Source organism: Papio anubis, chromosome 16 (assembly GCF_008728515.1).
Source record: "Papio anubis isolate 15944 chromosome 16, Panubis1.0, whole genome shotgun sequence".
Taxonomy (NCBI): domain Eukaryota; kingdom Metazoa; phylum Chordata; class Mammalia; order Primates; family Cercopithecidae; genus Papio; species Papio anubis.
Genome location: NC_044991.1, coordinates 56,144,752 through 56,216,251, shown reverse-complemented (window position 1 = coordinate 56,216,251; position 71,500 = coordinate 56,144,752). Strand labels below are relative to the sequence as shown.

Sequence of the window (71,500 nt, the reverse complement as noted above, 5' to 3'; positions counted from 1 at the left end):
GGAGCTAGAGGCTCATCAGTTAAGTAACTAGGTGAAAGTTATGGGACTAATGAATTGTAAAGATGTCTGTATGAGTGATGGGTTCTTTTTTCAATAGCTTTGGGGTACAAATGGTTTTTGGTTACATGGATGAATTTTACAGTGGTGAAGTCTGAGATTTTAGTGCGCCTGTCACCTGACTAATGTTCATTGTACCTGATATGTCATTTTTTAAATCCCTCTCCCCTCTCCTTTGGAGTCACCAAAGTCCATTATGTCACTCTGTGTGTCATTGCATCCTCATAGCTTAGCTCCCACTTACAAGTGAGAACATATGGTATTTGGTTTTCCATTCCTGAGTTACTTCACTTAGAACAGTAGCCTCCAGCTCTATTCAAGTTACTGCAAAAGACATTATTTCATTCTTTTTTATGACTAAGTAGTATTCCATGGTGTACATGGACCACTTTTTCTCTATCCACTCATCGGCTGATGAGCACTTAGGTTGATTCCATATCTTTGCAATTGTGAATTGTGCTGCAATAAACATACACGTGTAGGTGTCTTTTTGATATAATAACTTCTTTTCCTTTAGGTACATATCCAGTAATGGGATTGCCAGATTGAATGGTAGATCTGTTTTTAGTTCTTTAAGAAATTTCTGTGATTTCTTTTTTTTTTTTTTTGTATTTTGTTTTTGTTTGCCACTCCACATCTTGCTGCCTCCTAAGCTTCCCCAGTACAGAAAAAGGGCCCTGATGCCTCATCCAACTTAGGACATGTGTGGAGCTTCTTTGTGTCTAGAGAGGTCCTAGGAGTTAAACAGACTTTCAGCTAACTGATGAGAACTCAAGCAGAGGAGAAGGCAGGCCTCCATTGTCTCACAAATATGTAGACTTCTCGGTATGGACAGGACAGGAGGAAGAAAAACATGGCTGTTCTTGTTTATTTCCAGTACTATCAGCCACAAAAAGAGTGGGATCATTGCTCAGAAATACGTCCCTACTATTGGACACAATGGGCTTCATTAGAAGTGAAAAAATATTCTAGATCCCATCTTATATATAACAACCCCTTCTCTTCACACTGCACTTCATAATTCACAAAGCTTTTTTACAGATATAATTTTATCAACTCATGAATGCATCAGTTCCACGAGTTAGAGAACTGTCTTGCACACAGTGCTTTGTGCATTGTAGGAAATCAGATATTTGTTGAATAAATGAATGGCTCAATCTCCATTTTGCATACGAAAAAACAAAGGTCCAAAGAGGCTGAGTGATTTATCACAGTGAGGGAAGCACGACTGAAACCTGTATTTTCCGAGTTCAAGTCTGATTATGCTCCTGTATAAGTTTTTGGATGGACACCATAGAATATTACTAGGGAAAATAGTCACACTTTCCCTGAACAATTTCTCAATAAGTAGGGATTTGGGGGTATCTCAGGTCTCGCCGATCATTTATTTTGCTGTAAATTAAATCATTATTCACTTTCTCTAGAAGAGATGGAAAAACACCAAATTAGCATTCCACTTCCCAAACATCCCAGCAGAGTGAAGATGGCAGTGAATAGTAGCCAAATTTCTAATTTTCTCATCAAGAAATCTAAGCAGAAGGATTAATCTATGAGCCACCAATCACAAATATAAAATCATGCCAGCTTGGCAAAGAAAGTGGAAAACATTATATACTGAAAAACTCCCAAGCAGCACCTGGTATTGAAATCCCAGCTTAGGAGCCAGATGTCTCAACAGAGAAGAGAGCTTCTTTATTCTCCAGGAATTTCAAGACTGAAAAGATAAATTAGAATCTCAAGAAATGGTTTCAAGGGTGTTTATTATTAAAACCCCTAAAGTAGGAATGACAGAGTCAGTGGAGAAGGGAAGGACGTGGGTTTATGAATCCAGAGGTGTTTGGAAGAGTGTACAAATGATCTTAGAGGAAGGAAGGCACTTCTGGACAACCTCTGCTGGGAATGGCAAGCATCTTCCTATTAGGCATTTTCCAGGGTTCAAGCTTCCCATTGAAAAGGAATTTTTTTTTGGAGACAGGATCTAGCTCTGTCACCTAGACTAGACTGCAGTGGCGTGATCTCAGCTCACTGCAACTTCTGCCTCCCAGTCTCACGCCATCCTCCCACCTCAGCCTACCCAGTAGCCAGGACCAGAGGTATGCACCACCATGCCTGGCTAATTTTTGTATTTTTTGTAGAAAAGGGGTCTCATTTTTTGCCCAGGCTGGTCTCAAACTCTTGAGCTCAAGCAATCCGCCCGCCTTGGCTTCCCAACGTGCTGGGATTACTGGCATTAGCCATCACGCCCCACCAAAGAGGATCTTAATGAACCATCTAGTATAACACTCCTGACTCTGGCCAGTCTGCCAGTTGTCTCCAGAACATTTCTGTCACTGTCATTAAGCCTCCGTTTGTCCTTCTGGGGTAGCAGACAAATCATTATCACTTGAAGTACTATTTCCCTTTATCTGAGTTCTAGAAGGTGTTGTCTTTACATTGAGCCCAAACTTACTCCCAGGTACTTCTACCTAGGAGCCCATTCCCAACCAAACTAACCCCTCTTCACTGTCACATTTCATCAACCACAGAAGACCGTAACCGTGATGCTCCCGTTCCCTGCAGCTACACATCTCCAGCCAGAGGGTAATGACTTAAAACATTCCCAAAATAATGGAGTTTCCAGATCTGTTATCATCATGGCCATCCTTCTGACCAAATTTCTGGACTGAAAGCTGGACTCCAGAGATAGTCTGAACTGCAGAGGGCACTTCCTCTAGGATGGTTACTTAACACCCACGTCTGACCTCAGAAAAATGCCCACTAAGTGAGGAGGAAGTGCAGGATGGAAGGATGGTCTCTGCTGTCAGGGACAGATGCTTGAGAACTGCTAGGGCCCATGTGCTGGGTTGTCAAGGCAACAGGCAGCACAATTTCAACACCTCCGCATTGTAGCTATGGGGCCTGGGCCCAGTCCATGCTGCAGCTGTAGACCCAGCAGTGGGTGAGGGGCCACGCTCTCCAGAATCCTCAGGGCAGGCTGATGCTCCCTCCCTGCAGCTCGCAGAGCAGCCCCATCAGGCCCACTCTGGCCCCAGCAAGTTTTTGTAATTTACACTCTGCCAGCAGCAGGGCCCATCCATCCTGGGTCTTGAGTCTCCTGAACGCAGGTTCTATAACCTCCAGAGAGAAAATGTGCCCAGTAAATGGCCAGGCGCTAAAAGGTTGAGATAGCAGAGCAGGGGCATTGAGAGGATGTGTGGTGTCGGCAGTGCTTTGGTATTTGACTTCAAGCTCCTCCCTGGAGCATCCACAGAACTTTACAGCTAAAGGAAACATTCCAAACCCAACCTCCTCCTTCTTGTAGGTGAAGAGACAAGCCCAGAGAAGAGTACTGACCCACCCAAGGGCACAACGTGATGTACATACAGAGACTAGCTATATGAGGACCCAGTACCCACCTCCTGGAATCTAGGGCAGCCAGTGTTGCTTTTCTGGGACCTACTGTGAGGGCTCTTAGCAGGAGGGCACAGGATGTGGGTGCTTCTCCTCCTGCACCTGTTTCCCACGTTTGGGATGCAGGCTCACAAATACTACATTTTGACTTCCCACTTCAGAGAGCTTAAGTGCCGCTCTGAACTGTGGGTTAGCAAGAGGTCAGGCACACCACACTGGACCTTACAGCAAGGCCATAGCAAGCCCTTCCAGTTTCACTTTCCCCCATTTGTAACATGGTCTGGGTTAGCTGGTCACTGAGATCTCTTTCCGCACGGACACTCTGTGATCATTCTGTGGTCAGGCACCCCAGGAATCTGTTTAACCTATGCTGCAGAGAGAGTTCATCCAATGGTAGCAGAATTAAAACGGAACCTGTATTCACACCAATTACTTCTTTTACTGTCACAAGAGGAAGAAGAGTTTTGAGGATGGGACTGGTCCCAAAATGGCCCTCCTGTTTATGATGGATGTGTGGGTGAGGGGCCAGTATTTCAGATGCTAAGGAACATGCTTGCACCTCACAAGAGCTGACATCCTGTGACCCGCAGAGTACCCAAGGAAGGCTTCCCCACCCCCTTAAGCCTGGTTCAGGTACAGTCCCACGTGCAGCCCCAGTCTTAATGCCACTATCACACTCCCAGGTGGTGGCCTCTCCACTGTATCTTGTTATGATGTCTTGTTTACCCCCAGACCTGGCATGTGGTAGGTATTTACTGCATTCTTTAATGACTGATGAAATGGGCAGAGCCTCTCTACTGAGACAGGAAAGTAGGACAGGAGTGAGGCTGTGTTGTGTCTGGAAATATGGTGCTTTAGCTTATCATATCACTTGGACAGGTCTCCTGCCTCCCTGTTTATATGTAAAATAAAGGAGTCTGACAGATAAGTGTTTTCCCAATTGTTCTGTAAAACACCAGTTTCTTGGATATTTTGCAGCCAAAACAAACAGTCTCCCTGGGTAACTGGGGTGATGTGACACTGTAGCTCCTTCTTGGAGATTCATATGCACATTTGAATATTAAAGGCTCTGAGAAGGCCTGCAGCAAAGACATCTATCTAATTTTATTTAGACCAAGTTTCTCCAAAATTCTTTGGCCTCCTTCTCCTTGTATCTAAGGAACTGGTGTTCCAAGGCATACAACCTGGGAAATACTGAACTAGATAATTTCTTTCTTTCTTTCTTTCTTTTTTGTCTTCTTGGAGACAGAATCTTGCTTTGCCACTCAGGCTGGAGTGCAGTGGCACCATCTCGGCTCACTGCAACCTCTGCCTCCCAGGTTCAAGAGATTCTCCTGCCTCAGCCTCTCAAGTAGCGGTGATTACAGGCATCTGCCACCATGCCCAGCTAATTTTTGTATTTTTAGTAGAGACAAGGTTTTACCGTGTTGGCTAGGCTGGTCTCAAACTCCTGACCTCAAGTGATCCACCCACCTAGGCCTCCCAAAGTACTGGGATTACAGGCATGAGCCACCATACCTGGCCTGAACTAAATACTTTCTAAGGGCCCTTGTAACTATATTTCATCCATAGAGGAGGTAGCCTGGTATAGTGAAAACAGTGTGGACTTTGGAATCAGTACTGGGCTTAAATCTTGGCTCTGGCTTTTAGTAGCTGTGTGACCTTAATTAATTTATTTAGATTTCCAGACTTGGATTTACTAATTCTATAAGATGAGCCTAATAATATCTGTTTGTTACGGTTGTAAGGTTGTTGAGAGTATTAGATGAGATAACAGATATGAAGTATCAACAGTGTTTGACAAACAATAGGCCCATAATAAGTATTTGTTCCTTTGCTCTATTACTTCTAACGCTCTACTTCCACCCCTCATCCCTACCACCAAACCCAGAGCGGGCTGTTGGCAGGCAGAGAATGCAGCAGGGAGGCAGGCTGAGTCCAGGTCCTCACATGGCCCTAATCGTGCTCTCTCAGTTTCATGGAAGGACCACACCCCGGTCTCCTCTTTGGTAGGGGACCAAAGGTGAAAGGGCCAAGCGGGAGGTGGCAGAGAAGCCTTCCCTCCTTTGCCAAGCGAATGTGTCTTCTCTGTGCTAGGCAACTGGATGGTGTTAGTGACAAGAGAAGATAAAAGGATGCTTTCAAACTTTCCAGAATGAACGCCTTCTCTCATAAATCCACCACCTAAAATAGCAAACCCAAGCCCCAACATGAGGGCAAAACCTTGGCCTGTCTGCCTGGGCAGGAAGTTAGCACAAAGGTGGGATCTGACGGATGGTGACTGAGAAGGCAGGGTTAGGAACCTGAAAGGGCAGGGCTTAGAAAGGCTTCTAGGAGCCTTGGCACCAGGAGAGCCATGGCGGGAGGATCTGCCATCGGAACAAAGCCATCACTTGACAAACACAAGTCGGTCTCCAAGTTTGCACCACACACGACTTGATTGTGGTGGAGGAAGCAAGGCATCTGCCAGGGAGGCAAGAATGGATGCTAGGACTTGGCTTGTTGCGGGGACTGAACCAGCGGGTTGGATCAAATGCATTGAACCTCTGTGGACTGGTCTCATTTTTTTATTACTCTTTTTTTCCCTTTCCTCCACTTTAGGGCAATATTAGAAGAAAGAATGCAGAGGCGGGGTGCGGTGGCTCATGCCTGTAGTCCCAGCACTTTGGGAAGCTGAGGCGAGTGTATCATTTGAGGCCAGGAGTTCAAGACCAGCCTGGCCAACATGGTGAAACCCTGTCTCTATTAAAAATGCAAAAAAATTAGCCGGGGTGGTGGTGGGTGCCTGTAATCCCAACTACTCCAGAGGCTGAGGCAGGAGAATCACTTGAACCTGGGAGGCGGAGGTTGCAGTGAGCCGAGATCGTGCCTCTGCAATCCAGCCTGAGCAACAGAGTGAGACTCTGTCTAAAAAATAATAAAAATAAAATAAAAAGAAAGAATGCAAGCCTTGGAGACAAGAGGAGTTTTAAGTCTTACTCTGCCTTTGCTAGTTTTGTCTCCTTGGGCAAGTTACTTAACCCCTCTGAAGCTTAGTTTTCTCATGTGTAGGATGAGGAAGATAATTTCTACTCAGAGAGTGGTTGCAGGAACCGAATGAGTTATTGTTAGTGAATTCCAAAGTGTGGCATGTGTAACCCAGACATAGGGGCAGACATTTTCCATTCTAATAGTCAGTGTTTAGTTTCACAGGCATTAGAAAAATAGTTGACATACCAAATCATTTTATGGATGTTATTGATTAGTGCAAGGCTAAAGTAGTTAGGTAAGTTAATTAAATAATGTATTTATTTATTTTGAGACAGAGTTTTGCTCTTTCACCCAGGCTGGAGTGGAGTGGGGCAATCTCAGCTCATTGCAACCTCCATCCCCCGGATTCAAGTGATGCTTCTGCCTCAGCCTCCCAAGTAGCTGGGATTATAGGCACGCACCATCTCACCTGGCTAATTTTTGTATTTTTAGTAGAGACGGGGTTTTGCCATGTTGGCCCAGCTAGTCTCGAACTCCTGATCCCAGGTGATCTGCCCTCCTCAACCTCCCAAAGTGCTAGGATTACAGGTGTGAGCTACCACGCCCGGCCGGTAAGTTAAAGAAAAAAGGGAAAGGGAGTTAATTTAAAGAAAAACTTTAAGTTAATTATGATACAGCTGGTGGGCAGATGTGGCAAAACTCAAGCGAGTGCTGTGTGAATGACTGAAGTACAGGAAACTCTGAATTAATACCCACCCAATCATGGTGGCTGGTTCGTGGCAGGCACTGAAGGTCATTTCCAAGAAAGTAAAGAGGGTTAGGAAAGGAAGGGAGGAAATAAGGAAGGAAACAGACCTGCTTATTTGTCTACCTACTTAGCCTGTAGGTCCACTTCAACCCTATTCGTCTTCTTCCAAAGGTTCCCTTTTTGTTTTTTCTTTTTTAAAATATTTTTTATTTTATTTTATTTTATTTTTCTCTACTAGGTTAGCCAGGCATGATGGCATGTGCCTGTAGTCCCAGCTACTTGGGAGACTGAGGTGGGAGGATTGCTTAAGCCCAGGAGGTGCAGGTTGCAGTGAGCTGAGATCATACCACAGCACTCCAGCCTGTGTGACAGACCCAGACCCTTTCTAAAATAAAATAGAATAGAATAGAATAGAATAGAATAGAATAGAATAGAATAGAATAGAACAGAACAGAACAGAATAGAATAGAATAAAAATCAATGGGTATACGGTGAAGAGTCAGTCTCTTTATTTCCTTAACCATTAGGCCCCTAGGTTCCTTTCCCAGAGAAAACCACTGTTAACATCTTCTTTTAAATCTTTCTTTCTAAGTATATGCAAACATAATTGTGTAGGAGCCTATTTTTTTCAAGGCTCTTTTGATGAGAATTTATATCTAGAATCCTAAGACTCAAAAGTGCAAGGAGGGGGATGTGTGAAACACACTAAGATCATCTTGTTCAGAGATCTCAGAGGATCAGAAGATGCGTGGAGGCAGCCACACTCATTGACAATCTATGTCTAATGAAAAATGTTTTTGTTTTGTTTTGTTTTATAGACAGGGTCTCATTCTGTTGACCAAGCTGAAGTGCAGTGGCATGAACATAGCTCACTGCAGCCTCAAACTCCTGGGCTCAAGTGATGCTCCCACCTAGGCCTCCCAAAGCATTAGGATTACAGGCATGAGCCACAGCATCTGGCCTGAGAGGTGTTTTTGGTGAGCACATATAGAACATGAGATAATGTGAAGGTTGAAGCAAAGACTGAGACCTACTGACTTAGACCAAACGATTTCCCAAGATCTCCAAGTAAGTTAGTGACAGACCCAAGAATCTAGCCTAGCTAGACTCTAAGTTCTCAGGTATCTAACTTACTGCCCCAGTTTTACCAAGATGTAATTGTTGAGAACAGAGATTCTGAGCCAGAGAAAGTCCTCCCAGGTACTTTGCTACAGGGTAGAAGGTCAAGAGAGACCAAGTGTTCGGGGCCTGTTGAAAGTAGAGAGTGGCTAGGAACTTATCTGGTCTCATGTTGTAATGAACATAAACGAATAATTCCATTTCCTTTCATGTTTCCTGTGTACAAGTCCTTTAAATATTGCCATATCTCTAAGAGCAAACCCTATTTGGGCTTTCCAGACTTTTACGTTCCAAAGAGGTGACCAAAGACGTTTCCCAGATGTCTCGACTTCCTGTTGTGTCCACACTGTCTTCTAGTAGAGAGGGTGGCAGCAGCATCTGAAGTCACCCTTCCAGTTTCAAGTTATTTATTTACTTGCTGTGAAGGCCCATGTTATGCTGGGACAAGCCTTGGGCCTCTGAATTTTATAGCTCTCTTTATGGATGCATGAAACGAAGATCTAAATTTACTGCATGGGAAATTCCAACTTTGTCCTTGAGACTTAAAGCGCCTTTAGTGTTGGATCCATTTGGTGAAGACCAAAATTTCTAATTAAATCCAGCCAATAGCCAATGCATTCTCAAACTATTAAATAATTCACTAAAGTCCTTTAGTGCTGAATCCATTTTTATTTACCTAATTCAGTATGTAATAAGATACAATCAGAATGGAAAATGCATACTTTGCACTTTTTCGTAGCTGCCTTATTTGAAAAGTTATGGAAGAGCTTGGTGACTAAGCATGACAGTAGGTAGGTGCGGCAGGAAGCAAACTGGGGAGGTGGCGATGTACCACCAAGCCCCTTGTGTATGCTGCTCCCTGGACATACTCACATTGCTGCTTCCTGCCTTTTCTCTGATACGAATGCCCTTTCCTCCAATTTCTTTTTTAGAGATGAGGTCTCACTCTATCGCCTAGGCTGCAGTGCAGTGTCACTATCATAGCTTAGAGCAGCCTTGCACTCCTGGACTCAAGCAATCTTCCTCCCTCAGCTTCCCGAGAAGCTGGGACCACAGGCTTGAGCCACCATGCGTGGCTAATTTTTTTTTTTTTTTTTTTTTTTGAGATGGAGTCTCGCTCTGTCACAGCTCAGGCTGAAGTGTAGTGGCGTGGCCTCGGCTCACCGCAACCTCCACTTCCCGGGTTCAAGCATTTCTCTTGCCTCAGCCTTTCGAGTAACTGGAATTACAGGTGTGTGCCACTGCACCCGGCTGATTTTTGTATTTTTAGTAGAGGTGGAGTTTCACCATGTTGGCCAGGTTGGTCTTGAACTCCTCACGTCAAGTGATCCACCCAGTTTGGCCTCCCAAAGTGCTGGGATTACAGGTATGAGCCACCACTCACTCTCCCCTGTCTTTTTGCAGAGGCAGGGTCTTGCTATGTTGCTCAGGCTGTCTCAAACTCCTGGCCTCAAGCAATCTTCCCACCTTGGCCTCCCAAAATGAGTCACTGCACCTGGCCTCCTCCAATTTTTATTTATTCACATCTATCTGTTAAAGCCTGTCCCAAATGTCATCTCTTTCATGAATCTTTTATCAATTCAGTAGGTAAACCTACTGAGTCTTCTTGCATATTTTAGTTGCATACATTTTGCTTTGATCTCTTCTTTTCGGTTGTCAACTGTTTAAAGGCAAGACTGTATTTATCTTATTTTATATCTTTATTTTTGGCACGAACCTGGTTTTATTAATAGTTGTTTAGAAAAAGAAAGAGAAAGTTTACTTTTCTTTCTTGTTACATAACTTATGCATATTTATTATAAACCACTAGAAAATACAGCACAACAAAATCAGAGAATACAAATCATTTGTATTTTGTTGTACAACATTCTAGGCTTTTAAAATTCCTACATTTGTCATAAAGATATATCAAAATTGGATCACACTACAAATAAACTTTTTAAATCTACTTTTTATATTACAACATATTATTAACTTTCTTTGTGTTAACATGATCATGCTTTTAAAAATGGGAATATGGAGCGGACACCAGGACTCCAAGATGGCGTCAGTCGTACCAGTGAAGGACAAGAAACTTCTGGAGGTCAAACTGGGGGAGCTGCCAAGCTGGATCTTGATGCGGGACTTCAGCCCTAGTGGCATTCTTGGAGCATTTTGAAGAGGTTACTACCGGTACTACAACAGGTACATTAACATGAGGAAGGGGAGCATCTCGGGGATTACCATGGTGCTGGCATGCTACGTGCTCTTCAACTACTGCATTTCCTACAAGCATCTCAAGCACGAGCAGCTCTGCAAATACCACTGAAGAGGACACGCTCTGCACCACCCCACAACCCCATGACCTTGGCCCGAGCCCCTCTGTGAGGAACACAATCTTGATCGTTGCCGAATCCTTTCATGTCCTAATGGGAATTAACCTCCAAATAAAAGATGACTGGTAAAAAAAAAAAAAAAAAATGGGAATATGTTTTTTCTCTGATTATAAAAACATGTCCCCATCATAAAAAAAAGAGAAGAAATGTAGAACTGCATACAGAATTGAATAAAAATTATGTCTTAATCACACAACATAGACCACTGTTGATATGCTAGTAAATAACCTTTCATATTTTTTCCTGGGGAGCAGGTATGTGTGTGTATCACATCAATATATATTTATTTAAATATCTTCATTTATACATGAAGTTTCTTGTACAAAGATAGTGTGAACATCTTTCAGTGTCAAATAATTAAGATATCTATATCTTTTTAAAGTATCTGCATAGATTATGTGTGGATCTGTCACACTTTAATAAATTTTCTATTATTGATTGCTTACATTTTTCTAAAATACTTCTTTAACAAATGTTATGGATCATCCTAGTATATGCATTGGTAGATTTACCCTTTCCAGGATTTAATACAAATTGCTTTTCATAAAATGTGTTGTTTTAAATTTCCCCAAATGTCTAAAGAGAACTTTAGCCTATAATGACGTAATAAACATAGGGTAGTAGGATGAATGGACTCCAAAATGGACTCCAGAACAAATAACTTTCCTCTCCTTCTACTTTTTTTGCTTTGAGATATCAGTGGAAAATCTGTTTACTTATCAGGTACCTTGGGAGAGGAGCCACTAGAGGTACGGCATGGGTAAACCAACTGCTTTTTTGGTGTTTTTGTTTTTGTTTATTTGTTTGTTTGTTTGTTTATTTTTGACAGAGTCTTGCTCTGTCACCCAGGCTGGAGTGCAGTGGTGCGATCTCCGCTCACTGCAAGCTCCGGCCTCCCGGGTTCAAGCCATTCTCCTGCCTCAGCCTCCCCAGTAGCTGGGACTATAGGCACCCGCCACCACACCCAGCTAATTTTTTTTTTTTTTTTTTTTTTTTGTATTTTTAGTAGAGATGGAGTTTCATAGTGTTAGCCAGGATGGTCTCCATCTCCTGACCTTGTGATTTGCCCGCCTCAGCCTCCCAAAGTGCTGGGATTACAGGCACGAGTCACCGCGCCCAGCCAGCCACCATGCTCAGCCTTCAGTTCTCTTGTCACTTTAGTAAACTGAGAAAATGGCCCGCATAGGAAGCACCTTGTTCTGAATCTACCAGTGGGTGAGTCACAGGGCGTGGGTTAGAGAGGGATTCTGAGACTGTCAGACTCCCAGCTCTGCCTTCCCCATTAATTCACCACACTCCCCTGGGCAGCCCTTCGCCCCTTCCCAAAACTTTCGATTTCTTAATAAATCACGTTTATACTCAAGCAACTTATACTATTTCTGATGGCAAAAACAAAGCAAAGTACGGTAAGTGCGAGTTCCTGTAAAGTATGCAGCACACATCTGGTTTAATCATTTCCCTTCGCAACTAAAATTTATAATTGTTAGTGTCTAACATGAGGTGAAGGAGAAGGAACATGAAATTTGGAATCCAAAAGTTTAGAATTGAGTCTAAGAATTTTAAACCCCTAGCATGCCGTACAACAAAATACAAATGGTTTGTATGCTATGATTTTGTTTTGCTCTATTTTCTAGTATCTATAATGAATATGCATAAGTGACATAACAAGAAGGAAAAGAAAGCTTTCTTTTTCTTTTTCCAAACAAGTGTTAATCAAATAAGACATTGTCTTTAAAGAGCTGACAACCTATCTGGTCATATACTTTCTCCCCTGTAAAATGGCAGGTGTATTCATATCTGCTTCCTGGGAGCCTTATAAAGATCAGATAAGACAGTGACTATAAAGTAAGTTTTGTATTTATTGTACAAATGCTTAACTATGTTAACGACAACATTTGCTCTTATTGATCATGTTGAAAAATATTTCCCTAATCTTGCATGCCTGGCCCCATAGGACTTTCTAAGATGGGTTTCTCAAATGAAAGAAAGGAAGTGACTAAAATGACATAGCAGAAGGAACCATATTCAGAGAGCTGGAAAGTCTGCATTCTGGTTCCAGACGATTTGGACATTGGTGTTTTCATGGGTAAAAGGAGGAAGTTGGACAAAATGACCCCTACACTCTCTTCCGGCTCTGGGATCCGGGTGAGTTATTCTGTGAACTTAGGCAAATTATTTATTTGCAGACCTGAGTTTCCTCATTAGTCAAATGAAGAGGCTGGGTTGGATGCCTTCTCTGGTCCATTTCCTTTCTGAGAATTTACACAATCCCAATGACCTGCCCATGGTCATTGCTACTCTTTGATGTACTTTTTTTTTTGACACAGTGTCTCCGTCTGTTGCCCAGGCTGGAGTGCAGTGGTGCGATCTCGACTCACTGCAACCTCCATCTCCTGGGTTCAAACAATTCTCATGCCTTAGCCCTCTGAGTAGCTGGGATTACAGGCATGCGCTACCATGCCCGGCTAATTTTTGTACCTTTAGTAGAGACGGGGTTTCACCACATTGGCCAGGCCGGTCTTGAGCTCTTGGCCTCAAGTGATCCATGCCCCTCAGCCTCCCAAAGTGCTGGGATTACAGGCGTAAGCCTCCGCACCCGGCCCTCTGATGTGCTCTTATGCAAGCCACAACTTGGCCCTCCAGGTTGCAGCCTCAGAGACCACAGACAATAGGCTGTGGCTTTTCTTCTCTCTGTTTGGTTTTTCGGCTGCATGCTCACAAATGGGCTAGTGGCAGCTTGGCAGTGAAACCAATCCTTCCATCAAGAGGCCTTAGGTGGTGAGCCAGGATTGCACACGGCTGTACCTTCCCGGTTCCTGAGGATTGGTGTCCCCCGCATGTTTAAAGGCGGAGCCAGACCTATGCAGCTTTTTCCTCGCTGTCCTCAGGCACCGAGTACTCCAGATAAACTCATTGGCAGTCTTTCCCCAGGAAGGGCTCCATGTGCTCCTCTCTCACTCTTCCTCCTGCCTGGGATGCCTCTCTATGATCTTTTCCTTGAGTATTTACCTGAAATGCCTCCTCCTCAATAAATAGCCCTTCCTTATCTCCAAAATCACCATCAATCTCTCCTCTGAATTCTTTTCACAAGTGGTATGCATCTATTTTTAGATATTATCAGTTTGTCTTTTAAGCTCGCTTGCTTCTTGTCTGTCAAGGGCTGGGTGTCTGTTAATGTATACGGTGCCTCATACTAGCAGGCATTCAACGAAACGAGCACTGCCGTGATTTATAAGGGACTTGTAGACATCTATTCTTCCTTCAGGGTTTTATTTTGTTTTATTTGTTTGGGTCTAAGTGGAAAATTTGGGCAGAAACACATTAAAGTTGAGGCTTTGATATTAGTCCCCAAGGGGCCCTGCCTCCCTGTTCAGCCCTGAATTTTGAATATCATCATCACCAGGATCCGTAACAACAGTCTCCTAAACAAAAAACCCAATTGTGAGCCTCCCAGAGGCACAGGTTTCAGTGAATTGAAGGATTCATTAGAGATAGTGAGGCATAGTAGTTAAGACTAGGGCCTCTGCTGTCAGAAAGAACTGGGTTCAGATCCTGTTGTGGCCACTGGTAGGCTGTGTTACAAGTTTCTTAGCCTCTCTAAGCCTCTGGTTTCTTATGTAGAAAATGGAATGCTAATACCTATACCCTAAGATGGCTTCACATTGACCGATGCGGAGCTCTTAGCACAGAGCATGGCTTCGGGAATGGTGGCCCACCACGCGGACACGTGTACTCACCCCGCCGGAGCACCTTATACTCTGAGGGTGTTCCTAGAAATGGCACTAATGGAGTTAGATACCTGACAAGTGGCACAGGCATGTTTGAAAGGCTCGGAGCAAGAAGTCAATGCATTTTGTCTTTTACAAGGGGCTTTTACCTGTGTCATCTCATGATTCCACATGACACTGTACAGGCTGGGCAGGGCAGGTATCATCATGCCCATTTTTCAGAGGAGAAACCTTAAGCTCAGAAAGGTTGAGTGCCTGGCCCAGTGAGGTGGTTCATACAGCTAGACTGTGTCCCTGAGGCTTAAACCTGGGTTCGCTTGTTTTGCTACAACTCCTCTTTCCACAACAACACAGTGGGATACTCAAGAGGAGTGCAACTTTGCTTTGGGACTTGGTGACAACAAGACCTGCATACATAGGGAATAGGGTGGCTGTCCCAGGCAGGCACATTTTACAAACAGGTGTAGAGTGAGGGAGCATCATATCGGGCTCTAGGAGAAAGAATTAGACATGTTTCACTGAGTAGGGGAGTTCATGTAAGAGTAGCAGAAAATGGCTGGGTGTGGTGGCTTCTGCCTGTAATCCCAGAACTTTGGGAGGCTGAGGCAGGTGGATCACCTGAGGTCAGGAGTTCAAGACAAGCCTGACCAACATGGTGAAACCCTGTCTCTACTAAAAATACAAAAATTAACTGGGTGTGGTGGTGGGCACCTGTAATCCCAGCTACTTGGGAGGCTGAGGCAGGAGAATCACTTTACCCGGGAGGTGGAGGTTGTGGTGAGCCGAGATCACACCATTGCACTCCAGCCTGGGCGACAGAGTGAGACCCTCAAAAAAAAAAAAAAAAAAGGTAGTATAAAATAATGGAATTAAGATTGAACATATTCTGAAAGGTCTCCACTGCCAAACTAAGGAACTAGGGCTCTATTAGGCCATGAGGAGCCACTGAAACTCCCTTCCCAGAGGAAGGACGTGGCACAATTCACAGGGCAACAGATGGTGAGGACAACATGGTGGCTTCCAAACCTTACTCACTAGGAATGGCTGAAGAAACTGAATGTTTGACCTAGAAAAGAGAAGACTTTGGGGAGGGAAGGCGTATTTGCCAGACTTGGGGGACAGTAGAATCATTGTTGGACCAAGGAAAAGACAGCTTTGTTTTATGTGGTCTCTGTGAGCATCCTGGGGAGCAGTGAAGGTCAGTGGGTGAAAGCTCTAGAGAAATAAATGTTCAGTTCAGATAATGAAGACCTTTCTGGTCCTTTCAGTGCACTTTAACTCAAGTTTTTAAATTCATTTATTTGTTTGTTTTTTGTAAATATGAGGTCTTACTATGGTGCCCAGGCTAGTCTCAAACTCCTGGCCTCAAATGATGCTCTCGCCTTAGCCTTCCAAAGTGTTGGGATCACAGGGGTGAGCCCCTGCACCTGGCCAAACCTGAGTTTTGTGAGAGCCCACCTGCGAAGCACTGGAAGGAAACAGGGACTGGTACAGACAAAATCTCTGCCCTCCTGGAGCTCATATGAAATGGGGGGAAGATAGGCCTTAAACAGAACCACCCTAGAAATTAATGTTATAGCCAGAGCTTTTCAAGTACAAGTATGGGCTGCTTTGAGAAGTGTAAAATCCGGCCAGGCGCAGTGGCTTATATCTGTAATCCCAGCACTTTGGGAGGCCAAGGGAGAGCAGCCTGGTCAACATGGTGAAACCCCATCTCTACTAAAAACACAAAAATTAGCCAGGCGTGGTGGCAGGTGCATGTAATCCCAGTTACTTGGGAGGGTGAGGCAGAAGAATCACTTGAACCCAGGAGGCGAAGGTTGCAGTGAGCTGAGACTGCGCCATTGCACTCCAGCCTGCTCCAGAAGAGTGAAACTCCTGTCTCAAAATAAAATAAAAAATAAAAATCCCCCATCCTAGGAGTTGTCGAGAGACATGTGTCATGCTAGAAAGGGCTGGATGACTTCTCAGAAGATTCTGTGTCTCTACACGTGTTGTGAAATCTTCAACAATCCTAAATCCCTTAATTAGCGGGAGAGAAAAGGCAAGTGATCAATTGGCTTCTTTTAAAAGCCCATATCTGCATGCTTCGTCTTCACTGCAGTCTGAGGCGCAGAGTGTGGCCAAGCAGGAATTTCATCCTGTGTGTAGCTGGGTGGCTCCACCCATGAATTGAAAATCATTTAGCTGAAATTGTGACACAGCTGCAAATTACAGTCTGCCTGCAGGTTGGGGCTGCGGCTGCGGCATGGCGCAATCCTCCAGTACCCAACATTAAGTAACGCAGGGCAGACTCTTACCAGGGCCCTACTGCTGGTCAGTTGCAAAGACTACAGGCAGCCTGGCTGGAGGAGCTGTGGAGGGGAGAAGGCAAGTTGGCTGTGTCACACTAGCCTGTCTACAGAGGAGCATCACACCCACAATGTCACCATGGCTTTGAGCCTCACAACAGCCCTGAAAGGTGCGTGGATCATGCTGATGAGGATACCAAGGGCCAAAGAAGTAAAAGAATTCAGCCAACATCACACAGTGGACAAGTTCCAAAGCCTGGCTTTGAATCTGGGTCTTTTGACTCCAACTCAGGGATCTTTTTTTACTACATTACTCTGGGATCGAGACTGACCAGCTACAGACCCTTCTAGAGAAGACCAAGTGGTCAGTGGTCAGACACCACTGTCCAAACCTGTAGGACCCCTTGCAAAACCTGTGGCACTCAGGGACTTTGAGGCTAATAATATAATTTTTTTTTTTTTTTTTTGAGACAAGGTCTCACTCTGCCACCCAGGCTGGAGTGCAGTGGTATGATTTCGGCTCACTGCAACCTCCACCTCCCAGATTCAAGTGATTCCAGTGCCTCGGACTCCCGAGTAGCTGGGATTATAGGCATGCACCACCATGCCTGGCTAATTGTTGTATTTTTAGTAGAGACTGGGTTTTACCGTGTTCCCCAGGCTGGTCTCGAACTCCTGACCTCAAGTGATCCTCCTGCCTCAGCCTCCCAAAGTGCTGGGATTACAGACACGAGCCACGGCACCCAGCCAGGCTAATAATATAATATTATTAATACTAACTTCTTACACTGGGCTGTGCCCAACGCTGTGCTGAGCCTTTCACACTCACCATCCCCTTTGATTCTGAGAGCAATTCCACTCAGTTTTACAGTTGAGGAAACAATGGCTTCGATAGGTGAGGAGACTTGGTAAAGCCAAGACTGTGTGTCTTCATGTTCCCTTGTAAGGGGAGCACCACCTCCCTGTCACCGCTGCAGCTTTCTTTGTCAGGTGATTGAAAGGAGTGCCCGGGGTCTGGTTTTCCTTGGCTCCCAGGCCAACAGCAACAACCACAATAATAAGCAAAACCCCTCCTTTCCTTTAGACCACACTCAGAAGCATACACAGCACTTTCACACCTATTCATCCCATGCTGTTCATGGAGCTGTCCTCCAGCTTTCTGGCAGGATGAACTTGGTGTCATGAGGCCTCGCCCAGTGTCACAGCTAGTGCCCTGGGTAGGGGCCAAGACCACACATGAGTCTCCTCTTGGGTCCAGGCTCTTTCCATGTCCCTCTCTACCCTCTGCTCTTTTCTTAGTCATCTGCCAGAGCCAACAGTACATCCCATTCTGCCTGGCATGGGTATAGAGCCAGCTGTCTTAGAGCCCCAGAGGCCTGGGAAAGGTTGCCTCGTTTAGGCGCTGACCTCCAAGGTTAAGCAAACACGGGCTCTGGAACCATTTACAGATGGGTATGAAACTCATGGTTGGAGACCAGGTTAATCTCTCTGTGCCCCATAAGATAGAAATAATAATAGCCCCTTTGTATAGGGTTGTTATGAAGGTGAGAAAAGTTAATGTATGTGAAGTGTTTAGCCAGTGCCTGTCCACAGTAAACACTAAATCAATTAGCTATTATTAGTAAGCACTAAATCGGTAGTTATGATTCCCATCTTTACAGTGATATTGATTCACTTATTCAAGAATGTGCATGTTCCAGCCACATGTCAAGCCCTGTGCTAGATTCTGAGAAGAAGATTTGAATAATATGCAACCTGTGCCTTTAAGGAGCTCAGTCTGGAGATGGGGACAGATATCAACAGATAGTTTCAGTGCAGTGGATACATACGGTAATAGAGGTCCTAAGATGTACAAAAGGCTGCATGGGCCTAAAGGACAGAGAAAGGACACTGATTTATCTTCTTCAATTTTCCAAGCCACCTGTCTATTCGATTTTATCTTTCTCGAGATCAAACATTCCCACTTCTCCCTAAAGATCCAACCTTGTTATGGTGCTCGGTCTTCCTTCCCCACTGCTATGCTGGGGGAAGCCTTGGGACATTTCTGTTTTCTCGTGAATCCTTGAAGCATTATTTTAAAAGAATATATACTCACTCCTTTGTCCATTGTAAACCTTGATATTTGTAAATATCAATAATAGGAACTTTGAAAAAACATATCCCCTTAGAAACAATCAAGCAAACAAAAACATGTAGAATGTCAGAGCTTCTCCCCACTCCATACCCATCCTTTAAACCGATGTCAAGGTGGGCCCAGTGAGGGTCAGTGACGGAGCCTGCAGTCTGAGAAAGACATGGCAGAAGCATAAGGTTAGAGGCTGTTCCTGCTGCCTCCTTAAAAACAACAATTTTCCCCCAAATCTGGACTGAAACTGACATTCAATGCCAGGCATGATCTCAGTTTAACCCGTTGTGGTACACATGCATGCACTTCCCATGTGACACTTCCCAGGTGCACCGTCTCATGTGATCGTGTCCACAGCTTTGTGAGTTGAGATGGGTGGGAGTGATTATCCCCAACCATAAGCAAGGCTTCCAGGCTTCAAGGGTTGGAAACCGCTGAGGGTTCGGCCAGCATCAGAACCAACGGCTTCTAATTCCAAATCAAATGGTTTATGCCACACTACAACCCTAAACAAACAAACTGTGTTGTGTCTCACTTCCCTACGCAAGTGGAAGATGCTAATATATGTGTATCATGAGAAAGGACCTCACAATTTTCTGCCTCTGGGTTCTGCGGAGACATTTCTTTGATTCAGAGAGAACTTCCCAGGATCAACAAGCAAAGCATGTCATCAGTTCCTAACCCTACCATCCAGGAAACAGTCCGTCATTTTATAAAATTATAAATGCGAACTATTGGAGTTTCTTGATGATCTGCCCCCTTCTCCCCAAGCTGGTCTTGTACAAACATGATGCACGTCCATTGGGTGACAAGTCTGTCGTAAGTGAAACGTTTACAGGCACTACAGGAATGACCTGGTGCCTCGCCCACCTCATTAGAATTCTAATTGGGGTGTGTAGGAGAGGCTTCTATAAATGGTAAGGCAATCCTTGGCAGCCTGTCTGTCAGCACTGTCCGTGCCATTCCCAGAGGAGCCTGAGAAGAGGCAGAGGAGGGCGAAACATGGCTGGTGAGTGCCCGGCATCTTCTCCATCAGGTCCTTGCCAGAAGCCTGTGCTTCCCCTGGGCCAGCCTGCGAAGTAAGAGTGTCCAGCCGGGACAGCTGCCTGCCTTGGGGGCTCTGAAGGCTGGACTTCGTATTTTAGAGTGCTAGCGAGAGGCGGCTCTTTCTCAGTGGTGGTTGGGTACCTCTAGCATATTCTTGGGGTAGAACATCATTGGAATGTAGCTCTGAGTGATGGGCAGGGTGTTCAGTGCAGCTGGAGGTCGCATCTCCTTAGGCAGAGGACGAGCTTTGCCTTGTTTGTGTTTCTTTTACACATCCATCACTACCCGTAAAACCAAAGCAGACAGGATTCGGGTCTCGTGTTTCTCAATGTAGCTGTATCCAGCTGTCAGCGGTGTCAGCAAAGAAGCACATCTCAGAGCTACCAGGGAGCGAGAGTGGCAACATGTAAGTTGATTTGAAAGAAACCACTGTTTATTTCAAATCAACTTACTTAGGAGCAAACTACACATTCGGAAGCACCAGACAGGCTCTGTGAAAGTGACTTGATGAGCTGAAGCGTCCCCGTAGCAGGAGCAGCTGTGCCACAAGATGTCCTGGTTCACAGGAGAGCACCAGGGAACAGGGGTTACAAAGAACAACAGGAAGTGCAGGTTCCCCAGCTCTGCGGTTACTGTCGAGGATTTGGGCCTTTGTTAATCAGCACTCCTGCTAAGCAGCATGCTAATTATTATCTGTCTTGTGTGCTCAGCCTAGTGGGTTGACAGGGACGCCAAATCCAAACAAGATATGAATCAAACCTGTAAAATATTATGAATGGCAGTTAGGGCTGCTGGAAGATTGGCCAAAGAAATCACTGAGCCAGATGCAACAGGCAAATGCTGGCTACTTCGGAAGCCACAAAAACTGGGAAAGGTGATTGCACATTGGGTCCCCTCCCCTGTCTCCCATTCCTTGCTGTAATGTATGGCATGGCTGGGATGCTAAGAAGAGGCGCTCTGAACCCTACAGACTGTAGCAAGAGGGGAGGTCAGATGTCATCTAGCCCATCTCCCTCCCTCCGGAGGCGGCTGAGGCCCGGGAAGGGGTGGAGGCTTACACACAGTTAATCCATCACAGAGCCAGCTAGGTCTCAGCAGTGCCCTTTCCACCATGTCCTGCTGCCAGAGCTGAGCTCCTACATAAGTGCACATAATATCCGGAACACAGAAAAGCAATTCTGAACCTGGCTTCTCATTTGAGCTTTGTGACCAACTGCTTGTGTGTTCTCTGCCACCCCTGAGTCTCAAGTTTTCAAGATGAAAGATTTGCAATGAATGCATTTTGAGGTTGCTTCCAGTACTAACTTCTCTTTCTCCACAAAGAGAAACCAGGGCCAGGGAGTGGACGGGCATGTGCCCAGCCCCCGGGAATGGGCTCTCCCATCCCTGTGCAGGACCTCCCGTGGACTCCCAGGAATGGCCTGCCCGCTGTGAGCCGTGATGAAATGTCTGTTAACAACCAGAGATGTTCTAAGGTCACAACAGAATGAGGCTGGTTGGGAGAAAATCAATTTTGAAAAGGTGGTGGAGAGACAGGTGAATACATTCAGTCCCTTAAATTTGTCCCACATGCAGTTCCTAGCTCAGCTCCAAGTCACTCAGCCAGGAAGTTCCCAGTCAATGTTTCTTGAATTAATGAATTTATTCACTGAACACCTAAGGGAGAAGAGCTGTGCCAGGAGCAGTGGGAAATATGGAGGTGAATGAGATGTGGTTTCTGCCCTCCGTAGCTTTTAGTCTGATTATTTTTTTGTAACACCAGTTTTGTAGGTAAGTAGCATGCAAGGCAGACTGTTATTAAGCTGCATGACAAATACAAAGCAAGTGCTACGGGGACCAACAAGAGAAAGAGACTAGTCTCGTCTGGAATCTGGGATAGGGAAGACTCTGAGAAATGAGTGGTACTTGGTCACGGACAATGAGTTGGACTTGATCTGGAGAGGTTTTGCAGGGCAGAGGGAACAGGAAAATAAATGTCAGTGTGAGCAGGTGTAACCCAGGGGACTATCAGGATCACATGTGTGCTGCTTTGAGAGGGCTCTGTGTCCAGCTCCTAATTTAAGGTTCTTGTTGCAATCAGAAAGGATTTTATTATTCCGCCCCTTGGTGGAGAAGGCAGCCTGGGCTGCGGCTGGAAATGAAGGTAGTGGAGGGAGACCTGGCAAGGATCTGCACCAAGTGGCCTGGCATCCCCAGAGTGGATGGGAGAGCAGCTTGTGAGCACAGACGAGGGCCCCAGTGTGGAGAGGAGGGAAGGTTCCCCATCCCCAAAGCCACTTGGAAGCCCTGGGTGAGTGGCAGAGTCCTTAGGGTACACACCTGAACCACAGGCTTCTGCCTGCAAAAGACCAGAACCTCTGTTTTGGGGACTAATGGCTCTGTCCCTCTGGGGCAGCGAGCTTTCTTGCCAACTACTTTTCTGGGCAGAGCACTGGCCTTGGCTTCAGGGACTTCCCATCTCCAGGCCTCATTTCCTCCATTCCCAAAGGACCTGTAACATTCCCAGCGTCGGGGTCTGCCACGAAACCATTCTCCTTGGAGCTGGGACACCAGTTGCCCTTCCTCCCATGGAAGCAGTCAGGAATTGCTCTTGGGTTCTGGCCTCCTTCTCTTCTGTAAATCCTCTAGGTGCTTCCTGGGCCCTCCTCACATTTTTGTACCCGGCACTGGGACCAAGGCAATATCCACCCTCTCTCTGAAAAGGAGATCACCCCTCTGGGCTCAGAGTCTTGTGACTCCAGCTGCTCAGTGTTTGAAATGAGGACCAGCTGCGTCCTCTCTCCCTGGCTCCGTGACCTTCTTCCATTTGGGACAGTGGCTACTCCCTGTTCCTTAGAGACAGCCCATGAGCAGCTTCATTCCACCGGGAATGACAGCTGCCCGTATTTCAGCATTTGTTCCTGTAGGATTCCTTACAGGATAGCTGACGAGTTAAGAGTGAAGGTTCAGAGGTGCTCTCTGGATCAAGTCTCCACTCTGCCCCTTATAAGATGAGTAGTCTTGGGCAGGTCACTTAACTTGTGTGTCTCAGTTTCCTCATCTCCAAAATGGGGTTATTGCAGTATCCACCTCATGGGTGCTTATGATTACCTGGAAACTTTTTTCATGAGCCTATTTTCTCCTTGTCTTGGGGGATTTAAGAAAAACCCTATGAGATGAATTACATTTTCTAATCGGGGCGATTCCCAGGGGACCCTCTCCATTAAGCACCTTTTAGCACAAGTCCTCCCTGCTCCCCCATCATCCATTCCCAAGTCCAAAGTCCTCGTGCCTGTGCGCTCCTCTTGTTCACCTCAAATAACTTCATGCTGGCTCCGCCCCGCAGGGCTGTCTCTGCAGATGGAGCAATCATTCTCCTCCCCAGGGCCCACGTGCCAGGCTGGGGTGTGTGCTGAAGTTAGGAAATCTCGCTTAGTAGTGGAGGGCACAAGGCCCAAGATCTTGGTAGGAGCTGAGAGATGGAGTCAGAAGGAGTCAGCCTTACCCTCTCTCAGCCTGATTTTCCTTATTAAAAAAGAGGACAGTGACTCCTCCCCTGCCTCCTTCCTATGACTGCCGGGTGGCTCTGGTCAGATAATTCATGTGAAGGAGATTCGATAAGTGTAGACAATAAATAGGCCTAAGGTAGTGAGTCTCAGTCCTTGCTGCACATTAGAATCACCAAGAGAGCTTTAAAGAAAATGCTGGCCAGGTGCAGTCTCAGCACATTGGGAGGCCAAGGTGGGCAGATCATCTGAGGTGAGGAGTTTGAGACCAGCCTGACCAATATGGCAAAATCTCATCTACTAAAAATGCAAAAATTAGTGGGGCATGCTGGTGTGCGCTTGTAGTCCCAACTACTTGGGAGGCTGAGGTTACAGTGAGGCAAGAGAATCGCTTGAACCCGGGAGGCAGAGGTTGCAGTGAGCTGAGATCACACCACTACACTCCAGCTTGGGCAACAGAGAGAGACTCCATTAAAAAAAAAAAAAAAAGAAAGGAAGAAAGAAAGAATGGAAAGAAGGGAGGGAAGGAGGGAGGGAAGAAAGGAAGGAAGGAAGGAGGGAGGGAGGGAGGGAAGGAAGGAAGGAAGGAAAAGAGAAAGAGAGAGAGAGAGAAAGAAAGAGAAAGAAAGAAAGAAAGAAGGAAATGCCAGTGTCATCCCTATCCAAAGATTCTAATTGAATTTGCCTAGAGACACCACTACACTCCAGCTTGGGTGACAGAGAGAGACTCTGTTAAAAAAAAAAAAAAAAAAAAAAAAGAAAGGAAGAAAAAAAGAAAGGAAAGAAGGGAGGGAGGGAGGGAAGGAAGGAAGGAAAAGAAAGAGAAAGAGAAAGAGAAAGAAAGAAAGAAAGAAAGAGAGAGAAAGAGAAAGAAAGAAAGAGAAAGAAAGAAAGAAAGAGAAAGAAAGAAAGGAAGGAAGGAAGGACAGACGGAAGGAAGGAAGGATGGAAGGAAGGAAGGAAGGAAGAAAGGAAGGAAGGAAGGAAGGAAGGAAGGAAGGAAGGAAGGAAAGAAGGAAGGAAGGGAAAAGAAATGCCAATGTCATCCCTATCCAAAGATTCTAGTTGAATTTGCCTAGGGTGGGTCTCAGAGCAATAGAACATTCTCCAGGTGATTCTTCTGGGCAGCTAGGGTTGACAGCCTCTGGTCTCAGAGATTCTAAACTCTTGCTTAGGAAGAGAAGTCCTTCTGTCCTCTTGTTTTGCCCTGACCATAGGGTGTCTAGGCAGGGAGTAGGCTGTGGATGGCCCCTCCAGGATCTGTATCTAAGTCACTGCTGCCTTGGTTGGCCGCAGGGCAGCAGCTTGGGGTCATATCTACTCAGGCAAAATTGGCTTTCAGTCTGGGCTTGAGTCCAGCCTCTGCCTGAGCGTGTGATACTGAGTAAGTGACTTTGCCTGAGTGGACTTCCAAATCCCTCATCTGTGAAATAGGGATAGCAACATCTTTTTAATAGTCAATATTTTGTGACTATTAAAAGACATAACGCAGGTGAAATGCTTAGCTCAGTGTCTGACACATAAGAGGTCCTCAATAGCAGCCCATTAAAAGCCCATTAAAATGCTTGTTTTTCCCATTATATATGGGATCCCAAGGCATTTGTTTCCCCCAATCTCTGGGGGTCCCGGTGCTAGTGATGGGTATATATTGAATCCCAACAATAACCCTAAGAAGGAAGATGTTCAGGTCTCACTGTCCCTCTTCTACAGATGAGAAAAGTACAATTCAGAGACATTGAGGCCCTTGCTCAGGGCCTCTCACCGGTCCAGGCACCAATCCAGGGCTCATTTCTCTTCATCCTTACCAGCCCCTTACTCTGCCTGAATGCCAAGAAATTGTGCCACCTGTGCTGCACAGGGCTTGCAAATGTCAGGATATGTGGCAGAAGTTAAAAGGAAACAGCACAGGCTAGAAAGAGAGAAAGGAGAGAGAGATGGGTGCTGAGGAGGAAAGCACCTGTGTCCTTGGAGCCAGAGGAGGGCTGGCCAGGGGCTAAAGATGTTCCCAGTGTCTAGGGGTGGGAAGTGGGGTGACTCACAGCCTGTCGGTGACCAGGATCTGAGACCTGGCTTCTGGGCTAAGATCTGCTTCAACTCTGTGACCTCCGCAGATGGCTTCCCCTTCCAGGGCCTCAGCTTTCTGACCTGTCATGTGGGCATACTAGATTACATCACTGTTTTTCAAGCTGCCAGTTGCCATCCACTAGCAGGTTGTAAAATCAGTTTAGTGGACTGTGACCAGCCATTAAGAAAGAGAAAAAGCCGAAGAGAAAATATCAGAGTACCCTGATACATAGTATTAGCCCTGTGAAACCTCATGTCTTTTCCAGATCCATGTGTGTAAAGACTATTTAGATTTCTTGATTTGTCCCCCAGGCAGGAGCGGCAAGAGCACAGTGGTGAGATCTCAGCTCACTGCAGCCTCCACCTCAGGGTTCAAGCCATTCTCCTGCCTCAGCCTCCCGAGTAGCTGGAACTACAGGCATACATCACCACATCCAGCTAATTTTTGTATTTTTAGTAGTGACGGGATTTCGCCGTGATGGCCAGGCTGGTCTCGAACTCCTGACCTCAGGTGATCTTCCTGCCTCAGTCTTCCAAAGTGTTGGGATTACAAGTGTGAGCCACCATGCTCGGCCACTTTTTAGCATTTCTATCAGCCCTCATTAACTCTAGACTTCTGTAAAATAAAAATGCATCTATGTCTAGAGAAAAGATACGGGAAGTAGAGTCTGGGTGGGGGCTAGAGATAGTCCCATTCACTAGAGTAGCATCACTCCATATTGGGCCCCCTGTCAGCCCCTCTGTGGGGTGGTCCTCCCTGGAATAGGAGATGAGAGCCCCATCACACACCGGGCGACCAAGTCATTCTCACTCATCTGCTGCAGGTGATTCAACTGCAGAGCCAGGCTGACAAGGATTGAGACGGTGGAATAGCAGCTTCCCTTTCACATCTGGAGTCTTTCTCTGTGCTTTTCACATGACCTCTGCCAAAGAGGGACCACAGAATAAATGGGCAGGGGTTACATTAACATACTTATGATTATGTTTGGCTGTGATTGATGGTGAATGCCCCCCCCCCAAAAAAAAGGTAGCTTAGAAAAATAAGACAGAAGTTTATTTCTTCCTTGCATGAGCAGCCTGTATGCAGGCAGTTCTGGGCAGGCCAGGTGGTGGCACCATTCTCAGGGCCCAGCTCTGTCCAGTCTCCTCTCCACCATCGCTAGGGTACATGTGGCTCTGCATGGTCTGAGACAACCGCTAGAACCTTGTCCATGTCCAGATAGCAGGATGGAACAAGAGGAAGAAAACAGGCAAAGGGCATTTGCCAACTGTTTATATAAAGAGGTTTTCTAAAAACTAAAAAATAAAATAAAAATTGAAAACAGGTATTCAAACAAATATTACCAAGTACACATTCATAGCAGCACTACTCAGAGTAGCTGAAAGGTAGGGACAACCCAGATGTCCATCAGCTGATGAATGCATCAACAAAACATGGAATATTCATGTAATAGACTATCATTCAGCCATAAGAAAAGAATGAACTACTGATACATCCTCCAACATGACCGAGCCTTGAAAACATTACGCTAAGTAAAATAAGTCAGACCCATTTGTTAATTTATGAAATGCCCAGAACAGGGCCGGGCGAGGTGGCTCATGACTGTAATCCCAGCACTTTAGGGGGCCAGGTGGGTGGACAATTTGAGGTCGGGAGTTCGACACCAGGATGGCCAACATGGTGAAACCCCATCTCTATCAAAAATACAAAAAAATTAGCCGGGCGTGGTAGCACCCGCCTGTAATCCCAGCTACTCAGGAGGCTGAGGCAGGAGAATCACTTGAACCTGGGAGGCGGTGGTTGCAGTGAGGCCAAGATCATACCACTGCACTCCAGCCTGGGCAACAGAGGGAGACTCCATCTCAAAAAAAGAAAAGAAAAGAAAAGAAAAGAAACAAAAAGAAAAAGAAATGCCCAGGATAGGCAAATCCATAGAGACAGAAAGAGCTGGAGTTGGCAGGGGCTGGGGATAGGAGGAAATGGGGAGTTCCTCCTAATGGATTGGGGGATTCTTTGGGGAGTGAAGAGAAAGTTCTGCCACTAGATAGTGGAGATAATTGCATATTGCGAATGTACTAAACGCCCCTGAATTGTACATTTTAAAATGTTTTAAATGGCAATTTTTATGTTGTGAATTTTACCTCAATTTTTTAAAAGAGAGATTTCCTGGAAGTTAATACCTATAACTTCTGCCTATAAGTTTTTGGCCCAAATTTACCCTCAAGGCCACCGAGCCAGAGTGGAGCCTGGGAAAGCAGTGCCTGTACAGATGGGGGATTTCATTACCAGGAAAGAAGGAACAAGTGAACATCAGGATAGATATTTATCTGGCAGTCCACCACATTAGAATTGCTGCTGGCACTGATGTTCTCAGGAAAAAAAAATCTGAAAAATTGCCCCAGGCCTGACACTGGAGTTAAGCATTAACTCAGGGAGGTGGCGAGGAATCAGAGTTTGGAGATGTCACACTGTGGGCAAAGCACCTCTGCGGCCTCCATGTGCTCACGTCTGGAATAAGGGTTAGGAGTATGTGATCGGTCTCTAAGGTTTCTTTTCCCGCTGATGTCTTTTAAGTGTGTACGTTGATGAGTCAGTTATAAGAACCACGCGACTCCTGTCTCTTCTTCTCCTCCCTTCACCCAGACTGGTGCAGAAGACAGCCCTGAGGCTCATAAATATACATAAAGCGGTAAACTTGAGAACCTTAGACGGCTGAATACCTTTCCCTCCTCTCCTTTCCTACACATTCTGACAGGGTGGGCTGTGATGAGTGCCATGTCAAGGGCTTTGGGGATGCGGAGACAGGATCATTGGATCCTTGATTTGGGGGCTGGCAGAGCAATCCTAGGGTTAAGGGACAGGATGATGACTGAGGGAGGCAGCTGGTGAACGGTTCAGAACCACACCGGAAGCTTGATGATAGCAGCTCTCAGCCGGCAGCCCCTACTCGGGGATGCAGGGCAGGCTGTCCCCTTTGTCCAGCTCCCGTGAAGACAGTTCTTTTGGAAGAGGTGTTTTCCTTCCAGGAGCTCGGTGTCTCTCCTCTGTCAGAATCCAAATGCTAGCAGGTGTACGATGCAGCATGAGGGCCCCTCACCACCTAGGGCACCTTCTGGACTCAAAATCCTGCATGAGACCCTCTTCCAAAAGGTTTCAGGACCACAGTGACAGGGTAGAGTCAGTAAGGCCTGGTGAAAAGGAAACACCATTTCCTCTTCCAGACCACTCTTAATACTTCCTAGCCGCCAAATGTGTGGGGTTTGTTCTCATACCAAGCGATTCTCTGTGGACACCACTGGGTGTCCTACAACTCAACTCAATTCTCACACTGTTGGGAGTTAGCACACAGCCCACAGGGTGTGCACATGCCCCTCAGTCCCACAAGACTGCCCCACTTCAGATGCTAGTGCTTCAGAAGTTGTCACCTGTGCTTCTGACCGACCAGATTTAAATCAGGAGTTCCCACCAGCCCCCTTCTCAGGTTTGAAGATTTGCTAGAACAGCTCACAGAACTCAGGAAAACAGACGACCAGTTTATGATAAAAGGATACAACTCAGAAGCAGCCAGATGGAAAAGGTGCCTGGGATAAGGTGTGGGGAGGGGCGCAGAGCCCCCATGCCCCCCTCCCAGCACTTCCATGAGTTCAGCCTGGAGGCTCCTCAGGCCCCATCCTTTGGGGTTTGGGTTTTTATGAAGGCTTCATTCTTAGGCATGATTCATTAAGTCATCAGTCATTGGTGATGAAATCAACCTCCAGTCCCTCTCCCCTCTGTGGAAGTGGGTAGTGGGCATGAGGCTGAAAGTCCCAAGTCTCTAATCACTGGTTGGCTCCCCTGGCAACCAGCTCCCGTCCTGAGGCTATCCAGGAGCTGCCAGTACCAGTCATCTCGTTAGCATACAAAAAGTCACTCATCATTTTGGAGGTTCCAAGGGTTTCAGGAACTTTGTGCCAAGAGAAAGCAGAGATCAAATATATATTTCTCATTATGCCACACCTGGGTTCAGAATCCTGGCTCTGCCAATTTCCAGGTATGTGACCTCAGATAAACTACCTGGTCTCTGAGCCTTGGTTTCTCATTGTAAGATTTCATTGACCACATACATAACGTGTTCTGTGGACTGCGCATAGCAGTTGGCATAAAGAAGGCTGATGACAAAAGTGAGCCCCACTTTTCCTCCTCCTCCAGCTTGCAGCAGTCTCGCACATCCCACAGCCACCCTAACAGAGAGCAAGGCTTGTTGGTGCTGCCGGGACTCATGCTTGGTGTCAGAAAAGGCAGAGATGATGAGTGTGGGCTCTGGAGCCTGCAGTCCTCCACTGTGGAGTGGGGTGACCGTGACCAAGGTACCTGGTTTCTCTACACCTTGGCTTCCTTGTCTGTAAAACAGGACGTCTGCAAGTGTCTGCCTCATAGAGTTAATGAGCTAATGCACATAAACACTTCGAAAGATGGCTGGCACACAAATGCCCAGTAAACTTCAGCTAATAGTATGATCACCACCATCACAGTCACCCCAGGTCTGACCTAGTGGGGCATGCAAAGTGCCCCTCATGTTCTTTCTGCAGGTTTCCCTGTTGGGAGGCACCCTGGAGCTCAGTCTTTTCTTTTTCATCCTCTCTAGGGACAAGACATTGGTCTCTGGGATGAATGGGAGGGGCCTCTACTATTGACACAGCCGCAGCAAACAATGCATGAGCTTTGGTGGAGCAAAGAAGGGTGTGGGCCTGTTGGGAGAGGCAGGTGCCAGCAAGAGATGCTGAGTACCCTGCCCCTCTTTCCTTACCCCTGTGCTGGACAAAGCCTTCTGGAGACGGACTTTCTACTTTCAAAGAACTCCGTGGTCTAGAGTGAGCTTTATCTGGAAAAGGACATGCGTCCTTTGGGATTTGGGGGTGGGGTGAAAAATCTCTAGGAAGGCTCAAGTGGTCTGAAACCATATGTTCCATAGAGTTCTTGTTTTTTAAAAATATATATTTCCAGAGGTTTTTATTTGAGAGCTCTTCTCTTTTGTTTTTCTTTTCTTTTCTTTCTTTTTTCTTTTTTTTAATTTTGAGATGGAATCTTGCTCTGTCACCCAGGCTGGAGTGCAGTGGCATGATCTCAACTCACTGCAAGCTCCACTTCTCAGGTTCAGGTGATTCTCCTGCCTCAACCTCCTGAGTAGCTGGGATTACAGGCATGCGCTACCATGCCAGGCTAATTTTTTAGTTTTTAGTAGAGATGGGGTTTTGCCATGTTGGCCAGGCTGGCCTCGAACTCCTGACCTCAAATGATCCACCCACCTCGGCCTCCCAAAGTGTTGGGATTATAGGTGTAAGCCACTGCACCTGGCCAGCCATTCTTTTTTCTAAAGCGAGTAAAGCTCTACCAAATTGCAACTGGCTGGGATGCACAGAAAGTAGTGAGCAAGATTGGCAGGAGGAGAGGGGAGAAAGTTGGGGGCCGTTTCCCTAGAGAGATCTGGCATCTATCAGCTGTACACAGCCATCTAGGGCTCAGTGTTTGCCAGTGTCTGAGTTCTGGGCTGCCTCTGTTGGCTACTCAGGTACAGGAATGCTCATTTTCCCCCTGCTCCCTCTGTCCTTTCTGTCCTCCCTTATTTCTTCCCTTCATTCAACAGATCCTTGTTGATTGCACGAATGTCTCAGTTTCCCTGAATGTGTGCAAAAATCTATTAATTTATTCTTTCAATGAATATTTGTTAAATGAATGAGTGAGTGGATGTTTGAATGAATGAATTTAGCACCCTGAACTGGGAGTAAGCTCATCTCTTGAGTCCCCTCTCTCCAACGGCAGGTTGGCTCACCATCCCAGGGAGCCTGCATTTTACTGGACAGGGTACCTATGGTGACCCTCCGCCCCATCTCCAGTGCTCTTGAGTGGAAGCCCCTCCCCAGTCCTGCCCTGGCCCCCATTCGCTCCTGTCTCACCTTTCTCTCTTCTCCACGAAGGGCCCCTGCTCTAGACAAATAGCATCACTCCTTCTCTTGTGCCTTTGAGCCTCTCCTCCCCACCGTCTAGAATGCAGGCTGCTCTATGGGCACCTGACAAAATTCTCTCTCCTTTCAAGGCCCAGCATTTTCAGTGTAGCTTTTCCTGAGCCCTACAACTGAAAGTGATTTTTTTTTTCCTGCCTGCATCTCTCATACACCTTTCCTGGATTTACCCCATTCCATCATTCATGATCACTTATGCTTGTCTTATCCACTGCTGAAGCTCTTGGAGAGTTACAACTACACTTCATACACGTTTACACTCCCAACATTGTGCCTCACACAATGTCCTATGAATAATAGTTGCTCTAATATTTTTATTGAATGAATACTTCATATTCACTTTTCCTTGTAGACTAAATTTTGAGCTGTTGTCATGACAATCATCTCATGACATTAGTCTTTTCTTTGTTCATTTATTCCTTCATCCATTTATTTATCTAATTATCCTAATACAGTCAAGCAGTGCGCTAGGCATCAGAACAGAAAGATCAAGAGGGCGCCGGGTGCAGTGGCTCATGCCTGTAATCCCAGCACTCTGGGATGCCAAGGCGTGCAGATCACTTGAGCCCAGGAGTTTGAGGCCAACTTGGTATGACAAAACTCTGTCTCTACAGAAAATACAGAAGTTAGCTGGGAGTGGTGGCTCATGCCTGTAGTCCCAGCCAATGGGGAGGCTGAGGTGGGAGAATCCCTTGAGTCCAGGAGCCAGAGGTTGCAGTGAGCCAAGATCACACCACTGCACTCCAGCCTGAGGCAACAGAGCCAGATCCTGCCTCAAAAATAAAATAGAATAAAAGATTAAAAAGGGATGTTCTGATGCAGACAGATGGACACATATAAAAAAGAGCTGTGTCTGGCACTGGAATGCACCCTCACACTCTCATCAGAGCTGTGGCCTCTTTGTAAAGACAGAGACCAGTTTGGTTTGCGGAAGAATGGGTGACGTAACCTCTTAAACATAACTCATAGGAAGATTTCCCAAAAAGTTTCTTTCAGCGAACACTTGGTACATCGTGGCATCTCTCATAAACCCTTCTCAGTTTAGCTCCGTCATCTTCACAATCATGTGAGAAGAAATCAGGAGGGTGGATTTTGAGATGTTTGTCCTCGAGTCTTATCCAGGTCATTCATGGCCTTTGACCTGCTCCTATAAACAGCTCTTGCCAGTGAGCATTTGCAAGTCCCCTCTGGGCCAAGGATTCCCCAATCACTAGGCCTAGAAACACTGCTCAGAGTCTCCGCCAGCCTCCCTAGCATCAGAGGCCCAGGTCGACACCAAGGCATTACAAATACAGGGAAGGTAAAGGATGCAAAAGTAAACATTTGCTGGATGCTGGAGAGGCGAAACATGCTTGGCGTCTGGGTACACACAAGGGTACAACAAAGAAGCCAAACCAGGATGATGGGTGTGAGAGAAGTATCCTCCCTTCCGTTCTTTTCTTTTTTTTTTTGGAGACAGAGTTTTGTTTTTGTCGCCCAGGCTGGAGTGCAATGGTTGTGACCTCAGCTCGCTGTAACCTCCGCCTCCCAGATTCAAGTGATTCTCCTGCTTCAGCCTCTTAAGTAGCTGGGATTACAGGTGTGCATCACCACGCCCAGCTAATTCTTTGTATTTTTAGTAGAGACGGGGTTTCACCATGTTGGCCAGGCTGGTCTCAAGCTCCTGACCTCAGGTGATCCGCCTACCTCAGCCACACAAAGTACTGGGATTACAGGCATAAGCCACCATGCCCGGCTCCTCACTTCAGTTCTGTTGGAGCCCCCATCCACAAAGCAATGAGAAATGCTGAAAGCAGACAGAATGTAGGCGCTCTGGTGACATAGTTCTCCTCATTGATTGGATGGAGTTCCACTGAACATTTGGCCTGTTCCCTAAGGGCCGAGTGACAGCTCAGCAGATGGAGGGGAAAAGACACTCTTAGCTATGGGAACAGGGTGCACAGAGGTTCAGCTGTCTGAAAGGGCGGAGCATTTTCTGTGATCTTGCATCCTGGGAGCTGGCATAACTGCGACTAGAAAGACTGAATGGGAATAGGTTGTGATGTTCCTGCTATGCAAGATCAAGGTCTTTGGATTTTAACGTGATTCTTTCCAGGAATTTGGCTCTGCCCTCGACGAGCCTCACCCCAAAACTGCTCTTTGGTAACTTACACCATTCCCCCACACCACCATTCCTTGCCTCCTAGGACTTCAGGTTCTCTTTTCTGCCTCACAGCTCTAGGACTCCAGAGTATCAACTGGCAGACGGCCTTCAACCGACAAGCGCATCACACACACAAGTTCTCTAGCCGGGAGCTCATCTTGCGGAGAGGCCAAAACTTCCAGGTCTTAATGCTCATGAACAAAGGCCTTGGCTCTAACGAAAGACTGGAGTTCATTGTCTCCACAGGTACCTGCGCATTCCCCTCCCTGCCCAAACACACACATACCTGAGTAGCCCTTGTGCATTCAAGGAGTGATGGGGACCATACTGGGACCACTGGCATTGGGCTCTAGCCTTGCTCTGTCAATGATTCAATGTGGCCTTGGGCAAGTTGCTGTCCATCTCTGAGCCTGACTGAGAGTCACCATCCTCAAATCAAGAGGGATCTGGCCTGTATGTTCATTCCAGTTACTTCCAGTGGCAGAATATGGTGCTTCATTGGCTCTTGTCCCCCAGACGGGGATTGTATTGGAACCTGGTCTCTCCACAGTCTGACCAGTGCTTGTTGGTTTTTCTCAACCTCTGTCTTCTTTGACAGGGCCTTACCCCTCCGAGTCGGCCATGACGAAGGCTGTGTTTCCACTCTCCAATGGCAGTAGCGGTGGCTGGAGTGCGGTGCTTCAGGCCAGCAATGGCAATACTCTGACTATTAGCATCTCCAGTCCTGCCAGCGCACCCATAGGACAGTACACAATGGCCCTCCAGATCTCCTCCCAGGGCGGCGTCTCCTCTGTGAAACTTGGGACGTTCATACTGCTTTTTAACCCCTGGCTGAACGGTAGGTGTCTAACCACCCACACTTTCAGCCCTGGCCTAAGCTAGAAAAGAGAAAGGGGATGGGGGAAATGATCTTCACAGGCTCAAGTTTGATTAGGGAAAGTCCATGGGCTGTGGAAAGGGCGCAGAAGCTAGAAATGAGGAGCTCTGACACTTCAGCAGCGTCTGAGTCTGGGCAGTCCCTCTATCTCTCCAAGTCCTCACCATTAAATGGACATCCTGCTGTTTCTTCTGGGAATATTGTCCAGATCACATTGAGCTTTTACAAACTGCATAGCACGGTTCATTTTAAGGGACAATACCACAGTATAATTCCACAGCATGGAGATAGCTTCCTGCCAGAAAGAGCAGGTGTCTCATCCCCAGGGTCTCATTTTCAGACCCTCAAGTCATCCTAGCTTCTCTTTCCAGCTCATAGTTCCCACAATTGGAGTTGGAAGAATTTCAGCCCAAGGGTCAGGGGAAGGCTAAAGGTGGGGCTTGCTCCGACCCCCAGGCCAGTTCAGGAGTTGGAGGAGAGGAGGAATGATCCCTACAGTCCTCCTAGGATTCTAGTCCCTGGTGTCTGCTTTTTGTATCAAACAGCGGATAGCGTCTTTATGGGTAACCATGCTGAGAGAGAAGAGTATGTTCAGGAAGATGCCGGCATCATCTATGTGGGCAGCACAAATCGAATTAGCATGATTGGCTGGAACTTTGGACAGGTAAAAGGGTCATAAGGAGGCTGAGGGTAATGTCCCTTTTACCCAAGAAGCTCAGCAGCATGCCCCACAGATCAATGGGAAGTCCCACATCTGTCCATCTGCCTGCCCTTCTATTTGTTCATGCATTCAGAAGACTTTCACTGGCCACCTATTATGTGTCAGACCCTGGGATCCACACTAAGGATACAGGAGATGAATAAGACAGATAATCTTTGAAGGGGTCGCAATCTAGTGGGCAAGATAGAACATACACATAACTCAATTGATGCAATGAAGTAGTATTGGTGCCAGGGTGCACACATAGATATAAGGCCCCCTAGAGACACTGGGGACAGTGATGTAGCTTCTGTTTTTTCATTTCATGTAAAAATGTGATGAAACTTCCTTAGTGTGCCCACTCAGCCTTTCCAAGCCACACCCTCTTGGTCCTTTATTGTAGTGATCCCCATTTGAGTCTACAGAGTTCTCAGATTTGGTCAGTTTAGAAAACTTTCAGGGATGCCCTCCACATTTTATTTTATCCACCAGACAAAGGCATTAGAATAAAGCACCTCGGGTGGGGTGCCTTGGATATCAGAAGGATGTGTGCTTGGACCATCTACAGACCCTGTCTGTAGTCAACTTGAGCAAGTTGGCTATCTCCTTTATTGGGAGGAAGGAAAAAAGAGAAGGATAGTGAATAGAGTGCACCTAGGAGTGGAAGAGAGGCTTTTTTTTTTTTTTTTTTTTTTTTTTTTTTTTTGATGGCATGGTCAGGGAGGGCCTCACTTAGAAAGGAGCCTTTGATCAGGAACCTGAAGGAGATGAGGGCACCAGACAGAGATCCTGGGAAAGAGCATCAGGCAGAAGGAAAAGCAAATGCAAAGACCTAAGTCAAGAGGAGCTCAGCCTTCTCAGTTTGAGAAGCAATGACTTCAATTAAGTCTTATTTTGTGAAAATCGCTTCAAATACATATACTTAACAAGAGATTTTATTTTTATAACTAGTTCTCCAGGAGTCTCAATAACGCGTTCAAGATTGTAGGCAGGCCAGGTGCAGTGACTCATGCCTATAATCCCAGCACTTTGGGAGATTGAGGTGGGTGGATCACCTGAGGTCAGGAGTTCAAGACCAGCCTGTCCAAAATGGCGAAACCCTGTCTCTACTAAAAATACAAAAATTAGCTGGGTGTGGTGGTGTGGGCCTGCAATCCCAGCTACTTGGGAGACTGAGGCAGGAAAATCACTCGAACCCAGGAGGAACCCAGGAGGTGGAGGTCACAATGAGCCAAGATCGCGCCACTGCATTCCAGCCTGGGTGACAGAGCAAGACTCCGTCTCAAAAAGGATGGGAGTCAGAGACAGAAGAAAACTCTGAGATGAGTTTGGCCTGATTATACAGATGGAGAAATCAAGGCCAGACAGGCTAAACGGCTTGCTCCTGAGGTTTGTGGCAGCCAGGGCGTCGGCTAGACCAGGCCACCTCCCATGCATTCACTTTAGGAGAGTTTGCACAAGGTCTTATGCTTTTTTCTTTTTTATAATTTTTTAATTTATTATCCTTTCCTCTCTTTTTTGGTTTTTTGTTTCAAAAGCTGTCTTTGAGGAAATACACAGGGTCTTGTGTGTAGTGAGTGCTCTGGATGAGTTTGCGGGGTTGAGAGCTGGGCGTGGTGGCTGTCCTCAGTAGCTCTCAGTTCCAGAGGCCACAGAGTCAAAGGATCTGACAGTTCCTGTGGTTCTCACCAGTGTAGTTCCCTTCTTGAGACAACTCTCCTTGTCATTTCTTTCATTGTAATGTATGGTCTCATTCTGAACAGTTTGAAGAAGACATTCTGAGCATCTGCCTCTCAATCTTGGATAGGAGTCTGAATTTCCGCCGTGACCCTGCTACTGATGTGGCCCGCAGAAATGACCCCAAATATGTTGGCCGGGTGCTGAGTGCCATGGTGAGTAACAGGAAAATGATCACAACTAGTTGTCATCATATATTGAACACCACCTGTGGGCTAGGCACGCACACTCTTTATATATGTCATCTCATTAAAGCCTCACCAATTACAGCTGGTGGTTAGAATCATACACATTTTACCAACTTGGAGCACAAGGCCCCTCTAAGTTACAGGGCTTGCCTGAGGCACACAGTGAGTATGTGGCAGAGGCAGAGCCAGACACAGGTCCAGCCAGCTTCAAAGTCCTTTCTACCACATCATGAAGCCTTTCTCAGAGGAAAAGGGAACTTGCTCTTTGGGTGCCTGCCAAAGATGGGAGAATGCAAATCTAGGGCTCTGCTCCATCACTGGGCCTCCTGGGAAAGGAAGCGAGACCCCTATTGAGCTGGAGGTGGTGACCTCCTTTGCCTAACTCATCTCTTCCGCAGCCCAGAGCACAGCCCAGAGTGTCAGATGGTAGGCTGCCTCATTCATGATCTAGATGGGGAAACAAGCTTGGAGAGCTGAAGTGGCTTGTTCAAACCACACAGCATGCGAGTCAGACCAGAACAAGGCCTTCATGGAAAAGGCCTGTGCCCCTACAACATACACACACACACACACACACACACACTCACAATCTCTCTCTCTCTCTCACACTCACACACACACAAGCTAGATCCCCTAGGAGGCATCTATGGCTCTGCGCTCATTGCATAGAGAATGTCTCCATCCAGTCTGGGCGTGGTGGCTCACGCCTCTAATCCCAGTGCTTTGGGAGATGGAGGTGGGAAGATGGCTTGAGCCCAGGAATTTGCTGCCAGCCTGGGTAACACAGTGAGATCTCATCTCTACAGAAATTAAACAAAACAAAACAAAACAAAAACAAACCTAGCCAGGCATAGGCAGACACAGTGGCTCACACCTGTAATCCCAGCACTTTGACAGGTGGATGACTTGAGCCCAGGAGTTCAAGACTAGCCTGGACAACATGGCAAACCCTGTCTCTACAAAAAAAAAAAAAAAAAAAATTAGCAGGACATGGTTGCATGTGCCTGTAGTCCCAGCTACTTGGGAGGCTGAGGTGGAAGGATCACTTGAGCCCAGGAGGTAGAGATTGTGGTGAGCCAAGATCATGCCACTGTGTTCCAGTCTGGGTGACAGAGTAAGACCCTATCTCAAACAAACAAAAATTAACCAAGCATGGTGGCACATACCTGTAGTCCAGCTACTCAGGAGGCTGAGGCAGGAGGACTACTTGAACCCAGGAGCTTGAGGTTACAGTCAGCTATGATGGCACCACTGCACTCAGGCCTGGGTTATAGAGTAAGACCCTGTTTCCAAAAATATTCGTCCAAAATATCTAAACCTAGATCAACCTGCTCAAAAGTTGTAAGTTAAAAAGCAAAAAGTCATGATCAGGCGCAGTGGTTCACACCTGTAATCCCAGGACTTTGGGAGGCTGAGGCAGGGAATCACTCGAGCCCAGGAGTTTGAGACCAGCCTGGGCAACATAGTGAGACCTCATCTACACACACACACAAGGAGCCAAGCATTGTGGCACATGCCTGTAGTCCCAGCTACTCGGGAGACTGAGCTGGGAGGATTGCATGAGTCCATTGGTCGCAGGCTGCAGTGAGCTATGATTGCACTACTGTACTCCAGCCTGGGTGACAGAGTAAGAACCTGTCTCCAAAAAAAAAAGGTGAAAAGTCAAAGTGAATTCTTTACTTTAACCCTCTTAAACTAAGTAATTGCCCAGAAATTCTGTAACCTTTATTTATTTATTTCTATGGTTCATGGTTTAGGCATTTCTTGAGCTCTTGACTTTTGAGTTGGATATGTTCATGCTAATGAGCTAGTTACTTGGTTAGAAATGTGAACAACTTCTCAGCTGCATAATAAATATCTGGAGTGCCTCTGAGAGGGCTTCTGGAAAGAGCTGAGTCTTAGACTGAGCCTGGCAGGAAAGGAGTAAGGTGGCCCGGCGAACTCAGAGGCTCTAAGGAGATGAACGAGGACCTGAGTAGCCGAGGGAGGGTATGGAGAGGAAGTGAGCCTGGAGCAGAATCTTGAAACCAAATGGCCTGGAAGAGGTTTGATTAAAGCCCTGGTGACTTAGAAAGCTGAGCCTCTTTGTCCTAGGAGAGAGTGGGTGAGGCCAGAGGCTCCTGCAGCCACTGACTCACTCGCACCCCAGGGCCAAACCACTTTATTGTGGAGCCAATTTCCTCAGCTGCACCTCCCAGATGCTCCGTTCAGACCTCCCAGCTGGGCTGGGCCATGAACTAATTATGGCCTGTGCAGAGCTTTGAAATGCCCAGCTTTCAGCCAGAGATGACCGTGCTGATAGCCACTTTGGAGGCTGGAGCACCAGTGACTCAGGAGATGGGGAAGGACTGCACAACCTTCTGTCTCGAAGGAGGCTCTGTCTTGCCTGACTCTGCCATGACAGCCCAGGCCCTCCTGGAAGGGGTGCAGAACTCACCACTGCACTGAGGGGTGGCAAGGCTGGCCATGGCCTGTTCTGGGCAGGGATCCTTTTGTGTCCAGACTGTCCATTCTCATAGGCCTTGCCCCTTACAGGCACTCCAAGGAGAGGGGGTAAGACACACAGGCTGGAGGAGCCCTCGGAGATCCTGGTCCAGCCTCTCATTGCACAGTTTAGATAAACGACAGCCAAAGTTTCATAAACCCTGACCCTTGACTACAGAAGACACCTCCGAGTGCCTTTGTCCTAACTTTCCCTTGAAAATTCTCTTCCCTATTGGAAGGTGAAGAACTAAGGCCTAGAGAGGTGAACAGACCTTTGTGCGATCATCAAGTTGGCAAGTGGCAAGGTGGGGCTTGTAACCTTGCTGTCTCCTTTTCTCTTTTAACTTTTATTGTGGAAAAGTTCAGACCTATATAAAAGTAGAGAGAAAAGCATAATGAACTCCTGTGTATGCATCTCAAGCTTCAACAATTACCCCTTCAAGGCCGGTGTCATTTCATCTCTGACCCTCTCTTTCACAGATGATTTGATAAATCTTAGACATTACACATTTGTCATCATTTCACCTGTAAATATTTCCAGGTGTGTCCCTAAAAGACAATGGAACTCAGGTCTCTTGATTTCTAGTCCAGTGATCTTTTCAGGCTGCCTCTTGGTTGTGTCACTTAGATAAGAACCTTGCCTTAAATTGAATAAATGAACGAGTAAACTAACAAACGAACAAATAGCTGAATGAATGAAAGAAAAGGAATACTCTATCTTTATTCTTTCCAAGAAGAAGTTAGTTGCTGAAGTTCTAAAGTGACTTTCTGGCAGGGGTGCGGTGGCTCACGCCTATGATCCCAGCACTTTGGGAGCCGACATAGGCGGATCACTTGAGATCAGCCTGACCAACATGGTGAAACCCCATCTCTACCAAAAATACAAAACCTAGCCGGGCATGGTGGCACGCATAATACCAGTTACTCAGGAGGCTGAGCCAGGAGAATTGCTTGAACCTGGGAGGCGAAGCTTGCAGTGAGCCAAGATCACGCCACTGCACTCCAGCCTGGGTGACAGAGAGAGACTCCGTATCAGAAAATAATAAAAAATAAATAAATAAAGTGATCTTTTTGTAACACCATACACCAAAAAAGAGTTTCAAACCATGGACTCCCAGGCAGACAGATAACAGTGATAGCCTGTGAATTCTTTCCTACCAGAAGTCCTCTGCAAGCTGGATTTGTGCCCTGCCTTGCCACAGGCAAGCTGTGCTGTCTGTTTCCCATGTCAGGCTGCCGCACAGGAATGACGTATGGATCAAGGACAATCAAACATGGCCTGTTCGGGAAAGCACCTCTAAACTCGTAAACCACTCCATACCCCTAGGGGTTAAGTGTTACAATGATCATCCCCAAGTCACCTAGAAAGACAAAGAAAAGTTCAATCATGGTCCTTGGCTTCCTTCCTCATCTCCCCACCTTGTCCTCTGAATTCTGCATGTCAGTCTCCCTAGGAAAGGCATTAGTGCTGACTCATTTTGGGGGGTGGTTTCTGCCCAGATCAATAGCAATGATGACAACGGTGTGCTTGCTGGGAATTGGAGCGGCACTTACACGGGTGGTCGTGACCCAAGGAACTGGAACGGCAGCGTGGAGATCCTCAAGGACTGGAAAAAATCTGGCTTCAGCCCAGTCCGATATGGCCAGTGCTGGGTCTTTGCTGGGACCCTCAACACAGGTACCTTGGGTGTGGTGTGCCTTCGCTGGGTCAGTGGGTGGCAGTGGGCTATGCCAAGGTACCGTCTCCACCACCTGAGTCCTCATGCCCACCCTGACTTGCAGCGCTGCGGTCTTTGGGGATTCCTTCCCGGGTGATCACCAACTTCAGCTCAGCTCATGACACAGACCGAAATCTCAGTGTGGATGTGTACTACGACCGCATGGGAAACCCCCTGGACAAGGGTAGTGATAGTGTATGGTAAGTATCTCACCCTTTGCCTGAACCTCGAGCACCACATTTGAGTGGCTTCTCGCTCTCACCATCCTCCTGAGACCCAGGTCCAAACAGGAGTTGCAAGGCAAGTAACATGTCATCACAGCATGTAGAATGGAAATGCTGGCAATGCTGATTACACACTTAGCAGCACCCAAGACACCTCTTCTCGGTACTCTGCGGTCTGCTAGTCTGGTCTGTCTTGCCGCCGTCAGACGAAGAGTCTGATCCCAGTGAAAGACAGGGCTCCTAAATTCACTCTGAATTTATGGGATCCATTGGACCTTATACTACTTTGGAAGAGAAAAATCCATATGACTTGTAAACTTTCTTTTTTTTTTTTTTTTGAGATGGAGTCTTACTCTGTCACCCAGGCTGGACTACAGTGGCGTGATCTCGGCTCACTGCAACCTCCGCTTCCCCGGTTCATGCCATTCTCCTGCCTCAGTCTCCCAAGTAGCAGGGACTACAGGTGCCCACCACCACGCCTGGCTAATTTTTTTGTATTTTGAGTAGAGACAGGGTTAAACTTTCTTAAAGAGAATAAGAAGAGCAACACATCTTCTCTTAGCATATATATATAGCTATTATACACCTTGGTTGACATCAAAAGTTCAGAGTTTATTCTGGATTCTGGATGATAACAATTAGTTTTTTTTTGAGATGGAGTTTCATTCTTGTTGTCCAGGCTGGAGCACAATGGCACAATCTCGGCTCACTGCAACCTCATGTTCTCAGGTTCAAGTGATTCTCCTGCCTCAGCCTCCCAAGTAGCTGAGATTACAGACATGCACCACCATGCCCAGCTAATTTTTGTATTTTAATAGAGACGGGGTTTCACCATGTTGGTCAGGTTGGTCTTGAACTCCTGACCTCAGGCCATACACCCGCCTCAGCTTCCCAAAGTGCTGGGATTACGTGTGTGAGCCACTGCACCCAGCCAAAATGTTGTATATATATTTGGGCATTTATATTCTTAACCATAAATATGCCATGTGCACACCATCAATACACACACACACACGTAATTTAATGATAGATGCCACAGGAAGTAGATTATATGAAATGTGTAGACTTATATCTGTAACTGCATAGAGCACTAGATAGATAGATATTATATAGATAAAAATAGATATTGTTACAACTGTTTAAGGTTACATCATATACTAAGTTATTACTGGATGGCAATTGGCAATGATGTTTATATCTGTATATACACATAGATATCTATGTGTCTATATAAAGTACCCGTCTATCTATTCCTTTAATCCATTTCAAAGGCTACACACACACATAGTTGCTCACATGCATGTATATGTCTAGATAATCGTATGACAGATGTCATCTTATTTTCAGATGTTCAATTTTAAGGTAGTCTGCATAAAATATTTGTATTATTTATCATTACCAGAATAAATATATCTAACTTATCTGAAATGTGCTTAATGTAACTAAGGGTATAAAATGAAAGGAAAATAGCTAATAATGGAAAACACTGTTAAAACAAATAAATAACAACTCCATGCCAACAACCGAATTGAGTAATAAAAGCATCCTTTCCCTTCTGAAAGAGAGTGAGGCTTATGTAACTCATCCCAGGGTCAATGGATTCCGGGGTTTTACTGGGGGAGAGAAAGCTTATTTAAGGAGTTTCTTTCTTGATCTGCACATATGCAACTTTCTCTCTAATGATATCGCTTACTTGTGGCCAGACTTTGTTTTCCAGCTTCTCATGAATGAGTGTCTTTTCTTTTCCCTGGGCTTTTCTTTGTTCTTGTGTCCAAAATCCCATCACAACCAGCTCTGATCATTGGGGCTATGCCATTCCCAACTTTAGTTTCTTCTACAAAAGGAGATGGTTGGTCAGACAAGTTGGAGGTCCCCTCAGCATATCCTTTCTGTGATTATCCTGTACACTAGGAACTGCAGGGACATGGAAAGCTTAAGTCTCAGTTCCTCCACTGAAAGCATTTATGGTGCTGTTAGGAGACAAGGGGTGGGGAAGCCACTAGTTGAGGCTAATTAGCAACACAGCATGGTGTGTGATGCCCAGACAAGTGATTAAGACAAGGATACTGGGAACTTGGAGGAAATCCTCAAGGAAGGCGTCCTGGAAGCGGGAAAGTGAGGCTTTTAAGCTAAATTTAGAATTAGAACCCAAGTCTCCTGGTTAGTGATTCACACTGCCCCCCACATCAGCTTAACATCACCTTTGGGACAAGTAGGAGCTGATGGAGACATTCCAGGGTGGCTCCCTGGTAACTTCTGTGGCCTCATGGGAGGGGGCCAGATGCAGAAGCTCTGACTGTTCCCGAGGATCTTGTCACTCCTCCCTTCCTCTCCCCTTTTCTGAACCTTCTCAGAAAGCCAAGGGAGCTGATAGTTACTCCCTACATCATTCCCTACAGCTGATGGTTGGTGGAGCCAGCCCTGGAGGGCATGAGGACAGGGAGTCCCAAGCACTAGCTCCAGCCCTACTACCAAATTGCTGTGAGGCTTGTGCAAGGCAATTTATCCTTCTGGTGCCAAGTTTCTTCATATGTGAAATATAAGGGTCAGCCTAGGACTAGATGATTTCTTAAGTCCTTTGCCAGCTTAAACTTTTAAATTCTCTGGAGCTTCAGCCCATTCCACTTTCTATAAGAGAGCTAGCCCTCCCAACCAAGGGAGCCCTACTGTTCCTTCCCTGTTAAATCCCATGCAGGGGAGAGCTAAACCAAGAGCCAGCTTCTGCCTGGAGTGAAATTACTAAGCTGTTATTATAAGGGCAACTGGAGTTTGGACAGAAAACCTCTGATATGAATCTTTGTATGTTACCAAAAAGTCTTGAAAGCTTTGGAACCGTGCCCAGATTTGCCTAAAGTAATAGAATGTGAGAATCAGGGGAGGTTAAGCATAGAAGTGCTTAGTAATAGTAACAGCAGCAAATAATAATTTGTTGAGCAATTGTTGTGTGCCAGGTACTGTTCTAAGTGCTTACATTTCGTCTTCACAAATGACGTAGGCATTGTTATTTTCATCCCCAATTTGTTTTTTATGGATGAGAAAACAAAGGCCCTGAGAGAAGTAACCTGTCTAAGATTAAACACTTGGAGACATGTAGACACTCTTAAGCGCATAACATTATGTAAGTTCCTTGCCTTTGCTACACCTCAATTTCCCACTTGTAAAACAAAGGGCCAGATCAGGAGACCTCAGTGACATTTTCTAGGCCTTTCTTTTAATCAGATTCACAGCAGCCAGTGGGGTGAATTTTTTTCTAAACCACTTTGCTCATACCAATGGTCTGGCTTAAGAGGCACACAGCTCCGGAGTATTCACTGTCTTCCGAGTCAGGACACTTTTTGGGGGAGCTGAGTTTGGGATGCTTCTTTGAGATGTCTTCCTTCGGGGCCACTGCAAAGGAGGTCTCTGAAGCCTATTCAGCCACCGAGCAGCAGCCGAATGATTTAGAACAGTCTAGTCAAATTATCTTGACTTTTCTGACTTGTTTTCTTCATTCATTTGACTTGATCCCCCAATTTCTAGAGTCATAGATCTGACTCTACCTGTAGACTTTGCAGAACTCTGAGGTAGAAGGCACCTAGAGACTGCTCAGCCCTGCCAGGGAGGTGGAGTCAGGCAGTGCCTCCAGTTGTCAGCACCCACACCTCAGCCAAGCCCCTGGCTCCTCGTGTAATCTCTCCACGGCCTCTGCCTCTGAATACCTGCTTCCACTAGTCCTGAACTCGCTCCTAGGCCCTTAGTGAGGAAGCGACAGAGAGTGGTTTCAGCCCAGAAACAATTCAATTCAGCAAACGTGATTCCGTGCACACCTGCACTGGACTCTGGGCACCAAGAGGAACAAGATGTGCTGGAGGAGGGTTTTCGTTTATTTGTTTTGTTTTATAACGGGGCCTTAGAGACTGAATAGAGGAGTTTACAGCTGCATTAAAAGCTTGGCAAGTATGGAGTTGCAATGAAATCAATGAATTACTTGCAAGATTCGAGACAGCACAGAGGTATGGTTGGCACTCTCGGCGTGTCAGGAAAGGCTTTTTTGGCAGAGATAGTATCTGAACAAAATTTGGGAGGACAAATGGGAGTTTACCTACAGAAGGGTGGGGTTTGGGGCCACTTTCTAGGCAAAGTCTCCTAACTCTGTGAACTCAAAGGTAAGCATAGCACAGTTGGTGTCTGTAGAGCAGTGGTTTATAAACGTCAAAGACTGCATCAGAATTAATATGGGTGGGGAAAGATGAAAGCAGCAGAAATCTGCACTTTTTAATAAATGCCTCAGGTAGTTCTGATGCCCACAGCCTGTCCTCTCCTGAGCTCCTGCTCCTGAAACCCTCAGGAAAGGAGTGGAGCCCGAGGTTGAGGGGTGGGAGAGAGTGTGGCACACAACCAGAAACTCACACGGGAATTTCCACATGGCACCACTGGGCATCAGAAAGACGCACATCCCAAATATTTCTGTGTAACTGAAGTGGCTGACTTTTGCCTGAGGGAAGAACCAGGATGTAGTTGTTATCTGCTCTGCCTTAAATTCCTGCCTTGCAAGCAAGTATTAAAATACAGCTACTTATCACTTTTTCTTTTTTTTAACCAACTGACCTTCCCCTCAGTTGCTCTGTCAGGAGCAAACTGAGTGTAAAACTTGGTGTTCTCACTCACTTTCTCATCCCTCCCTTGCCCCTTTCACCCACCTAGGACCATCTTCCCACACTTCTTCCCTTGCCTTCTCCTTGGTGAGTTCTAACCGACCATGAAGGCCTGTCCAAAAAGACTTCCTGGGTCCTGGAGATCATTTTTATAACGCCCTTTTAAAAATAATTATAGAAAAATTCAAAATACATAAAGAAATAAAAATCATTTATGATCTTATTCACATATCTTCAACACTTGGTAGTTTTCCATTCATCTTTTCTCTATGAGTTGTTATTTATAGAACTGGGATGATACATTTTACAAGGCATGAGTAGAAGACAGAGCATATAATAGATACATTCCATTTCTTCCCACACCTCGAAACCAACCACTTCACCTTTCGTTTTAGTCATGTTTTTTTCACTAAATATTATATCATGAGCATTCCCCCATGTCATTAAAAAATCTTCAAAAATAAGATCATTTCAAATACATCAAAAATGCATCATATTCTGTTATATGGAATGGAACCGATGTAAAATCAAGTTACATAAAATGGAACCTACCATTAACCTGTTTCCCTTTTTTAAGCCCATCTGCCTGGATTGAAATCCCACTCTGCTTAATTACTCACTGTAAGACTTTCTCAAGTCACTTAACTTCTCTGAACCTCAGTTTCCAGAGTTGCTGAATGGGGAATAATAATTATTTCTGTCTTTTAGGGTATTGTAAGTTAATGTATGCAACAACACAGTTAGAACACAACTTTCTGTGTTAACACTGTGTTAGCTATGATCATTCAACTTATATGTATTTTCTAATTATAGAAGTAATGAGTAATTCACATGATAGAAAATAAAAACATTACATTACAGAAATAAGTAACATAAAACTTAGTTTGTATGCACTATATACATGATACATACATCAAACTGTTCATGGTGGATATCTAAGAAAATAGAATTATTGGAGACTAACTTTCTCCAATGTTTTATGTATAATTTTTTAACAAATGGATTTATCATACATCTACATATATACACATAGGAGTTTTTTCTTTTTCCTTTTTTATTTCCGTAGATTTTTGGGGAACAGGTGGTATTTGGTTATATAAGTTCTTTAGTGGCGATTTGTGAGATTTTGGTGCACCCATCTCCTAAGCAGTATACACTGAACCCAATTTGTAGTCTTTTATCTCTCACGCCCTTCCCACCTTTTCTCTCTGAGTCCCCAAAGTCCATTGCGTCATTCTTATGCCTTTGCATCCTCATAGTTTAGCTTGACTTATGAGTGAGAACATATGATGTTTGGTCACACTGATTTTCTTATTTCATGATATCTCTTAGACATCTCTCCATGTAAGTACTAGATTGATTTTGCTTGTTCTTTTTGACAGCTGTTTTATATCCCATTCCATGTCTCTGCCACCATTTGTCTGCCAATTCCCTTGTTGATGAACTTTTGCTCCAACTCTTTTGCTATTACAAACAATGCCTCGGTGGATACCTTTAGATATACATCTATGTGCACTTATGTGAGTTTTTCTATGGGAGAAATTCCTAGATGTGGACCTACTGGCTCAGTGAGTATGTAGATTTTTAAAGGTTTTTATGCTCGTTGCCAAATTGCTTTCCACAGAGGTCATAGCAATTTAAACTCCCACCAGTGGGGTATGACAGTGCTTGTTTTCCCACCCAGAATGAGCACCACAATGAGTATCACCCTATGCTTTAATCTGTCAGTCTAATAGCTGTCATCTATGTATCTCTGTCATATTATCTCTTTGTCATTTTAATTTTCTTTTAATAGTACTGAGGTTAAAACTCTTCTCATATGTTCGGTGGTTATTTGTATTTCTTATAAAAATTGCCTGCTCATTGCTATTTATGGGCATGTTTTTCTTTTTCTATTTATTATTTTTTCATCACTTAGTTCAAGGAAAGTATGCTTTCTCTTATCAATTTGTAAGTACATTACAATATTGATACAGTAAATCCCTTGCATGTATGTTGGATATATTTTCTCTGCTTTATTGATTTTTTCAGTCATTTGTCTCACTGCCTTCAAACTGAATAATTTCTAGTCATCTATCTTCAAACGTATTGACTCTTTCCTCTGTCATCTCTATCCTGCTAATAAGTTTATTTATCATTTAATTTCAGATATTGGTCTTTTTTCCAGTTAAAAATTTTCCGTTTGGTTCTTTTTTCATATTTTCTGTTTCTCTGCCCAAAGTTTATCTCTTTTCATTCGTTATGAGCATATTTTCCTTTATTTCATTGAGCCTAGCTCTAGTAGCTGCTTTAGTCTTTGTCCAATAATTCCAACATCTGGATTATTTTATGGTTGGTCTCTGTGGATTGTCTTTTCCCTTGAGGATAAACCACATTTTCCTGGTTCTTTGCTTGTTGAGTAATTTTGGCTCATACCCCAGATGTTGCATGTGTCTGAATTCTGTTATCTTGTTTTAGCTGCTTATCTTGGGTGACTCAACGTGCAAATTGTTTTCCCTGCAGTAGACAGTGGCTCTGCTCTCAGTTCAGTACTTTTATCTCCAGCTGAACGGCTCGTGGTCTGCCTCATCCATGCATGACTGAGGGTCACCCAGAGGTTTGGGCAGCTTCCTTGACTCTTTCCTGAATTCCCCCCTCATTCTCCAGCAACCCCGGTTGGTCCAGGCTCTGTTCCTGGTTCCTCAGGTCAGAAAGCTGTGGGCTGCCTGTCGAGTTCTTGCTCCATGTACTTTACCCCAGCTGTGGCCTTTCCTTAGAGCAAACTCATACAAAGTGCAGCTTCTCCACGTTCTGATTCCTTTCCAAAATCATCGTGCTTTGATCATGCTCAAGTGTTTTTTCTAGTTTTTCATTTTTCCCCCCACAGTTTCTCATTATATGCAAAAAGATTCATCTGTTTTGAGCTTATCCTCCATACCAAAAACAGAACTACAGGTTTTTTATTTGTTTACATGTAATTTCAATATTTTTACATACTCAAATATATGAGTCTCTTCCTTTATGGCCTCTGAAATGGGTGGTCTGCTTAGAACTGTCTTTTCCACCTTATGAGTATAGAAATTTTTTTTTGGCTGTGCGTGGTGGTTCACACCTGTAATCACAGCAGTTTGGAAGGCCAAGGCAGGCAGATCATGAGGTCAGGAGCTGGAGACCATCCTGGCTAACATGGTGAAATCCCGTCTCTACTAAAATTACAAAAAATTAGCCAGGCGTGGTGGCAGACGCCTGTAGTCCCAGCTACTCGGGAGGCTGAGGCAGGAGAATGGTGGGAACCCAGGAGGTGGAACTTGCAGTGAGCCGAGATTGTGCCACCACACTCCAGCCTGGGCGACAGAGCGAGACTCCGTCTCAACAAAAAAAAAAAGAAAAGAAAGAAAGAAAGAAATTTTTTTTCCAGGTTGACTAGAACTTGGATTTATATCGAACTTATGTTTTCTTCATGTTGAACTGAAAAGTGCCAAGACCAGTGTGACTGTAGTTTCCATGGGAGTGGAGAGGAGAGAAGAGGGCAGAATTGGGGGACGGAATGAGTAAGACCTTGGCTACCTGGTTGTGCCTGGTGAGGGGTGAGTGGTGACTGAGGCTTACAAATTGAGACACAAGACGAAGAACATTTGAGGACTGGCAGATGTCATTCTTCAGTTCAGATCCCAGCCAAGAGATGGTGTGGCTCTTAGGTAGGCCAGTCACTCCTGCAGCAACCCCATTCATTTTCGGCCCACACCGAGCACAGAAGCATAACCTGCCAGGCACAGGGAGAAAGCTGTGTGGGTTTGTCCCTGGGTGGCTGGCTCCAATCTGGATTCATTCTGCTCCTTAGAAAGGTGCATGCTGGTCAAGGCTTTGACTTTTGAGTTAGGCATACATGGGTCCACATTTTGACCCTACCATTGTTAGCTGCTTAACTTCTCTGAGCCCAAGTTTCCCTTTTTATAAAACGGGCATAAAAATGGAACCCATTTCACAGTGCTGTGAGGATTTCCATGAGACGATGCTCACCAGGGCTTAGCATAACAGCTGTCACAGGACAAACTCACTCAATGCACGTTGTCGTGCTGCACTGTCGGGACGAAGATGTGCTGTCTTGCCACTCATCTGCTGTGTGGTCTTGGGCAAGCACTGCAGTCTCTGGTTCTATCTGCAGGAATTTCCATGTCTGGAATGAAGGCTGGTTTGTGAGGTCTGACCTGGGTCCCTCGTACGGTGGATGGCAGGTGTTGGATGCTACCCCGCAGGAAAGAAGCCAAGGTAACTTCTCTGGGTGTGGTTCTGAGTCGTGAGCCTCACAGTTATTTACAGCTGTGGACAGCAGCATAGGGAAGTAACTCCAAAGCCCTCTCCCTCTGGAATGCATGATGGGATTAAAACAAAAATAGTTTAAAAATAGATCTCCCCTGCTAATTTTGTTTGGCTCGGGCTGCTGTTTAAATGAGTGCCTGCCCTGCACCCACAATGGCCACTGTTGCTGCACAGAGCCTTGGCACAGGCCAGGTGAGCAGGGAGAGCAGTCTTCCTCTGCCAGTAATGATTATCCTGCACCAACTGCAGCAGCCTCTCCTTCCCAGCACAGAAAATTTGTGGTTCCCTGTTGCCCTTGGGGTTCACTCCACGTTCTCCACTGGTCACCACCCACAGCAGCTCCCTCTGGCACACGAAGCTCCCCCTTAGGCAGGCCGCCTCTGCCATCCCCATCCCGGGCCTCTGCTTCCTCCTCTGGCCTCCGTCTGTCTCCTGCCCCATCAGGGGTTGTGTCCCAGGTTCTCCGGGAGCCTTTCTTCTTCCCTTCTCTGACCTGTAGAGCATGCCTTGTCTGTTACCCTCATTTTCAATTGTTTTTTGAAACATTAAAAAGTGATATATGGGATTGGGCGTGGTGGCTCACACCTGTAATCTCAGCATTTTGGGAGGCTGAGGAGGGTGGATCACTTGAGATCAGGAGTTCAGGACCAGCCTGACCAACATGGTGAAACCCCGTCTCTACTAAAAATATAAAATTAGCCAGGCGTGATGGCGCATGCCTGTAATCCCAGCTACTTGGGAGGCTGAGGAGGGGGAATTGCTGCAACTCAGGAAACAGAGGTTGCCGTGAGCCGAGATCACACCATGGCACTCCGGCCTGGGAGACAGAGCAAACTCCGTCTCAAAAAAAATTTTTTAAACGGTGATTTATGAAGTAATACGTGCATGTAGTTGAAAAAACTTCAAACTGTTCTAAAAGGACTAACAATGAAAATTAAGTCTTACCCCACCCCCCAACCCCTAGCTCCTCTACCAGAATCAGTGCATGCTACTAGATTTGGGGGCTTGGAGGAAACCGAGACGTCTGCTAGGCCACTATTTTCCGAAAGTGTCATTGTGACCCATTAGTGGTTATAAAATCTAGTTAGTGGGTTGCGGCCATCATTTTAGAAAAGGAAAGTGAAATTGAATGGAATGGAAAGTGGGGAAAAGAACATAAACTATCAAGGCTCATTAGATATAGTTAGACTAAAGACCATTGTCCTGTGAAACTTTTGTTTCTCTATCACATGTGTGCCAAGATGTCAAATGTATTTCTTTCTAGGGGTTTTGGTGAAAAAAGATGAAAGTCACTGACATCTATCTATCTATCTATCTATCTATCTATCTATCTATCTAAGCTTCCTATGCTGAGTGCTAAGAAGAGGGAAGAAATGGTCAGGCTTAGGAACTCAGAGGAACAAGAGGTCCCTGCAGGCTGCGTGTTCAGGGAAGTCTTCTAATAGGAAAGTGATGAGCTTCTAGGTCAGAACAATTTGCAGAGGTAGAAAAGAGGCAGCCACCCTGAGCATGAGACAGCAAGACTTTCCTCTTTAGGAAACAGACCAAGGACAGTGGGTCAGCATGGATTAGGCACCTGGAATGCAGAATTGTGTAGTCTTATGTAGAGGTTGAGTCTGACCAGCAAGAGAATAATAGCCCAGGAGGATCTCTGCGGAATGCCAAATGAGTGGGACACACACTCAGGGATAAAGGAATTTGGGTGGTGCAGAGGCAGGGCTTTGCAGCAGTCCTGGAAGGCCCTGGGGAATCGGGCACTGGGCAGGCTGTGGCCTTGGCATATATCCAGCCTCTGCATCTTGGCCTCCAGGGGTGTTCCAGTGCGGCCCCGCTTCGGTCATTGGTATTCGAGAGGGTGATGTGAACCTGAACTTCGACATGCCCTTTATCTTCGCGGAGGTGAATGCCGACCGCATCACCTGGCTGTATGATGGCACCACCGGCAGACAGACGAAGAATTCCGTGGACACTCGCACCATTGGCAGGTACATCAGCACCAAGGCAGTGGGAAGTAACGCTCGCATGGACGTCACGGACAAGTACAAGTACCCAGAAGGTAGGAGGGACGCTAGTGGGGCAGTGCTGCGAGGGGTTCTATTGTGGGAGGATGGCTCTGAGGGTGGAGAGGAGAAAAGGCCCCACCCTCCCCCGCACTGGCAGCCAGTTCTGCCTGAATGATAGGATTGTTCCCTAGCACCTAACCCCCACCTCCCAGCACTGTTTCCAGAGGGAACAAAACCATCATGGGCAGCTGCTGTGGCAGTGGAAGTTTGCTGCAGGGCACGGGTGGCTGTCAACCCAACCCAGCCCATCCCCAGCTGTGTCCCTGTCTCAACTGCACAGCTAGGGTGACAGCACCATGACTGAGCATCATAAGGAGAGACAAGGCCCCCATGAAAGGCCCCCAAGGGCTTTGGGAGAGATTTCTCCATCAGTCTGCTCCCCTAGCCTCTGAGAAACTCAGGGAGAAAACCATCTGAACAAAGAAATGGACAAAGAAACCCAGAGACTTGGGCTTGCATTGTGCACATTTGGAGGTCTCCGAAGAGGCCAGATGAGGTGTGACTACATGGTATGAATGCCCGGGCTCCTGAAATCTCAGGCATGCATACATTGCTGGTCCCCCTAAAGTCACCTTGGAAGGCCAGTTGCTGTGAGGCTGCCTCGACTCCATTACATTTGCTTCCCAGAGTTGCTTTTGAAACCAGCAGCGCATCTCTTGGAGGATTCTCAATGATGATAAAAGTTCTGCATTTGAAGACGAAGTTCATTTTTAGAAACAGCCGAAAGTAATTTAGTGCTTGCTCTTGCAGGCCACAGTCACTCCTTAATGGGGTCAACATTTCACTCTTTCTAAAATGCTTTGAAACGGTTCATTCCATTGATCCTCACAGTTGGTTCTGAGGGGTCAAGAAAAGCATTCTCATAAATGTGCACACAGTACCCTCTAAAGTAAGCCCTGAATCTCTAAGTGACTGTTGGCTATTGGTGTTGGCCGAGTTTACAAAAAAGGAAAGCTGAGCGCAGGCGATGGGGTCTGACTTCAAGTCCAAGCGGGTCCCCCCCGGGTGCTGGCATTTGTGAACAATTGGAGGCACAATTTTAGGGTTATGAGATTGGTGGCCTCAATTTGGCCCCAGTCTTCCTCTGCAGGTCATTCCCAAGATTGAGCTCAGATAGACCTTCGCTCAGTCAATAAACATGTTCTGAGCCCCTACTGAGTGCTTGCTTCATGCTGGGCCTTGCGGATGCAACAGAGGACGCTGCAGATGGGCTGGGGGTGTGGAGATGTAGGACAAGTATTTTCAACAATGTTATGACGTAGAAACAAGCGTAGGGGGCCAGGGAGTAAAAACTCGGGGGCGGAAGGTGAACTCCAGCCCTACCAGCCATAATTGTGTGGCCTCGAGCAAGTTTCCTCTGATCTCTGAGCTCTGGCTTCCTCACCTGAAGAATGAGAAGAGCAATGCCTGTCTTTAGCAGGATTTAAATGAGCTAAGGTATACAAAGTGCCAAGTGCAGTGCCTGGCATATAGTCAGGACTTGATAAATAGCAGTGGTGCTGTTTATCAATTTGAACCTCTATAGCCTCACTGGAACAATGACTTCCCAAGGTGACTATTTTGCAGGTGCTGCTTACATGACTGTATGATCCTGTGGGGTTCCTTACCTTACCCCTACACCTTGATCTCTGGCTGTCTCAGCCAAACCTCCTGAACAATGGAGAACGGGCAGGTCCATTGTGGGGGCAGGGGAGGGGGTCCCTGCAGGACTCCTAGCAATGCCTCAGCCCTTACATGACAGGACAGATCACCCTGCCTGATGTTGCCCAGATCTTCTTACCCAATGATTCTATTTTCTCTCTGAGGGCCTCAGGGAGGAAAAGCCCATAAAATAGGTTGCTACGTATTGATGCAATAGCAACAGCAAAGGGAGAAAACAACAGGAGGAAGCTTAGCCTTGAGTAAGCCCAGCAGATGACCTATATAGGCATCGAGGCTCCGAGCCTCATTGTGCAAACACACCTGCTTCAAGGTCCCAGGCACAGAAGGCTCAGATCTGTGCACTGCCTTCGGCTCTGGGTTGGACTTACAACTGGACTAGAGGATGGGAAGGCATCAAAAGGAACCCAGCCCACCAGGAACTGTCAGCGTAGGTAATCTGGCCACCTGCCTCCTTTTTAGCAGGGTGTGTGGGAGGAAACTTAGACCAGGGGTCCAGACACCAGGGAACTGGCCCCCTCTCTGCCTCTGCAGGTGACTGGCCCAGTCCATCTCAGAGTGGTCTGGACAAGTTGTGTCTCTTCTTAGGGCCTTAACTTGATGGGCATGGATGAGTTGGCCTCTGAAGTCTCTGCAAATCACATGTAATTTATGGGAAGGGGCTTGCTGTATCATAAAATGCTTACAATAAGTCATCTGGCCAGGGGGAGTGGCTCATGCCTGTAATCCCAGCACTTTGAGAGGTCGAGGTGAGCGAATCACCTGAGATCAGGAGTTTGAGACCAGACTGGCCAACATGGTGAAACCCTGTCTCTACCAAAAATGCAAAAATTAGCTGGGCTTGGTGGAGAGTGCCTATAATCCCAGCTACTTGGGAGGCTGAGGCAGGAGAATCTCTTGAGCCCAGGAGGTGGAAGTTGCAGTGAGTTGAGATCATGCCACTGCACTATAGCTTGGGTGACAGAGTGAGACCCTGCCACAAAAAAAAAAAAAAAAAAGAAAGAAAGAAAAGAAAAGAGAAAAAAAAAGAAAAGGAAGTCATCTGGTGCCTTAAGTATTTCACAGGTTGTTGGGGAAGGTGGGAGACCGTAAGTATGGTCTACAGATGTCAACATGGTCACTCTTCCTTGTGTACCTCTGCCTGTGTTCCTGGAAGGTCAACACCTTCTCCTAGATCTATCTCCAGGTCAAGCTTTTTGTGAACTGCTCAGTCAGCCCTGGCTCAGAGGCTTGCAGTCAGTTACTCAGCTCTGTGTGCCCTGAGAGCCATTTTCAGGTACATCCCTGTCATTCTCTGTGGACTCCTCATGCTATCACATTCAGCAGCGCCCATAGCCTGAGTCAGAGTCAGAAAACCCATATTTTTATCCAGCCCTTGCAGTTTTGAAAACTGAAATCTCTTGATAATTTCAACTAGTCTTAACTCGGAACCATACCAACCATGGGAAGTCCTTGTCAACCAGCACAGATCAAAATGTCACTCCTTGACTCTCAAAGCACCTTTAGAAACAAGGCAGAAGAACATGGTTTACCAAAAAAAAATTTTTAATCAGGTCAGTTTAAATCATCACCTCGTTTTTTGGCTTATGAATGTATTCTAATCTTTTTCAGCTCAGTTCTTATGATTTATTTTGAAATTATCTGTGTTTTAAGTCTCACAAAAGACATTTTATCAGAAAAAAAAATGAAATCTAACCTAATTAACACAAGCAAATGATCAAGCCACATAGTAATTGTGTGCAGGTGCTGATAAAGCTTTTCTACAGATTTTGGGAAATTTAGAGCTGATTGGAAAAGCGCCAGAGACCAACTGGTCTGTGAGTCTCCGGTTAAGACAGGTGAGCTGGAGACCTGCGAAAGTCGAATGCCTGCTAGGACAGCAATGGAGCCAGCACCAGTCCTAGGCCACCTGTCCAGGCAGGATACCATCCTTTGCCCAGGTTGCCACCACATCCCTAGCGTGTTTCTGTCTTTTCCCACCACACAGGCTCTGACCAGGAAAGACGAGTGTTCCAAAAGGCTTTGGGGAAACTTAAACCCAATGCGTCATTTGGCGCAACATCTTCAATGGGTTTGGAAGCAGAGGAACAGGAGTCCAGCATCATCGGGAAGTTCAAGGTCACTGGCATGCTGGCAGTGGGCAAAGAAGTCAACCTAGTCCTATTGCTCAAAAACCTGAGCAGCGATACGAAGACAGTGACAGTGAACATGACAGCCTGGACCATCGTCTACAATGGCACACTTGTACATGAAGTGTGGAAGGACTCTGCCACCATGTCCCTGGACCCTGAGGAAGGTAATGCATCCTGCAGTTGGAGGGGATCCACGAATCCGAGGTAGCCAATGGCCTTCTAGGGCTGCAGGGTGTCTGCTGGGCTCCAGGTTAGTTGGCTAAGAATGGAGTAGCAAGCAGCCCCTGTGGTTAAGCCATGTCTTGATGCTTTGGAAGTTGCTGTCTCTATGAACAGACTGATGCCAACCAAATGTCAGGGTGATGCCAACCAAAATCCTTTTGCGCCCCAAGGGAGGAAGGAGGGAGGCTTTGGCAGTTCATGGCTATGGACAATATCCCTTACAATTATACACCACCTCACACAGTTTGACCTTCTAAAAAAAGGCAGATTTTCAGTATCCATCTTATAGAGGCAGAAAGTGAGGCTGGGCGAGATCTGTTACTTGCTTCAGAGATAAAGTCTCATAGATAGTAGCAGTAGTGCTGGGTCTTGGTCCTGTGTTTCCTGACACTGAGTCCAGAGCCACCCCCTGTTTTCTATGTTGTTTTGCTGTTACCCACCTCACCCCCACCCCCACCCCCACAACAAATCGCTTTCCTAGTTTTCCTAGTTTTTCCTAGTTTGAGGGTGGCAGTGACCTCAGGGCCCTAAACCTTGGCCCAGGGCTCTCCCATGGCTGCCACGGGGTGAGTGGACCTTCTGGAATCCTGACAACAGTGACAGGTTTTCTTAGAAGTCTGATCATTTGGGAGGATGTGACTCCTTGCCCTTGGGTAGCAGGGATGGGAAGGGAACAAGGTGGAGCAGATAAAGGTTGTGCTGTGGAAGGATTAGAATGCAGGTGTGCCCACATTGGTAAAATCCTTCAAGCTGTTGTGAAAAGTTTGGACTTACAAACCAGATTAGCAGGGTGGGGTGGTTATTTGCTTCATGTAAGGACCTAATAGAAACTGATAATTATACTGCCCATCTTGAAAGAATTCTGTCTCCAGAGAAACAGAGGTGTCACACCTGTCAGAAGGCAGCATCCCCTAGCAATCTGTCTTCTGGCAGAATTTTAGCAGAAATCTTTTCAATATCAGAAGGAACTGCCTGGCTGTTATTGACCTTAGAAACTCAAAGAAAGGGCTTTTTTAATTTGTTTGTTTGTTTTGTTTTTATACAGGGTCTTGCTCTATCTCCCAGGCTGACGTGATCATAGCTCACTGCAGCCTCAAACTCTGGGTTCAAGCAATCCTTCTGCCTCAACCTCCCAAGTAGTTGTAGTCCCAAGTAGCTAGGACTATAGGCATGCCATTATGCCCAGCTAACTTTTAAAGCTTTTTGTAGAGATAGGGTCTCACTATGTTGCCCAGGCTGGTCTCAAACTCCTGGCCTCAAGCAATTTTCCCACCTTGGCTTTCCAAAGTGCTGGGATTACAGACATGAGCCACAACGCCTGGCCAAAAGAGCTAATTTTGGAAGTCAAAAAAAAAAAAAATTCACAGGATGGAAATGGTTTAAAAAAATCCTTTTGCAGAATGGAATGGAAAAGAGAGAGAAGGCAGGTATAGTGGTCTTAGAGTCTGGTCATCTGCCAAGTAGTTGCTGGGTGACCTTGGTTAAGTCTCCCTCCTTTTCTGAACCTCGGCAGTCACTGATGGTGAGGGTTGGACCAGCTGATGCAAGGGCTGTCCTCTCCACATTTGGGGCAGGGATGGCAAATTCCTCCAGTGCTAAAAGCAGAGGCAACTTCCTCCTTACAGTCTTACCTACAAGAGTGTGTAACACTGTGGGTGCTGGGGCACCCCCAGGCCACCCAGCATGAAAGCCTGAGGGAAGGGAGCACCTAAGCCCGTCAGAGTAGGAAGAGGGCCTCACAGCCCACAGGGTCAGAAGACAGGACTTAAAGCATGGGGAAGGAGCCAGATGCATGGAGAGAAGCCAGGGGAGGCATTTCCATCTGGGGGAATCATGTGAGTCAAAATATGGGGGCAAAAAGGTGCCTGTTTTGTCTGCAGAACAAGAAGTGTGGAAGGTTCTTTTAAGGGACAGGTGATTCAGGGCCAGGTTGAGGGGTCTGAACTTTATCTAAGGCAACGAGGAGTCACGGAGAAATTTTGAAGTGATATATGACACGGAAGAACAGTGATTTAGAAAAAAACAAAACAAAACAAAAAACAGCTTTCTAAAGCTTTGTCTGGCTGGTGTGTGGATGATTTAGAAGCAGGAGAGAGCACGAGGAATGAAAGGGATGCTGTGACAGTAGAACCCCAGGTTATTAGATGATGGGGAGGATCCTAAGTGTTTGTTTAGCCAATACCCTGGCTTTCCTTCCTACCTATTATTGTGTTACTGTCATGATTGCTACTGTTGTTGGCAATCAGGTGGCATTTGTGTTCTTCCACTGCCCCTCAGAAGGACATTTGTGGCTGGGTGCAGTGCACATGTCTGTAATCCCAACACTTTGGGAGGCCAAGGCAGGAGGATCAGTTGAGCCCAGGAGTTTGAGACCAGCCTGGACAACATAGGAAGACCCCATCTCTACAAATAATTTAAAAAATTAAAAAAGGACACTTGCCCTCCAACATTTTGGGTGGGGAGGAAGCTGCAGTATCTTTAGCCCCTATGAACCCATCCTCCTGGGAATCTGCCCAGCCAGACAGAGTCTTGGGGCCTCCTTGGCCCCTGCTCTGGAGCCCACTCTGACCAGGGGAGGCTTCCCACAGGACCTGGCCCAAGGAGGGCTCAGTCAAGCCCGGGGCTGCAGCTCCTCCCCCCAGCTCACCCTGCCTTGGCTTGGCGTCAGTTCTGAGGAAGGTTCAGAAGCCATCCCCACTCCTCCTCACTCGGATCCCCGACTTCTCCTTCCAGAGGCAGAGCATCCTGTAAAGATCTCGTACGCTCAGTATGAAAAGTACCTGAAGTCCGACAACATGATCCGGATCACAGCCGTGTGCAAGGTCCCAGATGAACCTGGGGTGGTGGTGGAGCGGGACATCATCCTGGACAACCCCACCTTGACCCTGGAGGTAACGGGGTGGGAAGGGGTTCTGCCCCCAGCCAGCCCAGCTCCCAGGAGCCCCACCGTCCCTGAGAGCCACAGTTCTCCCAGACTGCAAAGGAGAGTTTTTCTTGCTGGGAGGGGCAGAGAACTGGGCCCGGCTTGGGTCCAGCCTCTGCCAAATAGCCAAGAGCTCCCACTCAGGCCCGTGTTCCTGCTCCCTGTCTGGTGGGATAAACGCGTGCATTTGCCTGGCTGCTTCTCGGATTCTAGTTCAGAACCACTGGGGGCATCAGCTGAGGAGGGGTCTGGAGGGACTCTTTTCAGTTCATTCCCCTCTCACTCAGCTGCTGAGCATCTGCTGTGTTCTGGGCCACGCCAGGCTTGGGAATCACAGAGAGGCACGGGTGTGGGTCCCGCACACAGCCAGCTGATGTGTCAGGGCCACAGCCCAGCCCCCTGTCAGAAACAGGCCTGAGCTACAGCATCTCTCCACTGTCTAGACCCTGGAGTTACAGAATCATGGACTCTTAGGAGCCGAGTCACATGCTCCACTCTCACTTCACACGAGTAAACCAAGGCCCAGAGAGAAGGGAACAGCTGGCTACCGCCAGAGTCAAGGCTAGGCCTCAGGCCCTGGGACTCCCAGCCCATGCCCCTCCAAGGTGTCCTGATACATCACCAGCCAGCAACAGCATCTTCAAAGTGGCTGAGAACAAAGACCCCTCTTTCTTTCTCTGCTCACAGGGCTTCCTTTTGTTTGCAGCGTTCACCCCCAAGCTCCTTCTCAGGAGCCCAGGAAGGTGGGGCTTGCAGGTCTGTGGGAGGCCCCTCGTGCCACTCTGTCTCTTCCTCAGCACCGGCAGGAGCATCTGTGCTGGCTCCAAGCCTGTCCCTCACCCTGTAGCTCCTGTGCTTGATCCCCCTAGCCCTAGGTGGAGGGTGCTGGAGCCAGGCAGTATAGGTCTGAAGGGTAAAAGGCTGGACAAGGACAGGCAGACAAACGGACAGAGAACACGAGGGTTTCCCTTGGGGTCCAACCAAGAGCCTCATGTGCCAGGCCCTGCCCTCTCTCATCTGCTGTGCCCACCATCTGCCCCCCCGCCCCTCCTCCCCCATCTAGCTAGAAATTGCCGTTCTCTGTACAATCACAGTGCCACAGGTTTCCCAAGCCCCAGAAACCAGGAGGAGCCAGATAATCATGGCTGCCCTGGCCCATCCCTCCTTAAGCTATAAGCTGGCCGCAGGGGTTCCTGACCTCAGAGAGGGCAGGGGGATCTAGGGTGCTGGCTCTGATGCGGGGCCTGGTTCTCCCACACAGTTGGCCTGCAATTGCACCCTTTTACTGTCCTGGTTACTTTGGACTGTGCTTCAGGATGGGGGAGTTCGTCCCCTACATTAGGGGCTACAGAGCCAGTGACTGGGCAGCCAGTCTGGGGGCTGAGAGGGGCAGTCGTTCAGGCCCTGGGCCATGCAACCAAATGGATCTGGCATTGTATTTAAACCCCTCCATTGATCAGTGGTGACACTGAGCAAGTCCCTTAATCTGAGTCTCAGTTGCTCCAACTCTGTCATTGGGACAATCAATTACTTCCTTTGCAGAGTGTCATTTCCTCAGGGAAGACTTTCCTGAGCTCCAAAATTAGACTTGGTCTCAGTTATACACCCTCGGAACCTTCTGTCCTTTACCTTCAAGGCATTTGTCCCAGCTGGAATATTATCTGTCTTTGTGCAATTATTTGGTTGTGAACCCCTCCCCAACCGTAAACTCCACAAGGGCAGGCGTTACCTCTGTTCTGAGTTCATCACTGTCTCCCTTGGCACAATGTCTTAGTGGAGAGCCACTGTTTGTAAAAGAGAAATAGCCCCTTCCTCGGGGCAGGACTGGAACAGAGCCCCTTGGCTCTGGACTTGCATTCTTCCCCGCACAGGCGAGAGGTTTCATTGCCAGTCCAGGCTTGTGCCCTGCGTGTGACAGCCTCTCCTGCTTCACAAGACACTTCTGAGAAACACTCCCTATCTCTCTAGACATGGTGGACAGCAGAGTGCCCATTCCAACTCCTGAGTCCAGAAAATGATACTGGGTGGCTGCCAGTCCAGTTATGAAAACATTCTGTACTAAAGTGATCAGTGTTTAAAAGTTGAAGTTAGTTTTTGGCCAGGCACGGTGGCTCACTCCTGTAATCCCAGCACTTTGGGAAGCCGAGGTGGGTGGATCATCTGAGATCAGGAATTCGAGACCAGCCTGGCCAACATGGTGAAACACTATCTCTACTAAAACTACAAAAATTAGCCAGGCATGGTGGCAGGCACCGGTAATCCCAGCTAGTTGGGAGGCCGAAGCAGGAGAATTGCTTGAACCTGAGAGGCAGAGGTTGCAGTGAGCTGAGACTGCACCATTGCACTCCAGCCTGGGTGACAGAGAGAGACTTAGACAAAAAAAAAAAAAAGTGTTTTTCCCCAGTATATTCCCCATTATATTCCCTTATCCGATATCCTCAAACCTTCTTCCAGCGTTATCTTTTATTCAACACTTTTGCTATATACCTTCCAGATTTCCATGGCAAGTCTACTTATCTTTAAAGATACTACAATATCTTTAGAAAGGAAATCAGAATATATACGGGCTAGAAATGTGCCATCACTAACTCTTTTTAAAAGTTTAATCTTTTTAAATGACCCCTGATCTTCCTTCTTCGAGACACATTCTTTCCTCCACCTAAGCCTTCAGAAAATCAAGACATTCTTGTCTCTATTGAATGGATCAGTGCATAGCTCACTCAGAGCAGAGCACGGATTTTTAAACTGGAGAAGGTGATTTGTACGAAAAGATAATAATTTGGGTAAAACCCCATTATCTAACCTGGTACTGGCTGGCAATTAGCATTGAGGACCTTAGACCATGAAACCAGGCCAAAAACAATCTGAACATTGTTTCCAAAGGGTGATGTCCTCCCAATTGACTCATCATCTGTGACTATCAAACTGAGGTTTTTGGTGGCTTTTATCCTCTCCTTTGGGTACATTTACAGATTTGGGTCAATAGGAGAGAGTGGTAAGCAGCATTAAAAAAAGAAAAAAATGCACGGAAATCTCAAATTAAATATCAACATGAAAAATGTAGCAACATCTGTGTAGCTTTGTTATAACCCAGTAGCATAAAATTATGCTGCACTCTTCAAATTATGTCATACATTTAAATGAGTTTCATGGAAGAGATGATAATATAGACCATGGTGTCTAAAATGCTTCAATTATTCACAAATTACTGGGAGGTATTGCAGACCTATCAGAAGGAGCAAAGACTTTAGATCCAGCTGGGCTCTGCTGTTTCTAGTGTGTGAATTTTTCAGGTTATTGAATCAGCCTGAATCTCAGCTCTGTCACTGTAAAATGGTTGCTCTGAGGATTAGTGACAAGAAAAACAAAACCCAACCACCACCACCAAAAAAACAAAAACCCCCTAGCAACCTTCAGTCATTCTCAAAAGAAGAAGAAATCCCATAGCCATACAATTTCCATTTCCATTTCCAAAATGCTTTCTTCCCCATCCTTGATCTCATTTGGCCCCTTCTGGGAGGGGAGAAATGATTGTCCTTCTTTATCAGATGAGGAAGTTGAGGCCCAAAGAGATGACTTGTCTGCTCAGAATGAATGATGGCTGTTTCTTAGCAGAAACACAACAGCTTTCATCTTTTGGTCTGAATAAATAGTCCAAATTGCTTTTCTGACCCCAAACCCAGCCTTCACCTGTTCTGATCCCTGAGCAAGGACAGTGTCGTACTAGAGCGCCGCTCAGACTATAAATAGTGCACAGGGAACCTCTGGGCTCTAGAAGTTTACAAGGACATTGGTAGACTGGAGTGTCAGCAGAGGAGAGTAGCCTGGGTTGAGTTGGGGGAACCCAAGCCCTGGAAAAGAGTTTAAGGAGCCACAGTGTGAGCCGGGGTATGAGCAGCTGCAGGGCCTGGGGCTGCCCTTTTCAACACCTGTGGGGCCTCCCAGGGAGGGAGGTTCAAGCTTTAAGGGAAGAAACAGGACCCATAAGCAGGAAAGCCAAGGAAAGTAATATTAAATCCAGCATGTGGCTGGGCACGGTGACTCACATCTGTAATCCCAGTGCTTTGGGAGGCCAAGGCAGCAGGATCACTTGAGGCCAGGAGTTTGAGGCCAGCCTGGGCAACATAGCAAGACCCTGTCCCTGAAAAAAATAAATTCAGCATGAAAAATGTCCTGAGCCTCACAGAGCCCACAGTGGAGTTGGGCTGTCCTGGGAAGCAGGGGCTGAACTGGAGTCAGGACAGGGAAGCCACAGTGCTATTGGCTGCTGCAGAGGGCCCCTTCCTCCTCAAAGCTGAGGTTCTCATCCACAGCATGGGATAATGTCCTAGGACCATCCTGTGTACTGGGGGGCAGGGGGCATCAGACAGAATATGCCTGGCACCTAGGAGGGCTAAATGGTTTCCCCTTCCTTCATCCTCAGTGACATCACCCCCTTTACTCAGTCACCCTGCCCAGCCCTCACCAAGGTGCAGGCAGGGGCTGAGCAGCTGGAGTCCTGACTCGGCAGTCCCTCTCCTCTGTAGGTGCTGAATGAGGCTCGTGTGCGGAAGCCTGTGAACGTGCAGATGCTCTTCTCCAATCCACTGGATGAGCCAGTGAGGGACTGTGTGCTGATGGTGGAGGGAAGCGGCCTGCTGTTGGGTAACCTGAAGATCGAGTGAGTCCTGGGCCTGAGTGGCCGGTGCGGGAGGGTGGGAGGGGGCGGGGGGGACCCTCCAGATCCTCTGGGTGGGACAGACAGAGCTCCCTCTGACCTTAGGTTCTTTACTCTTTTGGGGGCCGTGGAACTCTAGAATCTGCGTTTGCATTTGGTTTGGGGGTTCACCAAACTTGAACTCCTGAGAAGTCCAGGTCATCAGAGCTAAGAGCTGGTCTTCAGGGCTCAGAATATTTGGGAGATCATGGGACCCCGCCCCCTCCCGCTTCCTCTGCTGAAGTGTCCCGGGGCTGGAGGGGCCCCGTAACCCGGAGGACAGCTAGAGGGAGCAAAAGAAGCAGTGGCCTTGCCCAGCCTCCATCAGAACAGGACAGGAGGTTGCAGAAGGCCCGTCCAGCCCAAGGTCTGTGTGTCTCATATCAACACTGATCCATGCACTCCCCATCAGTGTGCCGACCCTACGTCCCAAGGAGCGGTCCCGGGTCCGTTTTGAGATCCTGCCCACCCGGAGTGGCACCAAGCAACTGCTCGCCGACTTCTCCTGCAACAAGTTCCATGCAATCAAGGCCATGCTGTCCATCGACGTAGTCGAATGAAGGGCGCTGGTGGCCTCCTGTACAAACTTGGATAACAGGGAGCAGGGAGAGCTCACCATGGAATGAACTCCCTGCCCATGCTGTCCAGCCTGGGAAACCCTCTCGTCTCCCAAGGCTGCCAGACATGGACCTCCAGGCTCCAGCACATCCCCTTCCCCTCTCCCCCAGGTTGGGGCTGGGTCCACCCTGTCCCATGACTTGATTACTTTTGCACATTCCCTGGCCACTTCTCCCCAGGGCTGCCTGCTCTGTGGGCCCCACAGCCCTGCTCATCCCTCACGCCCTTCAATGCTGCAGGATGGACTGGCCCCCGACCCAGGGACTCTCCAAATGGGACACAGGAGAAAAGCTGGTCTAGATTGTTTGCTGATCCCCAACCTGCACGGGGCATTCCTGCTCCTCTCTCAGGCCACCACAGAGGGCAGGGGATGGTTAGCCAGCTGCCCCAGCACCCACACCCTAACTCAAAATAAATGTTAAATAAGTGCGATCACACAGCAGCGACTCTACCTGACTGCTGTTGCACCAGAGGTGGTGAAGGAGAGAGGAGGCTGTGGCTGTGACCTTCTGGAGCAGGGAATAAACTTGAGGAAGCCACGTTCTCTGTGTTTCAATGTCCAAAGGGAGTGGGCTTGATCTACAAGGCTGTAGGTGCAAAAATAGGGAAACATTTCAATCCAGTTTAGGAAAACTTTCTAACAGGATGTCCAAAAATAGATGAGGCTGCCTTGGGAGGTAGCCCCTGGTCACAGAACGCTTCAAACATTCTCTGTGTGGCCGGACAAACTTTTCAGGCCTCTCTACATGCATCAGAGTGAGAGAGGACTTCACAGTTTTTGCTGGAACCCTCTGGCAGAGCTGGTTCCGGGGGTGGCCCAGACTCTGCTCACACGGGGCTCCACACTCCTCTTGCAGCCAGGAGCAAACGCGTGCTTCTGCCAGCCACAACGCTGTTAACTCAACCTGAACCTTCTCTGCCTTTATACACACTCTGATGGTTCCTCAGCCTTTGTCCCTTAAAATAACCTCAAGCAGATCCCATTAGCTTTTCTGTCGCTTGTGCTGACTAACACCATTTTGACAACTCTGCCTCATTTTCTGAACTCAGGAGACCAGCAGAATCTAAATAGAAACCTCAACCTCACATCCAGCTCAAAGCTTCTCCCCTGGGAGCAGGGCAGGCCTTACTCACGCCTGCAGAGGAGGCACTGTCCATCTCTCACCTTCCTTCCCTTCCTTCCTCAACCTGGGAAGTTGCTTGATCCCTCAGAGTTGGAACAGAGAGAGAAGAAGAAAAGTGACAGTCGTCTGTTTCACTGGTGCTGATGTAATGCCGCCAGTGATGGTCTCTGTGTCGCCGGTGTTTAAATGCAGGCTTTCTGTACTGCTTGTTGCCTGAGCCAGGAGTTCAAGGATGCAGTGAACTATGGTTGTGTCATTGTACTTCAGCTTGAATGACACAGTGAGACCCCATCTCTTTTAAAAAAAAAAAAAAAGCAGTCAGTAAATTAGGGATTTGGGGTTGAATCACTCACCATCCAGCTGCCATGAACCCATCCTCATCCCATATTATCCCAGGCAATATGGATTGGGTACATCTGGGTGGATACCCTCAAACATTTTGACTTCCAAACTCCTCTGGACCTTCAGAGCCCATAGACAGGCCTGGCCTCCTTCCTATTAAGATCCAGTAACTTCTCTCCCCACCTCCTGCCCCATATGGGAAGACACTGAAGAAATCTCTCCCCTGCAGCAGGAGCCCTACTCAGGATCTATTTCTGCCTCTTCTCTTGGCCGCCAGGCTGATAAGTCCCGTTAAGTTGCAGCATAACTCAGCTGGGGATGTGCCATATCCGATAAAGAAATAAAGGGACTGTAGTCTAAAGGATCCAAAAAACCAGCCATCATGTGACAGCAGGATCATGGGAGAACTCTGGCAGTGGATTTGAGGGTGCTTAATCAAGGAAGCTGTAACACTAGCCTAAACAATGAAAAAGTTATTGACTTGGGGCCATTCTTTTGTGATACGAGATTTAACACCCAGGTGAGGATACCAAGAGCTGGTGCAAACTGGCTTAGTGGCTCCAAACATCTGGAAGAAGTGATGACTTATGCTAAGTACAGTTGAAGGGGCTGATTTGCCTCGGTGCGTGATAGAGAAAAGAATTAAAAGGCTCAGGGAAATGGGCATGCTGGGGTTGACATATTATGAGGGGCCAGGAGACATCTTCCTAAGGATTATTTCCCTCAGATGGTTCAGAGGACCCACCCACCGTTCACCGAGGCCATCAGAAATGAGTAGTGACAGGGGCATCAACATCACTAAGAAATTCAGTGGTGGCATCCTCTACATTTAAAGCAAAAATAATAGCAACATTGTAGAAGTAAAAAGTATGAAAATAATAACACAATAGCCAGGAAGGAAAAAAATACACTGATATAAATTTCTTATATAATATATGAAGTAATAAAATATTAATTGAAGACAGACTGTGACAAGTTTAAAGATCTATATTATAAACCTAAAGAAAAGAAGTAAAAGTAAAAGAAAAGAAGGCTGGCACAGTGGCTCACACTTGTAATCCCAGCACTTTGGGAGGCCAAGATGGGTAGATCACTTGAGGCTAAGAGTTCAAGATCAGCCTGCCCAATATGGTGAAACCTCATTTCTACTAAAAAAAAAAAAAAAAAGTCAGCCAGGCGTGGTGGCACGTGCCTGTAGTCCCAGCTACTCAGGAGGCTGAGGCAGGGGAATCACTTGAACTTGAGAGGCAGAAGTTGCGGTGAGCCGAGATGGTGCCACTGCACTTCAGCCTGGTTGACAGAGTGAGACCCTGTTTCAAAAAAGAAAGAGGAAAAAAAAGAGAAGAAAACAGGCTGGGCATGGTGGCTTACGTCTGTAATCCCAGCACTTCAGGAGTCTGAAACAGGCGGATGACATGAGGTCAGGAGTTCGAGACCAGCCTGGCCAACATGGCAAAACCCTGTCTCTACTAAAAAATACAAGAATTAGCTGGGTGTGGTGGTGCATGCCTGTAATCCCAGCTACTTGGGAGGCTGAGGCAGGAAAATCTCTTGAATCTGGAAGGTGGAGGCTGTAGTGAGCTGAGATAGCACCACTGCACTCCAGTCTGGACAACAGAGTGAGACTCCATCTAAAAAAAAAAAGAAAACAACAAGAAAACCCAGTTATCAGTAATAAACCAACAACATAAACACAATGTAATAGTAAAGAATACTCAATTAATAGAAAAAGAAGGCAGAAAAGGAGAAAAGGGGACAAAGAATAGTTGAGACAGATTTTAAAAATAAGTAGCAATATGGTAGATTAAACCCAACCATACTAATAATCACATTCAATGTAAATTGCCCAAACACCCAATTAAAAGGCAACTATTATCAGATTGGATAAAAAAGCAAGACCCAACTATATACTGCTACAAAAAATCAAATTTGAGTACAGAGTTGAAATTGGTTAAATGTAAAAGAATACAAGTTATATACCACACAAATGGTAACCATAACAAAGCTGGAGTGGCTATCGAAGTATTTAACAAAATAGCCAAAGATTGTTACTGAAGAAAAAGAATATTTTTGAATGATAAATGAATCAGTCCATCAAGAATAAAAATTATAAATAGTGTCACTGTTCTTTGAAGGCAAAGAAATTAAATTAGATGACAATAACATAAATATATCTGGAAAGTCTCCAAACATTTGGAAACTAAAGAAAAGACTTCTGAATAACCTATGGGTGAAAGGAGAAATTTTTAAAGAGAATTACAAAGTATTTTAAACTAAAAACACACATATAAAAATGCATAGGATGCAGCAGAGGAAAGTTTATAGCACTAAAATGTCTATATTAGAAACAAAGAAAAAAAATCAATGAACTCACCTTCCACCTTAGGCAGCTAAAAAGAGAAGAAATTAAACCAGGCCGGGTGCAGTGGCTCCCGCCTGTAATCCCAGCACTTTGGGAGGCCAAGGCCAGTGGATTGCCTGAGGTCAGGAGTTCGAGACCAGCCTGACCAACATGGAGAAACCCCATCTCTACTAAAAATACAAAATTCTTTGTATTTTTACAAATACAAATTTGGCATGGTGGCGGGTGCCTGTAATCCCAGCTACTCGGGAGGCTGAGGCAGGAGAATTGTTTGAACCTGGGAGGCAGAGGTTGTGGTAAGCCAAGATTGTGCCATTGCACTCCAGCCTGGGCAACAAGAGCAAAACTCCATCAAAAAGAAAGAAAGAAAGAAAGAGTTTGACAACTAAGAGAGAAATGAGAGAAATTCCGAGAAAGAGAGAGACGATGAGAGACCGATTGAGGGAGGGAAGGGATATGGAGAGTATCCTAAAATCTGTTTTAAAATTTGAGTTTGGAATGTAGTTCAGTAGAAATACTCAAACAGCATAAATCAATGAAACAGAAAATCAGGGCCAGGGCAGTGGTGGCTCAAGCCTGTAATCACCAGCACTTTTCACGTGGTTTGTTATGCAGCATAGGATATTATTTATTATTGTATTATATTACATTAATTAGCTCCATGAAAATGTTTATTCACTCTCCAGCACTCAGTTCAAATGTTTCCTCTTCTGCAAAACCTTCCCCATCTTCCTCCCACATCGCTGTATCCAAGCACACTAGGTCTCTTTTTTTCTCTCTATGCCTTCCCTTCATTGTCTTTTTGGACCACTTTGGCTCATGTCCTTCTAGACCACTTTGGCTTAAGGTCATCTGGCCTATGTCTCTCCTCCCCGTCCTAGACTATGTGGTGCTTATCATGGGCAAAAACCATGTCTTGTTTAGCCCTACATTCTCCTCACTTAGCCTAGTGCCTGGTATAGATAAGTACCTAAAAGAATTCAGAAAAGAGCCAAAAAGTAAATGAAATTGGGAATGAATGAATGAATGAAATGACTGATTGAATTTTAATATCTAACATTCATTGAGAGTGTACAATATGCTAGTAAATGTTCTAAGGTTATCATAAGTATCTATTTAATCCTTCCAACAACCCTTTGAGGAAAGTACTAATATTATCCCCATTTTACAAATGAAGAAGCAGAGATTTTGAGAGTTACTTAGATCACAAAATAGTAAATGACAGAGCTGGGATTTGTACCCAAGTAGACTGGCTCTAGTGCCTAATCTGTATGTTATGCAGTACTACCTACACACATTCTAAAGAAGTATCCACTGATAAATCCTATCACAGGTTTACAAAGAGATACAGAGGAAAAATGAAGCAGAAACAAGGAAGTGTGTCTGTGCTGTGGTACCCAGCCCTAGGGAGGCATTCTTGAACACCTCCTCCCAACCTCCTTTCCTGCAACTGCTTAGTTTATTGGCTCTCTCATTCCTATGCTGATGAGCATCCCTATTCCCAGAAGCAGCCTCTTCGTCCGTCCTACTTCTGGCTCTAGACCACTCCTCCTCCCAACCCTGATCACACTTGCCTGGAGAAACCAGCCTCAAAGAACTGAATTCAGCATGTCCCATTACAATGAATGTTAGTACCAAGGACTCCCCCTTACATTATGTCATTTCTCCTCCCAGTAACCTTCAAAGGTGGAATTATTACACACTGGTACCAATGAGGAAGCTGAGGCTTAGAGCAAATTCTCTCCACTCCTTGCTGTCATACTAGTCTTCACATACCTTTATAATCACTTACTATACTTTATTGAAATCATTTGTTTATGTGTCAATGGTTGCCAATCTATAGGTGGAAACACAGGTAAATATACATAAAATGATGTATTGATGTCACATTACAATACATTGTAAGTTCAGTGACCTTAACATGATAAGTTCAATGTGTTGTCCCTCCTCAGGGCATAATTGGTTGTGCTGTGCAAAACTGCAATGAAAGTGGAGTGTTATGCGGCAACTGCATCATCTCACATTGCCTTGGATGATCTGTGCCTCTGACTTTCATGGAATAAACCTGCAGTTTTAGTATGCCTCAGAAGATGTAATCAAGGGGGTTCAATCTGGAACAAAATTAAGTAATATTATATAGTCAGACTTTCTGGCCATTCTGTCATAAATTTGCTTTCTCTATTTAAAAAAATTTAAAAGTATATAGATGCATTAAACTATTTTTATACAAATATATTCACATTATAAAAATTCCTTAAATATGTAAGCCAGTAAGAGAGTGAAAAAATAGACAGTTTCCCCTTCCCCACTCCTCAGAGGACATGCCTGTTGTCAGTATGAAGTATGCCCCTCCCAATATTTCTTAACCCTTAGGAATGAGAGTAGGGCACCTCCTACTGCTAGATGGGGGAATTACAAGTATTCGTAAAATCATCTGATGGCCATTGCTTCCGCCTGAAGGACCAGCCTTCTGTTTAATCATGAAATGCATGTAGGGGTAGGTAGGATAACTGTATAAAAAGGTTTTGGTATCTTGTGTGTGACACTGGCAACCCACCTCATCTGATTTTGCAATATGTGATTTCCCAAGGGCACCAGGCCATTAAATTATATGGCCAAGATTTCATTGAATCACAAGTGATTAATGAGCCCCTCGTGTGACCAGGTTCTGGGGATTCAGCACAGATGGTTAGTGCTTTCTGAAAGTTTATCATCAAGGGGGTGGGAAGGTGGACAGTGGGATGGAAGTGGGAGAAGGTAGGGGGAGATACATGGTAAGATGGATAATCAAATTAAAATATAAATTCAAGTAATGATTGGTACACTGATGAATAAAAGTCAGGATGGGAGTATGTCGGGGGCAGGATTGGGCAGGGCAGGCTCTCTGACAGGTGGTATTTGGGTAGAAATTTGACATGAATAATGAGGGACAGCCATGTGAACATCTGAAGGAGCA

General features: G+C 46.3%; 1 protein-coding gene and 1 pseudogene across 2 annotated transcripts; both read left to right on the top strand.

The window, feature by feature from the left end:
• The first annotated feature begins 9,638 nt into the window (after nt 1–9,638).
• Nucleotides 9,639–10,744, top strand: LOC103888074 (annotated as a pseudogene). The gene has a single exon (XR_004179032.1). The product of XR_004179032.1 is annotated as an ATP synthase subunit f, mitochondrial pseudogene (transcript).
• A 9,061-nt stretch (nt 10,745–19,805) lies between these two features.
• TGM3 (transglutaminase 3) lies at nt 19,806–67,236 on the top strand. Its single transcript, XM_031656026.1, has 16 exons — nt 19,806–19,882; nt 20,185–20,256; nt 21,966–22,140; nt 22,479–22,641; nt 33,495–33,788; nt 34,141–34,380; nt 34,965–35,083; nt 36,883–37,011; nt 41,029–41,206; nt 41,311–41,446; nt 50,249–50,352; nt 52,214–52,459; nt 56,113–56,421; nt 59,213–59,370; nt 63,929–64,062; nt 64,511–67,236. Exons 1-16 carry the CDS (start codon nt 19,806–19,808, stop codon nt 64,656–64,658), a joined length of 2,682 nt encoding a protein of 893 aa, XP_031511886.1. The 3' UTR covers nt 64,659–67,236.
• The last annotated feature ends 4,264 nt before the right edge of the window (nt 67,237–71,500 follow it).

Coding starts and splice junctions, on each gene's coding strand:
- TGM3 (XM_031656026.1), top strand. CDS start 19,806: ATGGCTGGTGAGTGCCCGGCATCTTCTCCATCAGGTCCTTGCCAGAAG. Junction 52,460..56,112: donor CAAGTACAAGTACCCAGAAG/GTAGGAGGGACG, acceptor CCCACCACACAG/GCTCTGACCAGGAAAGACGA. Junction 64,063..64,510: donor TTGGGTAACCTGAAGATCGA/GTGAGTCCTGGG, acceptor ACTCCCCATCAG/TGTGCCGACCCTACGTCCCA.